Source organism: Pan paniscus, chromosome 14, assembly GCF_029289425.2.
Source record: "Pan paniscus chromosome 14, NHGRI_mPanPan1-v2.0_pri, whole genome shotgun sequence".
NCBI classification, from domain to species: Eukaryota; Metazoa; Chordata; class Mammalia; order Primates; family Hominidae; genus Pan; species Pan paniscus.
In genome coordinates, this window is record NC_073263.2 from 70,394,475 (window position 1) to 70,466,563 (window position 72,089).

Here is a 72,089-nt window from a genome sequence, read left to right on the forward strand (position 1 = left end):
TTTTACAGATAAATTTTAAAATCTTAGTGAATTAACACTTCAAAAGTCATATTTGCATCTCATAACAGTGCAATGGAAGAGTTATTGGTAGGGTGGCTTTTTCTTTCCCCCCCCCCTTTTTTTATTATACTTTAAGTTTTAGGGTACATGTGCACAATGTGCAGGTTTGTTACATATGTATACATGTGCCATGTTGGCGTGCTGCACCCATTAGCGTAGCACTAAGACCTTCTGCTCAACAGCGTTTAAGAAAGGTATCAACAGTTTCTTTGGCTAGGCATCTGCTCAATGGATGTGATTATTTTTGTTGTTCTGCCATTTGCTAACACCCTATGGTCTTCTGATAGATCCTCTCCATTTTATTGGTAGATATAGAGAAAAAGACTCTGAAAGGCAGAAACTGTAAATTTTAATGGGCCAGGTGTGTAGGAGGGAACAGCTTCTGCTCCAATTCAATTGATGTGAACTCATTTACATGGCCACACCGAACTACAAGGGAACCTGAGAAATCGATTGGAATAAAATGTCCAGGTTGAAAATAAACAGGTTTTAGCAAGCACATGGTAGACTCTAACACAGAATACAGAATGAATTGTTTGATGACCATCTAGGTCTTAATAAAAGAGGAGAGTCATACAATATAAACGTTATTATAGTATGTTGATATGTTAGACTCAACAGCTGAAAACCCTTTTCTTGGAGACAATTAGTTCAATAAGCGTGTTAAGAAGGTGCTTTGAATCATTAATTCAGCGTTTAAGGCAGTGAGATCTGTGTGCAGTAACTGAGTCAAGTGTTGCCCACAACTGCAAGCTATTACCCTTATGGCAACCATGAAACAGATGGTCTCACAGGGCTGATTGGATCCTTCCAAAAATGCTTCAGAGGGATAGTTTTATGTGTCACTAATCAACCTCCAAAATGACTGGTAAGATTTTCCTACAGGGTTATTCCCTCTTGTGTGATATCATTACAGGAGCCTTACTCTTAGAATTGCTTGATGATGAATCATTCTGTAATTTCTTTTCTTCTTATATATGATACGGTTGCACTTGGGCCAGAGAAAGGCATTGCTTTGTGGTTTCGGATGCTAATCAATTCCAAAACAGATGTTAGGCAAAAGACAAACTCAGTGAGAAAAAGTTGATAATACTTTATTGCCCAGATTTTATATCTTCCCCCAATTCTATTTACAGGTAATACATAAGCTATGATCAGATATCTGTAAATGGAATTATAAGATAATAAAACAGACCAGCTTTGTTCATGCATCACTCTTGAAATAAAATATGAATAGAATTCTCTAAGCTGATCAGATGAATAGATTTGTGTTCTAATAAGAGTACAACTCCGTGGGTTGGGCACGGTGGCTCACGCCTGTAATCCCAGCACTCTGGGAGGCCGAGGCGGGCGGATCACGAGGTCAGGAGATCGAGACCATCCTGGCTAACACAGTGAAACCCCGTCTCTACTAAAAAATACAAAAAATTAGCCGGGCGTAGTGGCGGGCGCCTGTTGTCCCAGCTACTCTCGAGGCTGAGGCAGGAGAATGGCGTGAACCTGGGAGGCGGAGCTTGCAGTGAGCAGAGATCGCGCCACTGCACTCCAGCCTGGGCGACAAAGCGAGACTCCGTCTCAAAAAAAAAAAAAAAAAAAAAAAAAAAGAGTATAACTGTGAATATCTTACAACTCTTATGTTGATCAGATCAATTTCCTTATCACTTGAATAAACATTGTGTCCAGATAGACTCTGCTCTATTAACAAGTTATCTATGAATATTTCATTAATTCCAGCATGACTCATAGTATATAAACAATATCATTCGATATCAGTCAAAGTAGCCACCTTTAATCCCCAGAACACTGGTGGGTAAGACTGGCATACGTAAACAGATCCTCCTCTCCAATTTTAGAGATAAGTTAGTTGAATTGTAATGTATTCTATGTATTTTTCATAAAGGGATAGACCAAGTATAAGTAACCAGATAAATCTGTAAATTGTTCTGTCTTCTATCTTAAGCTTATGCCATAGTTCAACATAGAAACACCATGCTGTATTTAACAAGCACCTTATTAAAATGAATTATAGTTGTTTCCTTGTTACCTATGTAAAGACTGCAATATTAATACTATAAATTTTAGTTTATAATAACACCACTGAAGTTTTCATATCACCTTATGCATTAATGTAACACTAATTATTAGGAATTTACCATGGTTCTTATTAACTTCAACATTTTTTGCCTTTGAAAATCTAAGTATAATTAATTTGTATAATTAATATTTTAAAACTACAGGTAGTTGGTATACTGCATTGATTATAGTAATAGTGTATTAATATTGGGTACTTTAAGAGTCAGAATGTCAAAAGGCACAAAGTTAGGTTTTCAGTTAATTGCCATACAATGTCTCTCATGGAATTCAATAAACTTGGAGGTTTTGCCAACCAATTATATAAGAACTTCAGCTCCAATATTTATAAGTTAGAATTATTTAGAAGGTAAATATTGTGTAAAGGTAAAGTAATGCTGACAAATAATGACAACTAGTTGATTATGAATCTTTTTGGTGGGTTCATGGTAAAGATACAGTATGATGGTTTAATGAATAGTGTATGATGGATTTTTTTTAAATCCATAATGACCATCTTGCCAATTATAATCACTTTGGGAATTGGGATCCAAAAGAGAAAGCTGATCAAAATATGAAAGTGTGTGCCATTTTATTGCAAAAATAAATAAAAATATATTATTTTCAATTTTCAGTGGTGGGATACAGGACAAGAGGAAACATACATGAAGTCTGCAACTCACTTCTGGGTGGTCACAGTAAAACCCTCACCTGCCCACTTATCTCTCTTTTACACATTTCTAGTAGATGCTAATGATGCAACATATAGATAGATATGCAAATTTAACTAACCTTACAAAAACAATTTTGTGCTTGTCTGTTTTAAAAAAGCAATAAACAATAATACATAAATGCTATAATAAATTCTGATTCTCAGTCCCACTATCTTGTCAGAATAGTTCCTTCCTTGATTGAAGGGGCTGAGGTACTCAGTTGAATAAATGAGCTAACTAGTATAGGAAGGGCTATGCTTTCTGGGACCTCCAGAGGTCAGTCTGTTTCTTTGTCTTTTCCAGCTTCTAACTGCTGCCTGTGTTCCTGGGTTCTTTACTCTTTCTTTCATCTTTAAAGCAAACAATGGTGAGATGAGTCCTTTTATATCACACCATTCCAACTTCTTCCATTTGTAGGAGTTTGGGATTACACTGGGCACACCTAAATATTTCAGAGTGATCTTTCTAATTTGAAGTCCATTGCTTAGCAAACTTAATTACATATGCAATCTAAATTTTTTTGTAACCTAACGTATTTACAGGTTCTGAGAATTAGGATATAGGCATCTTTGAGAAGCCCTTATCTCATTCCCTGCCTACCATAGGTACCTTTTGCTATACATTTTCCAACATGAATAGACTTTGAAACTTTGAAATAAAATCACCTTTTACATTTATGATTCATTTTATGGGTTATGAAAACTGTGCCTGACTAACCTGTGACATGGACTGCAATTACAAGCCACTGTGAAGTCAGTGAAACCAAAGTTTAGCAATAAAATATTTTAACTTTTAACTGAATGTATAGTTAATTTAACTCACATACATACATGTATACACACATACATACACACTCACACAAACATGTAATCTGAAAACAGGAGAGACCTGTCTTACTTGTATGTTTTATTTGAATATAGAAGTAACAAAACAAAAAAAAAATGTGTGCTGGCTACTAAAATAGTCTTGCAAAATTTGTTCTAGTTTTTAAATTGCTTTTATTTTACAAGGTTATGATTCTCCTGCACTCTGAACAACTCAATATAGTGTTTAGGTCTATTATCTATTTGCAGTCATAATACTGCAGGTGCAACTGCCAACCTTCCAGATCAGAGTCACCTTGGTTATAAGGGCGAACCAATTAAACTTAGGAAAAGTAAGCCAGCAAAGTGGTATTATTAGCTTTGAGATAATGATGAAAAGTTATAAAAATTAGTTGAGACTTTTCAAAATAATGATACTTGAGTTTAAAATTTGGTCAAAGTAAAAATAAACTATTCCTTTACAAATAGTAGACTATAGTATTGTTGTCAGATGATTTTCAACCAAAAATGTATCTCACCATAAAAAAGAACCTTCTTTTAAATAATTTTTTTCTGTCTAAGAGCACATCCATAACCTGATAAACCACAAAACCTGGGAGAGATATACATTAATTTAATAAGTATTTAGCAACTTTAAATTAGAAACTAAGATAATTCCTGAGGTAGAAATAGTCTTTTTTTTTTTTAACTGAAACTAAGCATGCAAGGTATTCATGCATATTACTAGAAACTATGTAGATGTATTTTGTAGTTCGTATTATTGTTTTATAGAGAAAAATGTTGTATTAATCCTATTGATTAAGACATATGGGAAATTATATTGTGCGGTACCCACAAATTTGTTACGTCTCTGATTTCTATTCTGTCTTATTTAAATTGAAAAATAAATAGAAATGAGAGTTTTTATCACAAATAAAACTTAGTTTCTGTGCCTATAGTATGTACATGTGTCTCCTGAAGAAACACTGTTTTCTGAAGAAACATTGTTTTCCAGAAATTTACCTAAAATAATTATTTGGCTGGGTTGTTTACTGTTATTTGCTTTTCATTGACAGATATCATTTCTTCTAATATCTGTTGTATGGCATTGACATATTTTACTACTAACACTATCCAATCTCTTATTTTTAGATCTAACTATAATGACTGCATTAGATACATTTACATTAATTTCCTGTTGTATAAAAATAATATGGCAAGATAATTACAGTGTTTTAAATAAACAATAAAATGCATTTAAATATATAAAATACAGTGTGGGAAATATTTAAAAATCAATTTAATTAAACTTTAAAGAGTATATATATATATCTCTATCTTTCTATTTTTGAACTGGAATTTTTTTTCATAATTACAAATTATACCTTTAAAAATCTCTAAATTTCTGGGAAACTAAAACTGAAAGAATGACAGTGAGACAATGCACAAAATAGAAAAAAGAGAAAATTACTTGCAATGACTATAATTTTGAACTTCTTGAAAATTAGCACTTCAATATTAGTTCAGTAAAATCTGTATTATATTTTGCAAGTGCTAGGTACTTTCAATTTTAATTTTATGTGTGGTCAACTAACATGTGAAAAAACATGGCTGTGCTTTGGTCAAGGATAGGCTGAGGTAGGATGTTTACATCCTGCGTGACTCAATGAGTCTAGAGCGCAAGAATATAACTCCACTTGTTAACATAACCATGTAGACATAACATAGAGAAGTTCACCACCATAGCCACAATATGGGGAACACCATCACTTGTCTCTAAGCCACTATTGTCTGTAAAAGGTATAATTGTCCTGTTGACACTGTACAGGGGTACTGGCCCACAGAGAACGAGACAGTCAGAGTTGTCTGTCTTTGCATACGGACAGAGGGGAGCCAGGACACAGCTCAGCTTGATCATGCCCAGAGAGAGAAAAAGTTAAGCTTCTGACCCTGAAGGCAAGGGAGAGCCGGCCATGCAGCTGTGTGTGGGGGCCACCTGACTAAGCAGCTGAGACAGGGCAGATAGTGTGAGAGAAAGCTGTTGATGACAGCTGCTGCTGAATAAAATCATTTTTCACCTGCCTACGCCCCACCCCGAGTGTTCTTTCTGCTCATCGACCCGCTCCCTCAGGACCTCAACATGACCTTTGGTGTAGTTGTGAACCTGACAACATGATAGAAAAATTCACAGGACAAAACTGATGAATTTGCATTATTTCATAAAGAGTTCTGTGTAGATAACTCTTAAAATTTATCAACAACCAACAATACACACACACAACTTGCTAATAAGTATGATCAAAGATCGAAGTGTGTTCTTTTTATGAATCTAAAAGTAAACCAAAATGTGAAACTAAAGGTTTTAGAGTTAAAGTAACTCAGATATCCTCATCACCTGTGAACAGGATATAAAACTTCAGAAAGTCTCATAACTTTTCACTTTCAGGATTGTGTTCCAGATGGCTCTTCTGTCCTCCCATTAATCAGGGAGATTGCAGAATGCAGGCCGTCAACTACACAAAGTATTTGTTGTTGTTGTTATTTGTCCACTGATGTATGTTTGGATAGAGTGCGCTTGTTTTATGTACAACTGGGGAGCAGATGTAGGTTATAGTAGCTCCTTGACCCAAACCCTTAGTAACTTGCTAATGCATGTTTGGTTATTTGGATATGGTATGGGCATCGGCATCATATATTTGTGCAGAGTATATAAGTACATGATTTCTATTCTGGGTATAGTGTATAACAAATATATACTTTCTAGTCTTCTGAGTCATTCATCTTCTAATCAAGATCCATTCACCAAAGTATTTTCAGGCATTCCTACACAGTCTTGCCTGGGGAATGCTGCTGGGTCTGGGGTTTGAGTTCTATTTATAAAGCACGTGGTGAAATCACCTAAAACGACAACAAGTGGGGTTTCACTAAGTTTACAGATTATATCTTATAAAATGTTTTGTGACTGCTTGTCAATTTGTATATAATAAATATCTCTATGAGGTGCAGAATTTGGCGTCAGCCTTAGTTTCATGTAATCTGCTATTGAGGTTGTGGAATAGAGTAGGTAATATTTTCCACATCATGTTTTTGACAGCTAATGCAACCAATCACTACAAAATATAGCCTCATTTTTGCATAATTAAGTTGATTTAAATCAATTCACAAGAAAAATTGAATAGTTTATTCGTGGGAATAAATTATTGAAAGGAACCCAAACACCCTAACAATAAATACAAAAGTCAGTGAACCCATGAAAGCATGACAGACAAAGTAATGAATAATCATCTTTTTCTGAGCAAGGATCTTAGAATTTTAAAAATATAAAAATTCGAGCAAAGTCAGTCAAATGTTCTCTTTACCCCCAAATATTCTACATTGCACTCTCCAATTTTGTGTAATACTAGGAAAGAAGTATTTCTTCAATACAATTCATTTACATGGATTTCTTTTTTTAAAAAAGAGGGAGTCTCACTTTGCTGCCCAGGCTGGAGGGCAGTAGCAGGATCACAGTTCACTGCAGGTATGAACTCCTGGGATTGAGGAATCCCCCAGCTTCAACATCCCAAGTAGTTGGAAGTAAAGGTGTGAGTCACTGTGCTACACAGATTTTTTTTTTAAAATTCTTCCTTGCTCACTTATATCTTCATGGTATTATAGCTAATGTTAAGAATAATAATAACATGATAGTGCATACTGATTTATATGTATACAAATATGTTGTATACAAACATAAGCATTTTTTTATTTCAAAGCATTTTTATTTGTTGTGTTTTATTTTTGTTTCTCTTAAGGTCTTGTACCTCTTTTGATTTGGGGGCCAGTTTTACTTCTAGCTTTCCTTGAGGTATTTATCTGGGGAAGAGTTTTAGGTTGGTCTTACTGCATCTAATGTGACATTGAGAGATACAGAAAGTCCTCTCTAAACTCAAAATCATTCTTAAACTTCCCCTTTTCTGATTCTTAAATTTATCACATTTCCTATCCCTAACATCACATGTCCTTATTTACATAGAAATTGGTTTTACAAATTTAAAATATAATCTTATAACTTAATTCATTTTCATACATTTCCTAATGTATCTAATCATCCTCTGCATAATTAAGTAAAACAGTCAGCTTACAACATTCAAGTAGACCAAAGAATACTCAAAAATAAATAAATAAAAGAAACAAAGGTAGTTTTGGATTAGTTACTTTACCTCAACTTTTTCATCTCCTTACAACTTTGAAATAGAGTCAGAATAAACAAGGGCCAAGGTAACTACTTTCACTTGCTTAATTTTGTCAAAATTGTCTCTAAATAAAAGAAATTTCCCCTGTGTTTTTCAGCATTCCACTACTTTAAATAAGAGCAAAACTGAAAGCCATTCTTCTCTAAAGGTATGTGCCATGTGTTTGAATTCAAAAGCTTTAATTCAAACCTATTACTTCAGATTAAATATACATGAAGATCACCTGAAGTAAAAAAAAGTCATTATAAACCATATTAATATAAAAAAGTTCATATTTTAAATTTTACAGAAAATATTTGATTTGTCCCACTTTCTTTAAATACGTTAAAACTCTATTCTTTCTGACTTTGGTTAAACTTTTAAATTGGTGTAAACATATAAACACATACAATTCTCATGTGAATAAATGTTATCTCACATAGAACATGAAACCACTGCTTCCCAATTTCTGCAAAATGGTTGGAAATAAGCAGAATAATAACATATAAAGACAGGGATATTAGCCAAGTCTATTCATTATATGCAAATATTTACACACACATACACAATATATATATACATGTATATGTTATATAGAGAGAGGTATATTTACTGTTCTAAAATAAAACATTAAAATTGCATCATTGGGCTTTTCAACAAAAATGGTTTTGCTGTCTGTGGAATTATATTTCACTCTAATTTGGGATTATTAAAGTGAATGCATTAGCTTTCTATTTGCTGCTGTAACAGATTCCCACACATGTAGCCCATTAAGGCAACACAAATTTACTATCTCATGGTTCTAAAGGTGAGAAGTTCATGTGGGCTGGACTGGCTCATTTGCTCTTGGTTTCTGAAGACCAAAATCAATATAGCTTGTGTTCCTGTGCTATTACCTTCAAGCTTTCAGGGAGAATCTGTTTCTAGGCTCATTCAGTCTCTCGGTAGAATTCAGTTGCTTCCAGCAGTCCCTGACCTTTTTAGCACCAAAGACTAGTTTTGTGGAAGACAATTTTTCCATGGACTGGGGGCAAGGAGATGGTTTCAGGGTGATTCAAATGCACTACATTTATTGTGCACTTCATTTCTATTATTATTACATTGTAAAATACAATGAAATAATTATACAACTCATCATAATGTGGAATCAGTGGGTGCCCTGAGCTTGTGGTCCTGCAACCACATGGTCGCATCTTGGGGTGATGGGAGACAGTGACAATGATCAGGCATTAGATTCTCATAAGGAGTGCGCAACCTAGATCCTTTGTATGTGCAGGTCACAATAGGGTTCTCGCTGCTATGAGAATCTAATGCTTCTGCTGATCTGACAGGAGGTGGAGCTCGGGCGGTGACATTTGCTTGCCTTCCGCTCACTTCCTTCTCAGCCACTTGGTTCCTAACTGGTCATAGACTGGTACTGGTCCGCGAACTGGGGGTTGGGGAACCCTGAGTTATAGGGTTGAAAACCCAGTTTTTGTTTGTTTTCTGGCTATCACGTAAGTATCTCCACGTTGCCCCCTTTGTCTTCAAATCAGCAGTATTGCTTTAAATCATCATGACTTGATTCTATCTGACTTTCCTCACTGCTGAATCTCTTCTGCTACAGGTAAGAGAAAGTTCTCTGTTTTAAGGGTTGATGTACTTAGATTGGGCTCACCTGGAGTATCCAGGCTAATTTCCCTATTATAAGGTTCCTGTTATCTGGGAAACTTTTTTTTTTCCTGTAATGCAATGTATTCACAGGTTTAGGTGAATAAGGCATGAAAAACTCTGGGGAGGAAGTGGCATAATTCTGTCTATCATAGTGTACTTTGCTCCAATCCTTAAAAAAAAAGCTTAAAAAAATACAAGTTTTAACCCTTTTCCCATTTGCCTCAAGAATACTCGCCGGTGGCAGTTGCAGCTGCAGCATTTATCCTGAGATAACTTTGCCACGAAATATCTGGATTTTATTTATTTATTTTTTCGCATCACTCTAGTATATTGACTTTGGAAACAAAAGACATCATTCTATTTACAGCATTCTGTTTTTAGGAGTAGTATTTCCATTTCCAAAATATAGTAATTTTTGAGCGCTGAAATGTCAAATCCTAGAAAACGTGGCATTCTTACGCATGATGTTAACATCCTTCTGGAGCAGTCGTTGGCCAAAGATTTATTTGATGAATCCAATTTTTCCAAAATAGATGATTCTGATGATTTAGACAATTCTGATATTCTGCTTAGAAATAACTCCAATAATAGTTTATTTATATATATATATAATGTATATATATTTACATTGAAAATCAGTCAGTTTTGCTTCAGCCTCAAAGAGCATGTTGATGTAAAATTAAATGAGTGCTGGCAGCAAGCTGCACTTTTCTTCTAAATGGGAAAGTTAAATCGCATTCTTTGGGTTAGATTTTTATTTTAAAGATCCAACAATCTTGTGTGTGTGTGTGTGTGTGTGTGTATGTGTGTGTGTGTGCGCTTTTCGATCCTATGTTGATTTGGTGTAACCTGAGATTTCATCTGGAATGAATTCACTATGAAAAGGTTATGTTTACTGTGTTTTTGCCGTAATTAGTATTCTGAGCATTCCTTTGGGGAAAAAAAAGGCTACTTTTAAAAATCTGCCCTTAGGTAAATAATTAATTTTAAAATGATTGTAGAAACTCTTTCAAAATCAGATTTTGAAGAAATCCTTGGACTACATTAAAGGTAAAATTATTTTACAATGAGTATCCCATTTATGTTTTCCCCCATATCATTTTAGAACAGCATTTACATTGGTTTTGTATAAGGACTCTCAGTTTTGGCTTCATAGAAGTAGAAATGCAACTCCCCATCACTCTATCCCATTGTATTAGAATATCTATTCCTGCTTCATTTTTTCTGTAGGATTTATGAGTTAGATTTAACTCCTAGCCAAAGCTCAAGATTACCTACTCTTCCTCTACCCTGAAAATAAAATGTATTTGGGCCATGACCATGAAGAAAAGGGGGACATGTAAACATTTACAGTGTTATCTCCTGATTAAATGCTGTTCTTTATGTTATTTTTATCTTTTTCAACAAATGCCTGGAGCATGAGGACTGGAGCACTGTCCTGATGGAAAACCAGCAGAAGTCCAATGTGCTAATTCTGATTAAGGAACTCAAAGAACTCAACAACAACAACAAATAGCCTCATTAAAAGATGGGCAAAACACATGAATAGATATTTTTCAAAAGACAGCATAGAAATGGCCAACAAGAATATGAAAAAAAAATGTTCAGCATCATGAATGTCATCTTACACTAGTCAGAATGGCTATTATTAAAAAGTCAAAAACAACTAATGTTGGCAAGGATGCAGAGAAAAGAGAACATTTACACACTGTTGGTGGGAGTGTGAATTAGTACAGCCTCTGTGGAAAATAGTATGGAGCTTTCTCCAAAAATGAAAAATAGAACTACCATTTGATCCAGCAGTACAATTACTGGGTCTCTAACCAAAGCAAAAGAAATAATTATATCAACAAGATATCTACACTTATATGTTTATCACAGCACTGTTCACAATAGCAAAACTATGAAATCAGCCTTAAGTGTCCATCAATGGATAATTGGATAAAGAAAATATGGTATATATTGAAATACTATTCAGCCACATAAAAGGATGAATTCATGTCTTTTGCAGCAACATGAACTGGAGGTCATTATCTTAAGTGAAACAACTCAGGAAGTCAAATACTGAATGTTCTCATTTACAAGTGGAAGGTAAAGCTAAGGTATGCACATGGACATACAGCATGGAATGACAGATCCTGGAGACTCCAAAAGGAAGGGGAAAGAAGAGTGATAGGTGGTGGTAAATTACTTAGTGGGTACAACGTACAGCATTCTGGTGACAGATGTACAAAAAGCCAAGATTTCACCACTACACAATATATTCATGTAAAAAAAATTGCTCTTGTACCCTTTAAATGTATACCCCCCAAAACATCAGAAAGTCTCAGAGGAATGGAACACAATCCCAGGAAAAGGTAATGTAAAGTTGGAAATGGGCCACGTGGGGTATTTCTGTTTTCTGAGTATATTGTTTTCCTGAACTTTCTCTTCCAGGTGCATATGTAGGATTAAAAATCTGTCTGCAGCACAGAAGTTGAAGAAAGCGGTTGTACTGACATAAAGTCTAACAGGTTATATGTATTTGAGGCTAAATTATGAAAACAAAATAAAACATTACCCATTCCCATGGGATGGTTTATGTACATTCACATTTAGGGAAAGTGTGCCATATTTTTTGGAAAAAAAGGAACTAATTATATAATACATTTTCCAAAACTGTCATAAGACCATAAGCATTCCACTTTTTCAAGCCACAGTTTAAGTTATATAGTTAAGATATATACAGTTAAGATATATATAGTTAAGATATATACAGTTAAGATATATAGATGTAAAATATTTTTTAAAGTATCCTTTATTCAATGATTCCTATATTTTCTAGTCTGAGATTATTAACAATATTAATTTTCCAAAGTACAATGTTGTGTTATTACCAAAATGATAATTTGTTTTGAGTTAGCAAGGATTATAAAGTTTAATATAGGGTTGGTAAGCTAGACTTCAATTTAAAGATTCATTAAAACATTACTAGGAAAGATAAACTGAAAGTAGAACGTTAATTAGAAAGATATCTCTTAGAATTTGGTGAATAATTTCATTTTATATAGATATATGAATAAAATGAATATTACCAAGGGATATCAAACTGGTATCTAAGAAGGAAAAGGCCTGCTTAACTCCAGAACCTTTCTTTTGCTAAGTGACATTCATAACTCTTTTTCATAAATCATAACTTTTCTTGAATCTGTCGGAGAGCTCAGGTTGCTACACAAACAAGCAGCTTGATATCTAAAATAATATATGTTAACTCAAGAGGAGAGAGGATGTAAGCACTGGCACACCTGTGGCAGTGCAGAGAAGGAAGAGACATGGACACCACGCAAGTAGGTAATAAACTCTGAGAATCTGGCTAAATTTTATATAACAAATTGCTAAAAGGTGAGTATAGCTAGCATGTATATATAGAAACCCTGAGAGTTGCAGACACAAATGGAATTTGCACTCATTCACAGATTTTCATGAGAATGTTCAGCATCAGAGAGATGATAAACAAAAACTAAGCTACTGGAGGAGATACAGAAAAACTTTCCATCCATGAGACAGGTCAAAATCTGTCTGGGAGTAAAGGAAACAATAATAAAATTTCTGCCATACAGGGAAAGGGAGAACAATATTCTAAATCCAAGAATCTAAACTGCAATTACTTTTGCACCAACCTAATTTTCTAGATACTATCAGAAAAGATCTACCACTAAATAAGACTAAAAGAACTCTATCCCCTAACTAAGATGCTGAGATTCTTAGCTATAACTGGGGATAACGGAAAAGGTACTTAAAAGGGCACACCTTAGAGAACCAAGCAAACAAGGCCCACTTAAGCCTAATATTGAAGCAGAAGAATACAAAACAATTATTGATCCTCAAACATCTTAGATAAAATTGAGCAAAAGCAATAACAGAAGAGCACTGGGGATGGGCTGAGTGTAGAGAGAGAATATCTCTTTGTCAAGATCAGAGGGTTAATGCCAGTAATAAAGAATGAATCTAGAACATTGAGAAAAAAACCCCTCTGATGCCTCAGCCACTACCTGATATACAGCATAGGAAAATGCAAGCTGTTATGCACTGGAGGTAAACATAGCAACAAGACCCAAACCCAGCTCAGCTCCTGATGAAAAAGAATCAAACATTCATGTTAACAGCAAAATAAACAAACAGAAAACAGCAACAAATTGAGCAGGTGCATTTCTAGGGGTAAATATAATTTACTTCAGTCTCTGGTATTCTAAATATGATGTGTTATGTTAAGTGAAAGTACAAGACAAATTTAAAAAGCAGGAAAGAACCATCAAAAACAGAGTTGATAAAACCAGAGTCAGTAATGACCCAGATGTTGAAAAAGACAAAAAATTCAAAGCAATTACACATAAGTAAAGATCTGGTGTAAAAAGGTGAACAATAGTCATGAACATATGAGAAATACAAAGAAAGAAAAACCTACGGAACTAGAATATAGGTAAAAAAATTCAATTGGATAGATATTAATTAAAATAATTGATCATTTCAAAGAACATATTTAGCCTCTTGGTTTTAATTTAATTTCTGCTCTAATTTTTTTGTATTTTCTTCTTTTTAGGCTTAAATAGCTTTTTTCTCTAGTTTCCTAAGGTAGAAACTTAGGTTATTTTTGTAAATTTCTCTCTAATCACTTCTTTCACTGCATCCCAGACACTTAAATAAGTTGTATTTTTATTTTCACTTAGTTCAAAACATTTCAGTTTCTCTTGAGAATTCTCTGACCCGTGTACTATTCAGAAGTATGCCATTTTAATTTCCACATATTTAAGAATATTTCTGATATATTTATGCATTTTGTTTCTAGTTTGATTTTACTGTAGCCTAAAAACGTATTTTATATTATTTATATACTATTAAGTTTAAGATGTGTTTTATGGTACAAAATGTGTTCTTTCTTGATGAATTCTCCATGTAAGTTTGACTCTTGTTGGATGAGTATTCTACAAATATCAATAAAATCAGTTAGATTGAGAGTTTTGTTCAGGTCAACATTACTTTTTTCACCACTCCATTGCTTTTTCCTCTCTCTCTCTCTGTCTCTTTTTGAGAGAGAGCGATAGAGATAGTTTTTTATCGTACAGTTTCTCTTATTTTGGTTATTTGGATGCTGAATATTGTATTAAACATGTTAGAGTCAGGAGGTGATGTTAATTTATCAAGACGGATTAATTTCCTTTTCCATAGTTTCCTTTTCAAATGAAGTTTGATAAATTATTTCACAAGTCTAAATAAGAATCAAGATGATTTGAAGCACATTTCAGGTATTTTAAAGGTCATTTTACTCCCTCTCCTTATCATGTGTCTTGTATGTAGACTTTTAGAAATCTCAAAGAAAAGAAGCCTGGGAGATTTTTAATTTTTTTTAAATTAAGGTTCTTTCTTCTTTGTGGAAATTTAACTATAATTATTCGTTTGTTTGTTTCCCTAGCTCCATGTCACTGATATAATATTTTGTTAACTTTGTCTTTGGCCTATTAGTAGCTGTTTTCTTTTTTGGTTTTTGGTTTCTATGTCTCCTAAACAGGTTAAAATTTTCAGAATCTTCAAGAGCAAAAATCTAAGGCAACTTTTCACTGTTTCTTTTATTTAATACAGGTGTTGTCACCTTAAGTACTGTCTGTCCTACTGAAGTGCACTTTTTTATCTTCGTGACAGCACCACACTGAGGGAAGCTCTAGTTCAATGCTTTCTGCTTGGCCTTCATACTGTGAGTCATTTTATGGAAAATGACACTAAATTAAAAGTGGAGGAATCAGACATACCTTATCACAAAATATTTTGTTTCCTCCTAGGTCCTTGGTTCCTCATGCTTCCAAATAGATATTTTAAAATCTTGTCTTTTGATTGTTGTTTTGGTTTTATTGTAGTAAATGATACATAACATAATATTTATCATTGGAATCATTCATAAATATACAATACAGTGGCATTAAGCACAATCACAAAGTGGTGTAACAATCACCACTATCTATACATAAAAATGTAATCAACCCCCAAAAAAACTCTGTGCCCATTAAACAACAACTTTCCCTTTCGCATCTCCTGCAGCCACTGGTAACCTCTGGTCTACTTTCTGTCTCTAGGAATTTGGATATTCAAGATAAGTTATATGAGTGAAATTACACAATATTGGTTCATCTGTGACTGGATTATTTCACTAAGGATAACGTTTAAAAGATTCATGGTGTTGCGTATATCAGAATTTTATTCCTTCTCATGGATAGTCTTACATTTTATGTGTATCATATCTTTTGATTATCAATTCATCTGTTCATGGACACTTGAATTGTTTCCATCTTTCCATGATTGCAAATAATGCTGCTATAAACATTCATGTACGAATATCTGTTCAAGTCCCTGCTCTCAAGTCTTCTGGAAATACACTTAGGAGTAGAATTACTGAGTTACAAGATAGTTATGTGTTTAACTTTTTGAGAAACCACCAATTTCTTTCCCTTACGGAATGCTCCATTTAACATTCCCACAAACAAAGTACAAAAATTCCAATTTCTTCACATCCTTGGAAGCACTTATTATTTTGTTTTTCCTTTTTTTTTTTTGCTTTTTTTTGTTTTAATTATAGACGTCCTAGAAGGTGTGAAGTTGTATCTTGCAGTTTTGATTTGCATTTCTCTAAAGACTAATAACTTCAAGCATCTTTTTGTGTTCTTATTGGCTGTTTGTATATCTTCTTTGGAGAAATGTCTATGTTAGTCCCTTGATCATATTTTAATTGAATTGTTTGGTTTTTTGTTGTTGAGATTTAGATTTGGTTTATATAGCTTGAATATTAACCTATTATCAAATGCATAATTTATATGTGTTACTTTTATAGGTCATTTTATGTTTTCTTAGTAGAATCCTTTGATGCACAAATATTTTTAATTTTAATAAAGTATAATTTGTCTATTTTTTTCTTTTGCTATCTGTGATTTTGATGTCATATTCTCCCAAAAAATCATTGCCACATATAATGTCCTGAAGATTTTCCCTTATATTTCTTCTAATATTTTTATACTTTTTACTTTTAAGTTTAGGATTTGAATCCATTTTGAATTAAGTTTTATATAACCTGTAAAACAAGACTTTAATTCCATTACATTGCATATGGATATTACGTTTTCCCATCATCATTTGTTAAAAAGGCTTTTTTCTCCATTTAGTATTCTTGGCACCCTTGTCGATAATCAGTTGACCATATACATGAGAGCTTATTTCTGAGTTATCTCTTCCATTTTATTGGTCCATATATCTGTCTTTATATCAGTACCATTATGTGTTGATTACCGTAGCTTTGTAGTAAGTTTTGAATTCAGGAAATGCGAGTCCTCCATTGTTGTTATTATTTTTCAATATTCTTTGACTGTTCAGTCTCTTGTAATTTCATAAAAATTTGAGAGTCAACATTTCCATTTCTGTGAAAATGCTGTTAGAATTTTGCTAAGAATTGTGTTAAATCGGTAGATTGCTTTGGGTAATACTGACATCTTAAAAATGTCTTTTTAATCTATAAACACCAATGTCTTTCCATTTATTCAGAATTTTTATTTCTTGAAGCAAAATTTTGTAGTTTTCAACATACATGACTTTCACTCCATTTTTCTTAAGTAGATTATTTTAGTTGCTATTGTAAATGGAATTGCTTTCCTAATTTTCTCATCCAATGTTTCACTACTGATATATAGAAGCACAAATAATTTCTTGTTAGTCTTGTATGCTGTAAATTTTTTGAATGTGTTTTTTTATAGATACTTTGGGATTTCAATATATATGATCATAGCATTTGTGAATAGACATAGTTTTACCTCTTCCTTCACAATTTGAATGTATTTTCTTTTCTTGTCTAATATCTCTGGCTAGAATTTATGGTTCAATGTTGAATAGCAATTGTGAAAGTAGGAATCATTTTCTTATTCCTCATCTTTGGAAAGCTCTCAGTTTTTCCCCAGAGAGTATGATTTTAGTGATTATGTAAAGACTTCTCATTATAATGTTTCCTCCGAAAAATTTATAGGTGTTGTCAATGTCTCAATGACTTGGCAGAAACAGAGTAAAATACAGTTGCCTTCAGGATTAGTGCTGTCACTTTATTTGTAACAAGTGAAAATACTTTCTTTTTTATATTGAATAAGATTTTAAAACTACCTAACTTTTAAATTATTTTAATCAGCAAGGTCATTCCTAGAATCCATTTTGACATAGTTCTAGAAACAGAATCAAATTTATTTATTTTTCCATAGTAAAAAAGTAATATATTTCTACTTTTTAAATACATTGTCCAATTACTATATCCAATGGCAAAAAATAGGCTTTGTCTAACCTTCCAGGTTCTCAAGAAGCCCGTTAGGATTTGTTTTTTGTAAAATTAAATAAAATCTTCATTTTCGTAAAATTAAATAAAATCTTGGATAAAAACTTTGATGACATCTTGTTAGTTGTACTCATAATATTTTATTTGAGAAACTATACTACACTTCATAACATAAAAGTTAGCAACATTAATTGTATATTCATTGAGAAATTTAGATATGCATGTTAAAATGAAAAACATATATCAGCAGATTTCACAAATGACCCAACGTATGCTTTTGGTGTTTTAGGAAACATTTCCAATTCAAATGGGTTAGATTAGCTATTTCAGAATGGCGGCTTTGTAAATACTATTGCAAATCCACAAGGCTTGTAAGTAGCTATTTATATAAAGTCTAAACACAAAAAAATGAAATACTTTAGTGTCATTTAATGGTATAGTACTGAATGGGCAAAAGCTGAAATCATTCCCTTTAAAACCAACACAAGACAAGGATGCCCACTCTCACCACTCATATTCAACATAGTATTGGAAGTTCTGGCCAGAGAAATCAGGGAAAAGAAAGAAATAAACTGTATTCACATAAGAAGAGAAGAAGTCAAACTATCTTTGCTTGCTGATGCCATAATCCTATACCTAGAAAACCCCATAGTCTCAGCCCAAAAGCTTCCTAAACTGATAAACAGCTGCATCAAAGCATCAAGATATAAAATCAATGTGCAAAAATCATTAGCATTCCTATACACCAATAAAAGTCAAGCCGAGAGCCAAATCAGGAACATACTTCCATTCACAATAGCCACAAAAAGAATAAAGTGCCTAGGAATACAACTTACTGGGTAGGTAAAAGATCTCTACAAGAAGAGCTACAAAGCACTGCTCAAAGAAATCAGAGATGACACAAACAAATGGAAAAACATTCCATGCTCATGGGTAGGAAGAATCAATATCATTAAAATGGCCATACTGCCCAAATCAATTTATAGATTCAATGCTATTCTAATTAAACTACCTTTGACATTCTTCACTAAACTACAGAAAACTATTTTAAAATTCGCATGAAATAAAAAAAAGAGCCTGAATAGCCAAGGAAATCCTAAGCAAAAGAACAAAGCTGGAGGCATCAGGCTACCCAACTTCAAACTATGCTATAGGGCTACAGTAACCAAAATAGCACAGTACCAGTACAAAAACAGACACATAGACCAGTGGAACAGAATAGAGAACCCAGAAATAAAACTGCACATCTGCAACTATCTGATCTTCGACAAACCTGACAAAATCAAACAATAGGAAAAGGATTCCCTATTCAATAAATGGTGCTGAGATAACTGGCTAGATATATGCAGAAGGTTAAAACTGGACCCCTTTCTTAAATCATATGCAAAAATTAACTCAAGATGGATTATAATCTTAAATGTAAAACCCAAAACTATATAAACTCTGGAAGACAACCTAGGCAATACCATTTAGAACATCGGTACAGGAAAAGAATTCAGGGCGAAGACACCAAAGGCAATTGCAACAAAAGCAAAATTGTCAAATAGGATCTAAGTAAGGTGAAGAGATTCTGCACAGCAAAAGAAACTATGAATGAAGTAAACAGACAACTTAAAGAATAGGAGAAAAGTTTTGCCAACTACGCATCTGACAAAGGTCTAATATGCAACATCTATAAGAAATGTAAACAAATTTACTAAAAAAAATGACAACCCCATAAGAAACTGGGCAAAGGACATAAACACAGACTTTTTTCTCATTTATTTATTTATTCATTTATTTATATTTTAATTATTTAGAAATAATTCAGTGGTCGTCTGAAAGCCTTATTGTTATTTTCTTTTTTAATTTTTGTTTTTCTTTATTTCTTCTAAAAAATACAGGATACATGTGCAAAACGTGCAGGTTTGCTACGTAGGTATACATGTGCCATGTGGTTTCCTGCACCTATTGACCTGTCCTCTAAGTTCCCTCCCCTTGTCCCCTACCCCTCAACAGGCCCTAGTGTGTGTTGTTCCCCTCTCTGTGTCCATGTGTTCTCAATATTCAGCTGACACTTATGAGTGAGAACATGTGATGTTTGATTTTCTGTTCCTGTGTTAGTTTGCTGAGTATGATGGATTCCAGCTTCATCATACTCAGCAAACTAAAACATCATCACACTCAGATGATGCAAAAGACATTCCTTTTTATGGCTGCGTAGTATTCCATGGTGTATATGTACCACATTTTCTTTATCCAGTCTATCATTGACGGGCATTTGGGTTTGGTTGCATGTAAACAGATACTTTTCAAAAGAAGACATATATGTGGTCAACAATCATATGAAAAAAAGCTCAATATCATTGATCATTAGAGAAACACAAATCAAAGCCACAGTGAGATACCATCTCACATCAGTCAAAATGGCTTGTATTAAAAAGTCAAAAAGTAAAAGATGCTGGCAACTTGTGGAGAAAAAGGAATTCTTATGTATTATTGGTGGGAATGTAAATTAGTTCAGCTACTTTGGAAGACAGTGTGGTGTTTCCTCAAAGATCTAAAGACAGAACCACATTCAACCCAGCAATCCCATTACTGGGTATATGCCCAAAGGAATAAAAATCATTCTATTATAGTGACATATGCACACATGTGTTATTGCAGCATTATCTACAGTAGCAAAGACATGGGATCCACATAAATCACCATCAAAGATAGACTGCATGAAGGAAACGTGGTACATATATGCCATGGAGTACTATGTACCCATAATAAAAGAATGAGATCATGTCCTTTGTAGGGACATGGATGGGGAGCTGTAGGCCATTATTCTTAGCAAACTAATGCAGGGACAGAAAACCAAATACTGCATGTTCTCACTTATAAGTGGGAGTTAAATAATGAGAACAAGTGAACACATATAGAAAACAACTCACACTGGGGCCTTTGAAACAGTGGAGGGTGGGAGGACCGAGAGCATCGGGAAAAGTAACTAATGAGTATTAGGCTTAATATTTGGGTAATGAAATAAACTGTACAACAAACTCCCATGACACAAGTTTACCTATGTAACAAACCTGCACGTATAGCGCTGAAGTTAAAATAAAAGTTTTAAAAAATGGAAAACAAGAGTTCCCTGAAAATTTTTACAACTTTCTTTTTGTTCATTTTCTCTGTTCTTTTTCTTTTCTTTTTTTTTTTGCAATGTAGTATTTCTCTGTGTTATCTCATTTTTTAATTTATGCAATGGTTGATGATACATGTTTAACAGCCAGTTCTCTGGAAGAATAATGTAAGTATATGTGTATATACATAAGTTGATTATAAATTTTACTGATGTAAAGGAAGTATAGCACACATTTACAAATAACAATAAATGATATAAACCTCTTTATGATAAATCTCTAATGTTGAATCGATTATCACATAAAAAATTGGCAAAACCTCAATGAATGAGGCAATACTAGATACAGCAAAGCATTCAATTAATTCCCTCCACACCCGCCATATAAATCTAGATTCAATAAAATCTCAATCAAAATCCCAGCAGGAGATGGGCACGGTGGCTCGCGATTGTACTGCCAGCATGTTGGGAGGCTGAGGAGGGTGGATCACAGGAGGCCAGAAGTTCCAGACCAGCCTGGGCAACATGGGGAAACCCCATCTCTAAAAAACATACACAAATTAGCCAGTCTTATAACCTGGTCTCAAAAACATAAAGAAATCAAACTAAAATAAAAAACCCCAGCAGGCTTTTTATATACATTGATAAGGTGATTATAACACATATATGAAATTCAGAAAGGACCTAAAATAGCCAAAACAATCTTCAAAACAACAATCTTCAAAACAAAGAACAATATTGGAAGACTCATATAACCCAATTTCAAAACTTTTTTTGCATTTTATTATATTATTTTTGTGTTTGTTTTGTAGGAAAACTTATATCATGGGGATTTGTTGTTGAGATTATTTCATCAGGCATGAACTAAGCTTAGTACCCAATAGTTATTTTTTCTGACCCTTTCCCTCTTCCACCCCTCAACCCTCAAGTAGGCTCCAGTGTCTATTGTTTTGCTCTTTATGTCCATGTGTTCTCGTTATCTAGCTCCTACTTACAAGTGAGAACATGTGGCATCTGGTTTTCTGTTCTCATGTAGTTTGCTAAAGATAATGACCTCCAGCTACATACATGTTCTTGCAAAAGACATGATACCTTTTGATACTGTTTGGCTGTCTCCTCATCAAAATCTCATCTGGAATTGTAACTCGCATAATCTCCATGTGTTGTAGGAGGGACCTGGTCGGAGGTAATTGAATAATGGGGGTGGATTTTCCTGTGCTGTTCTCATGATAGTGCATAAGTCTCATGAGATCTGATGGTTTTATAAAGGACAGTTCCCCTGCACATGCTCTCTTGCCTGCTGCTATGTAAGATATGCCTTTGCTCCTCCTTTGTCTTCTGCCGTGATTGTAAGGCCTCCCCGGCCATGTGGAACTGTGAGTTCATTAAAGCTCTTTTTCTTTATAAATTACCCATTCTCGTATTTCTTCATAGCAGTATGAAAATGAACTAATACAGTAAATTAGTATAGGTAGAGTTGGGCAGTGCTATTATGATCCCCCAAAATGTGGAAGTGACTTTGGAACTGGGTAAGAGGCAGAGGTTGGAACAGTTTGGAAGGCTCAGAAGAAGACAGGAAGGTGTGGAAAAGTTTGGAGCTTTCTAGAGACTTGTTGAATGGTTTTGACCAAAAAGTTCTGGCTAAGATGGTCTCAGATGAAGATGAGGCCTATTGCTCATCTATTGCTAAAGCATAGAGACTAGTAGCATTTTGCCCCTGTCCTAGAGATCTGTGGAACTTTGAGCTTGAGAGAGATGATTGAGGGTATCTGGTGGAGGAAATTTCCAAGCAGCAAAGCGTTCAACAGGTGACTTGAGTGCTCTTAAAATAATTCCTTTTTATTCATTAACGAAGATACAGTTTGGAATTGGAACTTATGTTTAAAAGGTAAGCAGAGCAAAATAGTTTGGAAAATTTGCAGCCTGATGATGCCATAGAAAAGAAAAACCCATTTCTGAGGAGAAATTCAAGCTGGCTGCAGAAATTTGCATAAGTAATGAGGAGCCAAATGTTAATCACCAAGACGATGGGGAAAATGTCTCCAGGGCATGTCAGAAGTCTTCATGGCAGCCCCTCCCATCATAAGCTGGGAGGCCTAGGAGGAAAAAATTGTTTCCTAGGCTGGGCCCTGGACCTTGCTGTTTTGTGCAGTCTTGGTACCTGGTTCCCTGCATGCCAGCCATGGCAAAAATGGGCTAATGTACAGATCAGGCCATTGCTTCAGAGGGTGCAAGCCCCAAGCCTTGGTGGCTTGCATGTGGTTTTGGGCCTGCAGGTGCACAGAAGTCAGTAATTGAAGTTTGGGAACTTCCACCTACATTTCAGAGGATGTATTGAAATGCGTGGATGTTCAGGCAGAGGTGTGCTGCAGGGACAGAGACCTCATAGAGAGAACCTCTGCTAGGGAAATGTGGGATGGGAGCCCCCAGACAGAGGTCCTACTGGGGCACTGGTTACTGAAGCTGTGAGAAGAGGGTCATCATCCTCCAGACCCCAGAATGGTAGATGCACTGACAGCTTGCACCGTGCACCTGGGAAAGCCACAGACACTCAACACCAGCCTGTGAAAGCAGCCAGGAGTGGGGCTGTACTCTGCAAAGCCACAGGGGCAAAGCTGCCCAAGGCCATGGGAACCCGTCTCTTGCATGTGTTACCTGGATGCGAGACATGGAGTTAAAGGAGATCATTCTGGAGCATTAGTTTGACTGCCCCACTGGGTTTTGGATTTACATGTGGCCTGTAGCCCCATTGTTTTGGCCAATTTCTCCCATTCGGAAAGGGCATATTTACCTAGTGCCTGTACCCACATTGTATCTAGGAACTAACTAACTTGGCTTCTGATTTTACAGGCTCATAGGTGGAAGGCACTTCCTTGTCTCAGATGAGACTTTGGATTGTGGACTTCTGAATTAAAGTTGACATGAGTTAAGACTTTGTGGGACTATTGGGAAGGCATGATTGGTTTTAAAATGTGAGAACATGAGATTTGGGAGGGGCCAGGGGCAAAATGATATGGTTTGGCTGTGTCCTCACCCTATTCCCATCTTGAATTGTAGCTTCCATAATTCCCAAGTCATGGGAGTGACCTAGTGTTAGGTAACAGAATCATGAAGGCAGGTCTTTCCTGCGCTGTTCTCATGATTGTGAACAAGTCTTAAGAGAGCTGATGGTTCTATAAAGCAGTTCCCCTGAACATGCTGTCCTGCCTACCGCCATGTAAGATGTGCCTTTGCTCCTACCTCACAGCTGTTCTCATGATTGTGAACAAGTCTTAAGAGAGCTGATGGTTCTATAAAGCAGTTCCCCTGAACATGCTGTCCTGCCTACCGCCATGTAAGATGTGCCTTTGCTCCTACCTCACCTTCTGCCATGATTGTCAGGCCTCCCCAGCCATGTGGAACTGTGAGTCCATTAAATCTCTTTTTATTTATAAATTATTCAGTCTTGAATATTTCTTCATAGAAGTGTTTTAAAATGGACCAATACATCATTCTGTGTAGTATTCCTTAGGGTATATGTATCACATTGTCTTAATTCAATCAGTCATTGATGGATATTTAAGTTGATTTAATTTTTTTTTGCTATTGTGAATAGTGCTGGAAAGAACATATATGTGTCTTTATAGGAGAATGATTTCTCTTCTTATGGTAGAATAATTTATATCCATTTGTGTATATACCCAGAAATTGAATTGCTGGGTTAAATGGTAGTTTTGCTTTTAGTTCTTTGAGGTATTGCACCATTGCTTTCCACAATGATTGAACTAATTTACATTCCCATCAACAGTGGATAAACATTCCCTTTTCTCCACAACCTTGACAGGATCAGTGATTTTTTGACTTTTTAATAATAGCCATTTTGACTGATGTGAGATGGTATCTGATTGTGGTTTTGATTTGCATTTCTCTAATAATCAATGATATTGAACTTTTTTATATATATGTTTCTTGGCCACATGTATATCTTCTTTTGAAAAGTATCTGTTCATGTCCTTTGCCCATTTTTTAGTAGGGTTGTTTGTTTCTTGTAAATTTATTTAAGTTCCTTATAGGTGCTGAATATTACATCTTTGTCAGATACATAGTTGGAACATTTTCTCCCATTCTTTACATTGTCTGTTTACTCCGTAAATAGTTTATTTCACTGTGCAGAGCTCTTAAGTTTAATTAAATCCCATTTGTCAGCTTTTGCTTTTGATGCTTTTGCTTTTGGCATCTTCATCATGAAATCTTTGCCTAGTTCTACATCCAGAATGCATACATTGTTTTTCAGGGCTTTGTAGTTTTTCATTTTACATTTAAGTCTTTAATTCATTTTTGTATATTGTGTAAAAAAACAAGTGTCCAGTTTTAATCTTCTGCATATGGCTAGCCCCTTATCCCAGCACCATTTATTGAATAGGGAGTCCTTACCCCATGGCTTGTTTTTGTCAGGTTTGTTAAAGATCTGATGGTTGCAGGTGTGTGGCCTTATTTCTAGGTTTTCTATTCTGTTCCATTGGTCTATGTGTCTGTTTTTGTAGTACAGCTAACATCACACTTCATGAGAAACTCAAAGCTTTTCTGCTAAGATCAGGACTGAGGCAAAGACATCCTCTCTCACCACTCCTTTTCAACTTCACACTGGAAGTTCTAACTGATACAATAAGGCAGGATAAAAATAAAAGATGCACTAATGGGCAAGAAACAAAAATAAAACTGTCCTTGTCAATTGAAAAAAAAGGAAAATTAACAAAATCATACATTTTACCCTGATTTGTACAACTTGTCCATTTTCATAGTGCAAATACTTTTATATGAACCTATTTCAAGCTACTAACTTCACATTGCTTGGAGTTAGAAGAGATGTGTGGTACCACTAATTAAATGGTATTTTCACTACAAAGCTGGAATAGACATAAATAACCTTGAAACCAGAGATAATATTAAAATTTAGCAGAAGAACTAGGAAGTAATGAGTATAAAGTAGTATTATCTTTGTTTTTAACCTAAACAGTATAGAATAAATTTATTCATAGCTGTGTTAAACAACTGGCTTTAGCCAGCTGATATGAGCTGGCTTCTTCATAGCACAATTTGCTAATGTGTAATATCACTGCCTGCCTGATCTCTATTATCAAACAGATGACTTTATGACATAGAATCAAAGATATATCTGGGTTCACAAATCTTTTTTTTTGGTTTTCATTCTGTTTTATTGCTGTTTTTTTTTTGGAGCTAGATTTTCCTAAAATCTAGTACATACAAGAAAATTCATAGTCTTTCTTCCATTCTTCTTGGTCAATGAGGAAAGAACTTTGGAAATTTAAGTAATTTTTCTGGAACCATTTATTTTGAAAACAAAATATTGGTTAATTTAAATAATGTTGATTATATTAGTTATATATTCACATGTTAAGAAAAGAAAAGATAATATATTAGGAAAATATAGATGATACCCATACACAGAAGTCTTGGCAGTACTATCAAGTAACTATTCTTGAAAAAAATACATTAATATATTTAGTCACAGATATTATTCTGGAATTTAGGTATGAAAAAGAAAACACCTAATTTAGATTGTCAATATGAACTTTAGGTATGAAATAAAGAAAATAAATGATACTAAGCATAAGACATCTGGTAAGTTGAAGGAAAAAAAGTCTTTTTACATTATATACCATTCTCTATCAAGTTTTATTATAAATCACTACTTTTCACAGTTAAAATTATCTTTAGAAGCTTTCCACATCACCTTTTGTGTTGTTTTATTCCCAGGAAATATTTGTATATAAAAACATAGAATTATTTTTTCTCATAAGAATTATGATAATAGCAGAGATGGTACATTATATTTTATAATAATGTGTCATCTCAATGCTGCAGGGAGTCCTTGAACACATGCTGCCCATATGCCCAATGGATTTATTCTGTGCACTTCTTCTCAATGACTAACTGACTAAATAAATTCTCTCAGGACACATCTCATCATAATGCTGATCAGCTATGGTTCATTTATTGTTATATAATTGCAAAGGATGTTTATCCTTTTTTGCCCTTTTATGCTGCACAAGCTGTTGTAATGTTCTGGGTCACAGATAGGATGAAACTGTGACTAAGCTCTTTTGTGAGTGCTCTATAATTTGGTAGTTTGCAAGAATGCAAGCAGATAAAATAATGTGTTTCCTAACTTGTAAATCTTAATGCTGAAATATAAGTATAATATATTAACTTTATAAAGACTAATTTGAGCTTGTCAAAATGTCTTACAAATGATTTGCTCCTTTTTCTTCTTTATAAAATTATACATACAATTTTAATGAATTAAAGAGATGAAAGTAATTTAGAATTTTCCAATATATTATTCTTGTTTTTAAAATTGTACAAGCTGAGGATTTGGAGAATAAGAATAGATTGTATAATGCTGCACAGATTATAAACACATTGCAACTGAATGCTAAATCCTCAATTGAAAAATCTGGAGATGCTTTATCTCCAGATACAGGAGAAAAAAAAAAAAGGCATTCTAGTAAAATTTGAAGTGAAGCACGTATTTCTGACTGATTAAAATTTTAGAGACAAAGACTTTGCAAATCATGGTTGTTAAAGTTTTAGCCATTTGTTTTCCATATTTACTGATACAGCTGTGTTTAACCCAAAGACAATTCAGTTTTTAATTGGGGGAGATTGTGATCAGCTATATTGATATCTTTTGATATCTTAAAGGGATATCTTGGAGGAGAGCAAGATTTTAGCCCCTATCCCAAATGCACAACAACTACCTCTCCTGTCACTGCTTTCTTATAAGATTGGAGGAGATACACCCCTGAGGCTTCGTACTCCAGAACTGTCTTCATTATATTTATCAATAGGCAGTGCCAGTGCAAGTTTAGATTCAACTCAAGAGTGCAACTAGGATAGGATTCTTTTTCTCTAATTAATGCTAAATTTATACTATATAAAATCTCATATAGTTCCCTACAATTTTTGGCAAATTTTGTAACTTTTAGTTTTCTATTTTAAAATTAAAAGTTCATCCTTTTCATTATATTAATGTCTTTTTTCTCATTCCCTATGCAAAGGAAATATATGATCTCTAGGAATTTGCAGTGAAAAGGGGTATGATTTCCATTTTTACTCCTCCTCTTACTTATATCAGGCCTCTGGAGCAAAGATAAGTGATATATTTTGATTCGGAAATTTCTCCTGATTTCTTTTTCTAGATTTTACTATTCTCATGAAATGTTTGGAGGAGAAAAAGATTAAACAAAAACAAGGCAAACATTGATTTAATAAACTTTCCGTGGTGTAGACATTCTTGGTTGGTTATTCCTATATTCTGATTTACTTTGGCATCTATTCACTATGGGTATTGAATACTGGTAGTTTTGGCTCTTTTGTGGGCACATGCATTTTTAATTAAGAAAGACTGTGGGGCTTGAAAGGAACACAATTAAAATTGAGCATCTGTCACCAAACGAACCTCTTCCTCCACCTCAGATTCTGCCATAAGGAGTTTTAGAATCTCCTGCTAGTGTCTTCTGTCCCAATGAATTCCTCTCTGACTTACCAAGATGGCTCAAGAGCAGGCACTTTGCCAAAGGAAAGACACGTCTTTGATATTCCCAGGTGGTAAGATCGGAGGACATTTACTGCTGGGAAAAAACCTTTCCCACCCTCACCTCAACCTTAAGACTGCTCTAATTTTCTTCCACCCATGTGGCTGTAACCAGGGCTACGTCCTGCAGCTCATTAAATTCCCTCCTTTGTCAGAAATTAGTAGGTGAACGAGATATCAGCCTCCTTTTAAAAATATATCCCATGTAATTATCTTAAAAGTACTTATGTCAGTTGTTAATTTCAGAGTGTGGGAGTATCCTTTACTACAAATATTGCACTCCCAAACTCCTTGATGAATCTCTTCCTTACCTTTTATCTGTTTGTGTGTGTGTGTGTTAGAAACTTCAACAATACTTTATGTATTGATACATATATACATTATATACCTATCCACATTTTGTTTACTATTATATCATTTACTTTTTATTTTGTGATATTATATGCTAAACACAATTATTATTATTATTATTGTTTTATTTGATTTTTAATGTGAGTCATAGTAATATATTCCCTCTCAGTAAAAGACTTCCATTCAGTCTAAACGTAGAATGTTTGCCCTGAAACAGTTGATTACATTTTCTCTTATCACTTTATTAGAAAGTAATTTACTAGTTCATATATTTTGATGTGTAAATATCAGGGGCAAATTAATGTATATATTAATATGCATATTAAATATATGTACATGCATGTATTTAAGAGGTGGGATCTTTCTATGTTGCCCAAGCTGGAGGGCAGTGGCTATTAACAGGCTTAATCATAGGGCATTACAGCCTTGAATTCCTGGGCTCAGGCAAGCCTCCTGACTCAGCCTTCCAAGTGGCTGAGACTACAAGCATGCTCCACAGTGCCTGGCGTATATCCTTTATCGTACTTCTTAACAATACAAATTGTGTTTCTAAATTTTTGAACTCCAGTTTAATCCTTTGAACCAACTGCAGTCATTACCACAATATTTTTGTTTGAACAATAGTTTTCAAATTTCTGTAACTAAGATCCCTTCTGCTACTCTCCATCCAACCACAGGGATCATGTTTCTAAACCATTTGTAATATTATTTTCATGCTATTACTAAGAATTTCTTTGTGCTGTTCTTTTTATTGAGTATACTTTGTTAACAGATATTCGGTATGTAATCATTACTATCAGTCCTTTTAATTGCACATGCATTTTCTTAGTTCATAGTTTATTATGTTTCTTATGCTACTTATTTTTTCTTTTTGGGGGAGTATTTTGCCTAAGTTTATTTTATATAGAGTATGTCCTTGTAAAATTTCAATACATGAGATAAATAGTTAATGCAATTGCTGAATCTTGGTATAACCAATAATGTCTTTTTAAAAAAAACTAATGTATTTTTGAAATATATAATATAGTGTACATTGTATATATTCTCTAACATGAGTATATATTATATGTACATATTATATGCATGTATCTATATTTGTTGAGTGTAGAAATTTTGGCTTATAGACCTATTTGCACATTTTTTAAAAGCCATTTAAGTATGTTTCCCCTGAGAGAGTTGAAAAATATATCTGTTTTTCTTTATTTTGTAAATTTTCTTTGATAAAAATGTGCAAAAAATCCCTCCCTTCTAAGTTCAAATTATATATACATATATATTTATGTTTATTTTGTGTCTTATTCATTACCCCTAGTCATTGTACCATTTCAATATGCAGCTCCAAGTGGCTATTCAGCCAAGAAATGTGAACGTCTATTATCTGTTAATTGCATCTCCTCCATCTTTTCTGGTACCTCAATGAGGTACTATACCATGAACATAATAGAAACCCAAAATATGTAACTCCTACACTCATTTTTTTCATTTATTTGTTATAATATTTATGTATTGCAAGATAATATTTTTATTTGATTCAGGTTCTGGAAGATACAGTTTCCAGCACTGATGATTCAATTTGTTAACTTATTTTTTAAAAATAATTTGATTATGTAGGCCTTAATGCCTTATAATAAAAATTATCTTCCTGATTATTGTATGTTCACTATGCTCAAACTTAAAATTATGGAAAAAAGAAGTATGCCATTAAGTTATCTTCATCCCAAACATCCACACACCTGTTACCAATGTTATTGTTTTTTAAAAATGTTTTATAGTAGTAAATATAAATATGTATTATAATTTCTTAACCTTTCTGATTGAGTTTCTGCAGTTCCAACTTTTCACTTAGTATCATGATACAGAGATTATTCCATACCTATTTTACTATAGAGTGTTGTCAACATTTTGAATATTTACTAGTTTGAAAGTAAGAAATGGCATGTCATTATACTTTTAATTTGCATTTATCTTATCTTAGGTGGAGTTGAACATATTTTTATATATTTTAGGGCTTTTTTCCCTCAAAACTCAATTCATTAATTTTGCTAATTATTTTTCTTTGGTTTTATAATTCTAAACTCGGCCAGGCATGATGGCTCGTGCCTGTAATCCCAGCACTTTGGGAGGCCGAGGCGGGCAGATCACTTGAGGTCAGGAGTTTGAGACCAGCCTGGCCAACATGGTGAAAAAAAAAAAATTAGCCAGATGTGGTGGCTTGTGTCTGTAATCCCAGCTACTAGGGAGGCTGAGACAGACGAATCACCTGAACCTGGGAGACGGAGGTTGCATTGAGCTGAGATTGCACCACTGCACTCCAGCCTGGGTGATGGAGTGAGACTCTGTCTCAAAAAAAAAAAAAAATTTAAAAATTTAAAAAAATTCTAAATTCATTTTCTATGAGATCATTACATAATAGGAAGATTAATCCTTATTATTTGAATCACTAATAAATATATGTACTAGCTTCTGTATGTTCTTTTGACTTTTCAAATGTTTATTAGCAGGAAATGTTTTTAGAAATATAATCTAATCAATTCTAATTATATATTCTATATTTTATGTCATAGTTAAAAAAAGCACCTTCTTATTCCAAGACTTTAAAGATTTACTTCCTAATTCTTTTAAGTAATTTTATGGTTTAATATCATAATTGTATGCAAGGTAAATAGAATTGATATATCTCTAATTTTGAGTTTTCTGAGTATAACTTTTTTAATGTCTTCAAGTTTATTTTTTATCCATTGAGATATTTTTGATACTCATATTTTTCTACATTTTTTAGTTTACTTCAAAAAATGTTATGTGTTGATGCTATTTTCTTATTACAGATTCAAAGGTTATAAGTGCAGTTTTGTTACATGGATATATTATAGTGGTAAAGTCTGAAATTTCAGTGTAGCCATTTCCCAAATAGTGTACATTGTATTCATTGAGTAATTTCTCATTTCTCATCTCTCTCCTGTGTTCCACCCTTCTAAGTCTCCAATGCCTATTATTTGACTCTCATTGTACATGATTATAAATGACTTCCCACTTATAAAAGAGAACATGTTTTGACATTCTGTTTTTGAGTTGTTGCTCTTAAAATAATGGCCTCTAGTTCCATCATGTTGCTGCAGAAAATGTTTCCTTTTTTATGGCTAAGTAGTATTCCATATTTTATATATATATACCACATTTTCTGGTCAATCATCCACTGATAGACATTTACATTGAGTCCACATCTTTGCTATTGTGAACAGTGCTGCATTAAACACATGAGTGCAGGTTACATTTTTGGTATGTTTATTTCTTTCCCATTGGGTAGATACTCAGTAGTGGGTTTGCTGGATCAAATGTTGCTTCCATTTTTAGTTCTTGGAGAAAGCTCTATACTGTTTCCTGTAGTGATTTTAGTAAGTTACTGGGAATGGAAATTAGTAAAATCGCTACAGGAAGCAGTATTGCTTTTTTCCTGCATCCTTACCAACATCTGTTATTTTTTAAAATTTTTCATATTAGTCATTTTTAGTGATTTTAATTTGCATTTCTGTGATAAGTAGTGATGTTGAGAATTTTAAAAATATACTTGTGGTGATTTGTATGTCTTCTTTGGAAAAATGTCTGTTCATGGTATTTGCCCCCTTTTTTAAATTAGTTATTTATGTTTTGCTAGCTCAGTGGCTGAATTCCTTGTAGAGTCTGGATATTAGTCTTTTGTCAGATGCGCTATTTGCATATACGTGCTTTCATTCTTCAGGTTGTCTGATCACTTTGTTGATTATTTCCTTGCCATGCAAAAAAAAAAATTTTAGTTTATTTAAGTCTCATTTGTCTATTTGTCTTTATTGCATTTGCTTTTGAAACCTTATTCATGGCTTCTTTGCCAAGGCCAATGTCCAGAAGAGTTTTTGATTTTAGGTTTCCTTCTAGTATTTCTATAGCTTCAGGTTTTACATTTAATCTTTAATTCATCTTGAGTTAATTTTCGTATATGGTGAGAGACAGAGGTCTGGTGACATATGTTTCTGTATATGGCAATCCAATTTTCCAAGCACAATTTATTGAATGTGATCTCCTTTCCCCAGTGTATGTTTTTGTCAATTTTTCAAAGATCAGTTCGCTGATCTTTCAAAGATCTTATGGCTTCTCGATTCTGTTCTTTTGATCTATGTGTCTACTTTTATGTCAGTCCCATGCTATTTTGACAACTATAGCCCTGAAATATAATTTGATGTTAAAAATAGACAGAAATACAATAGTAGTAGGGGATTTCCACATTCTATTTACAGCACTACACTGATTTGAGATAGAGAATCAACAAAGAAACACTAGACTAAAATTACACCTTAGAACAAATGGACCTAACAGACATTTACAGAATATTCTACTCAACAACCAGAAAACATACATTCTCCAAGATAGACTACAGGCAACAAAACAACTCTGAAGAATTTTCAACATAAAAATTATACCAAGTGTATTCTTGGACCACAGTGGAATAAAATTAGAAGTCAATTCCAAGAGTAATTCTCAAAGCTATACAAATACATGGAAATTAAACAATTTTAATTAATTTTAATTACTTAACAATTTAATTAAATTGACACAAAGAGTGATCTTTGTGTCAATAATGAAATTAAGATAGAAATAAAAACATTTTGAAATGAATCAAAATGAAGACACAACATACCACAACTTCTGGGATACGGCAAAAGCAGTACTAAGAGGGAAGTGTATAGCATTAAATGCCTACATAAAAAAGATAGAAAGATCATAAAATAAAAACTTAGTGTTGTACCTTAAGGAACTACAAGACAAGAACAAAGAAAACTCAAAGTTAGCAGAAAAAAAGAAATAGCAAAGATCAGAACAGAAATAAATGAAATTAAGACCAAAAACCAAAATACAAAGGACCAACTAAATGAGAGCTGGTTTTTTGGAAAGATAAAGAAACTTGATATACTGCTAGCTAGACTACCCAAGAACAGAAGAGAGAAGATTCAAATAAGCACAATTAGAAATGAAAAGGAGACATTACAAATGATTCCACACAAATACAAAAGAACCTCTGAGACAACTATGAACATTTCCACCTTGAGACTTCTACGAACATTTTCTAGTTTCCACATTGCGACCTAGAAAATCCAGAGGAAATGGATGAATTCCTGGAAACATACAAACTTCCCAAGGTTGAACAAGGGAGAAACAGAAATCCTGAAAAGGCTGACAATGAGCAGTAAAACTGAAACAGTAATAAAAAAAAAAACTCCCAAAAAGAAGAAAAAAAAAAGCCAACACCAGATGGACTAACAGTAAAAATCTACCGGAGAAACAATAACTGGTTCCAATGCTACTGAAAATGTTCCAAGATATCTAGGAGAAGGGAATCTTCCCTAACTCATTCTACAAAGCCAATATCCAATAAAATTATACCAAAGCCAAACAAAAACGCAACGTAAAAAGAAAACTACAGACCAACGTCACTAATGAAGATAGATGCAAAAATTCTCAACAAAATGCTAGCAAATCAAATATAACAACAAATCAAATATAATATGCAACAGTCACATGAGTTTTATTCCAGGGGTGCAATGATGGTTTGACATACCTAAACCAATAAATGTGATTCACCATATAAACAGAATTAAAAACAAAAACTGTATGATAATATTAATAGATGTAGAAAAAGCATTTGATAAAATTCAGCATCCTTGATGGTAACAAACTAGAGATGGGAGGAACAGATCTCAAAATAATAAGGACCATGTATGACAAACCCGCAGCTGACATCATCTTGAATGGGGAAACGTTTGAAAGCATTGCCCCTAAGAATGGATGCTATTTTAAATGAAGTCTTCTCTTATATTACATTTTAACTTATTTATATTTAAACAAATGCTATTAATTCATTTAATTCTATTCACTATCATCTTAAAAATCCTCTAATTGACTTTAGTAATCATTACTTAATTATTATATTTTCCTAGGCATAAAATTGCATCATCTACAATCTGAAAATAATGATATTATGAATTTCAGATTGTTTTAGCTATGATTTCCTTCTACTAAAATATTGTTACCTTATTCTGACTATAGATGAACTGCTTCTATTATATTCCTGTTAGGTCAGATGATGCTATTAGAATATTATAGAGTTATAAAGTTTATTTGGTTAAAGTTATTATTAATTTTTATTTTTTCCCAAATTGAGTGCTGACTTTTTGATGTCCTTTTTAGCATCAACATAATTGTATTACTTAAGTCTACAAGAATTAAGACATTAATTCATGCCTTAATGTACAGAATACATATTGTAATAATAAACTAGAATTCCATTTTTGGGGAGCAAGGGGTAGGTAATTTTATCTACCATGTGTAGATAATGCATGGTGGATTCTGAATTTTGTTATGACCTTTGCATCAATCTTAATTAAAATTGTTCTTTCTTTTTTAAAAAATCTTTTTCAGGTGTGAGATTAATATAATCTCACTTCACTAAAAGTTTCCAAAAATTGGGGATTTTGTTTTCTGGTTTCAGTATGTAAAATATTACCTGTTGTTCAAAAAGTAGATTAATCATTTATTAACTTATGGCTTCAAAGACAGGCAATTCCTTTAAAACTCACATTTTTCCCCCTACTATGGATGTAATTTTACCTGGATGACCTATTTTGGGTTCAGTTTTCATAATTTAAATTTTTCTACTTTTTTGTCGTTTTTTAATGTGTTTTATTTACTTAAATAGGGTTGAGAGCAAAATAGTACAAAAAGGTACAAGGTTGCTCAGATGCTTTTTGAAAATAAATTGGCTATTTGTCTGTTGTTAGTTACCCTAAAATACCTTGTTTTGTGTATTTGTGACTTTTCCTTATTTTCCCTATTATGTTAGATAAAACTTTGAAAAAATTCTCAAACTTTTAAAAAGTGATCTTATGTATTGATTTATTTCTTTTTATTTTTATTCTAATATACAAATGTCTAATACATTTCTGTTGTTTTCTTTATTATTTCATTTTACTGCATTGCTATTAGTCTCATGTGCTTAATACTTTTATTTCTATTAATATTAAAAATTCTGATTATGATTTTTCTGTACTTTGAGTTCAATTTCAGCTCTATTACATTGGTGCTTTTATTAACATTATTTGAATGTTTTCATCTTTTGGCGGTAGAAGTTAGTTTCAAAATTTTGATATCAGTTTTTGGTGTTTTATATTCATTCATCTCTTCAAGGATGCCTTAGTTACTCTCAGATTTTGACAGTTATTAATGAAGCTGATAAAAACATTCATGTGAATATCTATTTTTGACTTTTACAAACTGGACGTTATATTTTATTTAACCCAAAATACCATATATATACATATATATGTGTGTGTGTGTGTGTATATGTATATATGTATACGTGTATGTATATGTATATGCATATGTATAGAGTATGGCATTATCTCATAGAAAATCTCATTAACTTTTCAAAGTAATTTATATTTATACCATTTATTTCCTTTAATAGAGGCCATATAGTAGACTCGCTTAAGGTAGTTTTTGATATGGTTTGGCCAAGCGTCATCTCATAGCTCCCATAATTCCCACATGTTGTGGGAGGACTCAGTGGGAGATGGTTAAATCATGGGAGTGGGTCTTTCCTGTGCTGTTCTCATGATAGTGAATGGGTACCATGAGATCTGATGGGTTTAAAAATGGGAGTTGCCCTGCACAAGCTCCTTTTTTGCCTGCTGTCATCCACCAAATATGTAACTTGCTCCTCCTTGCCTTCTGCCATGATCATGAGGCCTCCCCAGCCATGTGGAACTGTAAGTCCAAAAAACCTCTTTCTTTTGGAAATTGTCCAGTCTCAGGTATGTCTTTATCAGCAATGGACTAATACAGTTTTCCCTCTTCAATTTACACATTTAATCTAATCAAATTATGGTCTCTTTGACATTAATGATGAGAGGTAGTGTTGACTAAAATTATAGCTATGTTGCTTTGCAGAAAATTAAAGGCCACAAATAAAATGATCTCATTAAGTGGTCCTTAATCAATAGTTGTATTCCCTCACTTCAATAAAGAGCTAGCAGGTAGAAACAGATTTTTTCTATTTAAGTCCAAAAAGCCATTTTACTCAGCTGGGAGGGTCACTGATATGGTTTGGCTTTGTGTCCTCACCCAAATCTCATTTTTAGTTGTAATTCTGAGTGTTGGGGAAGGGTCCTGGTAGGAGGTGATTGGATCATATGGGCAGATTTTCACCTTGCCTTTCTTGTAACAGTGAGTGAGTTCTCATGAGATCTCATTGTCTAAAAATGTATATAGCACTTCACCCTTTGCTCTCTCCTGCTCCACCATGGTTGTATGTGCTGGCTTCCTCTTTGCCTTCTGCCATGATTATATGTTTGCTGAGTCCTCTCTGCCATGCTTCCTGTACAACCTGCAGAGCTGTGAGTCAATTAAACTTATTTTCTTCATAAATGACATAGTATTAGGTAGTTATTTATAGCAGTGTGAGAATGGACTGATACAGAAAATTGGTGCCAGAGAAGTGAGCATTAATATAAAGATGCTTGAAAATGTGGAAGCAACTTTGGAACTGGGTAATGGGCAGAGGTTGGAACAGTATGGAGGGATCAGAAGAAGATAGGAAGATGAAGTAAGTTTGGAGCTTCCTAGAGACTTGTTGGATGGTTGTGACCAAAATTCTGATAGTGATATGGACAGCGAAGTCCAGGTTGAGGTGGTCTCAGTTGAAGATGAGTAACTTACTGGGAACTGGAGTAAAGGTCACTCTTGCTATGCTTTAGCAAAGAGACTGGTGGCGTTATGCCCCTGTTCTAGAGATCTGTGAAACTTTGAACTTGAGAGAGTTAATTTAGAAAGAGTCAATTAAGAAATTTCTAAGCAGCAAAGCATTCAAAATGTGGCCTGGCTGATTCTAAAAGCCTAAACTCATTTGCATAAACAAAGAAATGACCTGAAATTGGAACTTATATCTAAAAGGGAAGTGGAGCATAAAAAGTTTGGAAAATTTGCAGCCTGACTGTACAGTACAAAAGAAAAACCAGTTTTCTAGAGAGGAACTCAAGGCTGCAGAAATTTGCTTAAGTAAAGAGAAGACAAATGCTAATAGCCAAGACAATGGAGGAAATGCTTCCAGGGCATTTCAGAGACTTCACAGCAGCTCCTCTAATTATAGGCCTGTAGGCCTAGGAGGAAAAATGGTTTCATGAACCAGGCCCAGGGTCCTGCTGCTCTGTGCAGCCTTAGGACATGATGCCCTGTGTCCCAGGTACTCATAACTCTAGCCATGGCTAAAAGGGGCCAAGGTACAGTATGAGCCATCAGAGGGTGTAAGCCCCAAGACTTAGTGGCTTCCATGTGGTGTGCAGGTGAACAAAAGGCAAGAATTGAGGCTTGAGAGCCTCTGCCTAGATTTTGGAGATGTATAAAAATGCCTGGATGACCAGGCAGAAGTCTGCTGCAGGGGCAGAGCCCTCATGGAGAGCCTCTGCTAGAGCATTGCATGGGAGAAATGTGGGGTTGGAGACCTCACACAGAGTCCCCACTGGGACACTGTCTAGTGGAGCTGTGAGAAGATGGCCACCATCCTCCAGACCCTAGAATGGTACATCCACTGACAACTTGCACCATCCCCCTGGAAGAGCCACAGTCACTCACCAGCCTGTGAAAGCAGCTGCAGGGGCTGAACTCTGCAGAGTCACAGGAGGGGGACTGCCCAAGGCCTTGGGAGCCCAACCATTGCATCAGCATGCCTGGATGTGAGACATGGAGTCAAGAATATTTTGTAGATTTAAGATATAATGATTTCCCTCTTGAGTTTTAGACTTCCATGGGGCATGTAGCCCCTTTGTTTTGCCCAATTTCTCCCTTTGGGAATGGAATAATTTACTCAATGCCTGTACCCACATTGTATTTTGGAATTAACAAACTGTTTTTTTATTTTACAGGTTCATAGGTGAAGGAACTTGCCTTGTCTCAGTTGAGGCTTTGGACTTGGACTTTTGAGTTAATGCTGGAATGACTTAAGAGTGTGGAGGACAGTTGGGAAAGCATGATTGTGTTTTGAAATGTGAGAAGAACATGAGATTTGGGAGGAGACAGGAATGGAGTGATATTATTTGGCTCTATGTTGCTACTCAAATCTCATGTAGAATTGTAATTCACAATGGTGGGGGAGGAACCTGGTGGGCAGTGATTGACTCATGGGGGGATTTTCCCCTTGCTGTTCTCATGATAATGAGTGAGTTCTCATGAGATCTTGTTGTGTAAAAGTGTGTAGCACTTCCCCTTTGCTTTTTCTCTCTCTCCTGCTCCAACTTGGTGAGATGTGCTTACCTCCCTTTTGCCTTTCACCATGATTGTATCTTTCCTGGGGCCTTTCAGCCATTCTTTCTGTACAGCCTGCAGAACTGCGAGGCAATTAAACCTCCTTTCTTCATAAATTACTCAGTCTCAGGTAGTTCTTCACAGCAGTGTGAAAATGGACTAATGCAGCCTCTCAAGGTCCTCACTTCAGGATCTGACCCTGAGATAGGCCAGTCTTTTGTTAGAATGTTAGAACAGGGAGATAGCTTGACATGAGCAAGAGGAGAAGCCTCTGAAAAAATGAAGTATGAAATATTTCACACCCCAGAGACCATCCAAAATATGCAGGCTATATATAATCAGGGAGGAGGGGAAACACCTGTGCAGAAAGAAATGCCCTTTAAGATGACCAGTAATTGCTCATTCTGCAGTTAACCTAGCTAGCTACAGGCTGTCAAAAAGGAAAGGAGTGCCAAGGAGAAACTCCTAAGAGATATGCAGGCACAATAAGTACAGATTCAACTGCAATACAACCTTCCTGGTGGTGGTAATGAGCAAACCTGTCATTTGGTAGAATTTATATTCGACACTGTGTTTGCTCATGCACGTCACCTGACAGTAGGAGAGAATCCCGCAAACCTGGGGTGGGAACTAGGCATGGAAAAGACAGAGACTTAAGGCAGAATGGGGAAACTAGACAAAGGTGGAGACTTGAGACAGAGGCCGGAACTTAAAGAGTCCAACATAAAAAGCTGCAAGGTAGAATGCTCTGAGTTGCTGCTGGCTCATTACATTCGCTTTTTAGCAGCCTGCTCTGCCTTGTCTTTCCGAGTGTACTGTCTGTGCTACTGCTTAACCCTTGCTCCTACTACTGCTGTTTTCCAGCCAAACCAGCCAAGAGCTGTTTTCTAGCCAGGTCAACCCACTCCTCTCTTGGAGTATACTCTTATGTCCTTAATAAACCTTTTGCTTACATTACTAATTGGTCTCTTGCCTGAATTTTTCACCGCAAGAAGACCAAGGACAGAGGATTCCTGTACTTCCCCATAACAAGACCTGTGGTTTATGTCCTTTCAGCTCCATAAGCAATGCTTCATTGTAGCCAAAAACCAGCCCAAATAACTGCAAAGCCTCCTTGGAGTCCCAGAACCTCAAAGATGTATGGACTGTCCCCAAGCCTCTGAATGAGATTGTACAATCCCACCTCACTCATATGCTCAAACACAAACTGATTCTAACGCACACACACACACACACACACACACACACACACACACACACACAAAGTTCATGTATCAATTTAAATCACTTAGCCAGGACTTGAAAAGGAAGACTAAGGAGGACTAAATTTAAATATATCTTTAGATAAATAGGGATTGTTAGGAATTTAGTTTGCTTTAATGCATAATGAAGAGTTAATACATTTACATTTCCTAAAAATGTTTCCTGACTTTCACAAAATAATTTTTCCTTTATTGAGGTAGTTTCCTGTCTTTGGTACCCTTTAAGGTGTCATATCTTATTATAGAACTGGTTATAATGTATGGTTAAATACTATCTATTCTCTAATACTAATTTCAAATTATTTTATCTTTAAACAAGTAATTCATTTTAACATTCAAATAATATCCCATAAATTATTTTCATGTGTGAGGAACTGTTATATTTTACTATCATTATAAATTTCCTATCATTTCAATGCTATTTCAAGATACTTGACATTTGCATTAATTTCTTTTTCTGGATAATATTCAGAATACTTCTATCATGTGAAAAAACATGATAAGTTTGACTAAAATATGACATCAATACTTATAGGTTATTTTTAAAAAATTGACAATCACAGTGTCTAAAACGTGACAATTTTCTCATTATATTTTTATTATCACAAACTTTACAATTGTAATGCATTTTCTTCAGAAATTTCAATTATTAATAGGCTGAATTATATTTCTCTACTCTCTAAATATATCCAAAGGCTATCCTTTTATGTTTTATTTTCTTTTTTCTTTAGCCTTTGCATTCCAGGAGAGCAATTCCAATGAGCAATTTTTCCATTGCAGCAATTTTTGCCATTTAATGTGTATAGGATAAATTTTTATTTTTTGCTATTCAGTTTATGATTTTTAATGATTACTAGTTTTATTCTTTTCTCTTTTCTGTTTGCATATTTTTAAACTTCCATTACACATGTTATAAAATGTTCATAAACTTTATGGATTGTGCATGTTATCAGTTTTATTTGGATGTTCTAAGTATTGTTCCAATTTGTCTTTATTATAAATCTTTCCTATGCCTTATGTTGAAGTTGCACTCAAAATTCACTACACATATACAAATAATAACATAACTTCTTCACTTGGGACAAATAATGAGCTTTCAAGTTTTATTTAATTTCTGCAATAGCCAGGTTTTGACTAATACAATAATAGTTATTCTAAAAATGTGGACTAAAATCTATTTACCAACCACCACATATTTATAACAATTTGAAAACACATCCACAGATTTTGAAGACTTAAAATCTCCACATAGCAGTTTATTGATTGTATTCATCTTTTTATAATTGGTTTGTATCTTCTCAAAGAAAAGAATTTGTCATATTCATCCATCAAAATCCAGTGCCTTTCCATCAATAATACCATGTAAAAATTAAAGAGAATCTATGAATGTAAACACTTGTTTTCTGGATGTGAAAATGCAGTGTGTAATTATGTAATTACATAGTTAATTGAAGTTTATTTGTAAGACTAGGTGCATTATTATGCAGAGGGACAATCAGTCGAGTTTATTCAATTATTTTTATATTAATAACATTTTACTACATCCTATGTTGGATTTGTCTCCCATGATGAGCATCTCTATGTGTGCAGTTTATCATTAATCTCCTCTGGTAAAGTAATGTGTCCAGGTGTCATATTTTCTTTTCCTGGCACTTCTGGAACTCTTAAGTGTGAAATTTGCACCAGTTAAATATCAGAAAATAACACATTTTAAATATAAATATTTTAAATTTAAAAAAGGATAGATTTATATAAATACCTAACTCTCAGGGATTTTCATTAAGAAAAAATACATTTATAGGTCTCAAACCTATTTTCATTTTCCTAAGTGGGCATGTGCAAATATAGTGTTTGGTTATTTCCTTATTTTATCTCCTTTGTTTTGATAGGGATCCACTGTTTTTTTGAGTTTTGAAAATGGCCAGAACTCTCTTATCTGGAAGACTGGCTCTCATCTGTACAACAGGCTATTTTTTTTTCTTGTTTATAAATGCATCCTTGAGTCCTAACATTATGAGACTTCAAACTTTTAAATTTCAAATCTACTTAAAATCTAACAGACCTGAGGTTGCACACGCTGCCAAGTTTCCACTCTACCTCAGCCACGTATTTATTCATATCTCAATGAGATCACAACATTCCTTTCATTTTCTTGATTGTTTCCAAGTTACCGCTACTTTTCAGATTTCACTTTATTACTTGGAGTCATTTCTATTTATCAGCGTGTGTCATGGAAACATCTTATCTACTGAATCTTTCTCTAATATGCTTCATATGTTGAAAGAGCTGTAATATGGGAAAAGTAAGTGTTGCATATATGCATGTAATATATGTGGAGTTCACTTTCCATTACAACCACTTTATCTACTTCTAGACAGTGAACAGATGCCAAATGTACATGCTAGTGTGTTTTGTCACTGCTTGTTCTCTTGACTCTTAGCTCAGTCTCCATGGACATGATATACCATGACCAGCAATCGCCTGCAGTGATTCTTTTGGTGAAGTCTTACTGAGCATTTGTTTGTATTATACCTTCTACTGGATATTAGATACAGAATATTTTTTGAAGTCTTGCTTTGATAGTTATACTCAAATAGAAAACAAAAATTATAGACCTATATAACTGTGACAGAAAGCTGACTTTCAACTGAAAGTACAGGGAATGAGTATATGAAACCCCTCATACATTTACATAAAACCTGGAAATTGGCATCAAGCTATCATTGTTACATTCACTTGCATCTGTTCTCACTCAACCTTCTTCTCTCTCATTTTAGTCATTTCATTCCTTTCTAAAATAAACAAAAAACCTACACTTGAGTTCATGATTAAAATCCCTCAAGAGATTTTCTTTATCATTATCAACTACACCCATGTTTAATATTTTCCTCTCAACATCCTTCCTTTATCAAATACAAATAAGCATTAAGAAACAGCTGTCTGAGCTCATTGTTTTGCTCTATCAGGTTACTCACTCTGCATCCCACCTTGGGCAGACATGAGACAGAATTCTACGTAACCACTTCCTTTTTTCATCTTCAGTTTCGAATGTCTTATTTATTCTGTAAACATTGTAATCTGATTTCTATCACCAAGAGCACACATGATGAAATGCTTGTTACCAACTGACTTACCTCATGGTAATTACAGTCCTTGTTCATCATGTATCACCATAGGCAATTCATTTCTTCTTGATTGAAATACTAAATTCACTCGGAATTTGGGAATACTAACACTTCTGATTTGCTTCCTAACTCTCTAGATATCTACTTTTATTATCAAATATAGCCCACTCTTTTTCTGCTTTATCTTAAATATTAAATATGACTTGAATATAGCTGTATTCATATCAAAAAATCAAGCCTTCAAATTACACATATATGAGAGGCTTGTCATGTTCATACTAAGAAATTTGAACGAATTGCAAATAAAAATACTTTGTCAGATGATTTTTTTTCTATGAGTTGGCTTTCCATATCATAGCAAGTTTCTGAAGATGTGATGGTTCTAATGAGGTAATAGGAAGGTTGATGCTTGAGCTATGTTCTTTGTTGCAGAAAGACACAGTATTTTTTTTTTGGAGTAGATTTGTTTTATTTATTTATTATTATTATACTTTAAGTTTTAGGGTACATGTGCACAATGTGCAGGTAAGTTACATATGTATACATGTTTTGATGAAGTCTTTGCATAATACTTCAGCCACTGTATATTATCAACATATCTAAGTGTTATGAATCTATTATCAGACTCTGTCATCTATCTATCTATCTATCTATCTATCTATCTATCTATCTATCCATCTATCATCTATCTCTGTCTGTCTACCTGTTTTTAGTGTCCTAGAATGCTACTTGTGAGTTCACAAAACACTCATATTAACTTTTGGAATATTGGACATTTCTTTTTGTCCAATTCTTAGTCCAAATACTCTTTATTTATGAAACTTTCAGGGATTTTATTTTTTCCTGGACTTGTTAAATAGAAGATGCTTAACATTTTGAAGATTTTTGTTTAATAAGTCCATACATATCTGTAAATAATGATGATTTTACCACTTCACCATCAATTATGGCTAAAAAATTAAACTCAAGATGTACAACACTGTTTTTCTGAGTAAGACTAGAATGAACTCCATAGGCGGTCCTTTCTTCTAAATTAATTTTGTTATCATGGATGACTACTGAAGCATTATGAAAAAGTGTATTTTCATAAATCTATGTGAATCAAGTGATGCTTATCTTATTAAAGTAAAAATATTAATTCTATTTCCATAATTGAGGATAAATTTAAATTTAAAAATAAAAGTAAGCTGAATAAAATCAAAATAATTTTGAAAGTAACTTATATGAGTAATATTATTTTCTCAGATTTTCAATCATTTTTGATATAACTGTGACAAACCCAAATATCCTAAATAATAAACCAAAATACCATGCATATTTGTGGGGTCTTACTGTGATACCACGACTTTGATAACACCTGAAGTGACCAATATCCTCTTCAATGACTCAAATCCACTGACTATGTTATTTGATATTACAGTAAATTCAAATTGTGGTAAATGTATCTCACCCTCTACTCTCAATTTCTATACTTACAATGTACTAACAAATATTCTCTAAGCTGGCATCTGTTGGAAGTTGACACTTTGGGTCACACTAACCTGGGTTAATTTGCCTTTTTTTAGCTTTTTTTTTTTTGTTTTTTTGACAGCATCTCCCTCTGTCATCCAGGCTGGAGTGCAGTGGTACAATATTGGCTCACTGTAACCTCTATCTCCTGGGTTCAAGTAATTCTGCTGCCTCAGCCTCCCAAGTAGCTGAGACAACAGGCACGCACCATCACTCCCAGCTAATTTTTGTATTTTTAGTATAGATGGTGTTTCACCATGTTGGCGAGGCTTGTCTTGAACTCCTGACCTCAGGTGATCCACCCACCTTGGCCTCCCAAAGTGCTGGGATTGCAGGCGTGAGCCACCGCGCCCAGCCTCATTAGTCTTTTGATCGCCAAATAACAAGATATATGGGAGTGAAGTATTCGATTTTGTTTTTTGTTTAATATTCTGTATCCAACTCCAGTTAATACATAGGTAAATTAACTAGAGATTTAGGTTCCAGTTTTATTAGTCAATCTAAAAATTACTTATGATCATTTCTCTGCTTCTCTCTCTCATTATAGATTAAAACCTTCCAACAGGCTACCACTGAGCTTTGTTCTTTTCACATGTTATAAACTTCTCTACATTTGACTCACTCCTAGTTGTCTTTTAGGATCCAACTTTCTCTGGTAAAACTCCCATAGCTATGTAATATGTGGTTAATCAAACTTCTTGTGTGCTTCTAAAACACTATATACTTCATATTATGACAAAACTTAATACGTCCTACTGTAATTGACTATTGCTTATGAATAGCTCTTGCAAGACGAAGAATTCTTTGTAGCATTTCTGTATGTTTAGTTTCTATCACACCATTGGGCACATAAAACTGGTTGAAAAATCATGCCTTTTTCATTAAATGAAAGATTTCATATAGGAGGTTTTACAGAAATAAGAAGGGACGTGAGCAATATAGTGTAGAAAAAGTAGGCCTAGCTCAACAGGAAAAATAGAACCAATGAGAAATATTATTATTCTCCAATATCTGCATTAACAGGAGAATGCCATGCTTTTTTCCTACCATTTAGAAAATGGAATCCAGAGAATTGTAATTTTTCATACACTAAGAAATTTAATGTGCGAAGGTATTCAAAAAGCTTAACTTAACCTCCAAATCAAATTTGACCTCACAAGACTCTCTGCTTTATTATTCTAGGCTATTCTTTATAGAAATTATTACAATTTGTTATAAGGACTCGCAGGGCTCAGAAGCCATTATGCTCACACAGTTTATTACGGCAAATAAATGCAAAGCAAAATTAGCAAAAGGAAAGGTAGGTAGAGTAATGTCTGGAGAAAACCAAACACAGGGTTTTACATGTCCTCTCCCAGTTGCTTCACACAGAGTACTTAATTCTCTGAAAAAAATATGTTACAACGTCTGCAAAGTGTTGGCTAGTAGGTTAGCTAAATGCGATCTTAGGGTCCAAGGTTTTTATTTGAGCCCACTCACATAGGCGCCCTCTGCCTAGCACATCGAAGAAAGAAGAAAAGCATGTTCAGCACAAAACACACCACGTATGCAAACAGTTTAGGGACAGTCAGACACACTTGTTTAATCAGCATTTTATATCAGTGTAGGGAATGGATTATCAGCCAAGTTCCCGGAGACCAAACAAGTACCAAACTTGTAGTTTTTTCTAAGGATGGTCAATCTCAGGCTTGCTATATTCACTTTTTGGCACAACTCTATACACTATATTAACACAAATCATAGCTCTAAAAAGGGAAATTAAGTATTTTTAGATTGAATAAATGAATGTGTTTCAGGAATTTTCAACTTGGGTATATAATTAATTTTTCAAATGTTTTTGCATTTGAACGTATTCTTATTCGGAAATGTCAAAAGAGTAGCTAGTGGCAAGAATGCATTATACAACATAGTCTTAGTATATCAATAGAACCAAGTTTAAAAAATAATTTTCAACTATGGGAAATGAAAGAAGTTGCCCTTCTACTTTGAAACAGAATTGAACATGTATTTTATCTGACTTCTCAAATTCCTGGAAAAGCAGCCAAAGGTATACCTGCATTGACTTATCATCTAAGAAAGGACAAAGTTATACCTACTTTCAAAATAATTATCCTACAAAATATTCTGAAAATTATCATTTTATCATGCTCTTGATTTTTAAACTGTGCATAAAGTTCAGCTGCGTGTGTCTTCAGCACCCATGTAAAATATTTCACAGGGTTCCAAACTGGAAGATGAGGAGCTCAAATGGCCACAATGCCAGTGAATCAGTAGGAAAAAAAAAGATATTACTCCACATTTTTGAGTGATTTATTCTGATTTTCAAAGTGACATTGGATTCCTACTACATAATGAGAATAAGTAGGAGTATGTCTGAAATGGAGAGGGTCTCCTGGATGTCTTATTGTATTTCAATTCCTGGTTGTGAAGCCAAACGAAAATCATAGCAACACAATACAGGCAAACCTGTTGATAGTCTTAAACTTTTGGAATAAAACTGTGTACCACCCAACATGCAAGGAACCATACTTAGCTGAGTTGCTTGCTTAGTGCAAGAAAACATAAATGGGTAGTCAGGGAAGGCAGATTTAATTACTGGTTATAACCACATGACCACCTGAAGATACCAGAACTATAATAATTATGAATGTCCCTTATTTTGAATTTTATATGGTTATATTATCATATGTATTAATAATTTTATTTTATCCTCTTCCATAACCCTATCAAATAACATGAATACTATTATTAGTAGATAACCTTGAATTTCAGTATTTAAGTTAATGTACATCAAAGAGGGGTAGCACATAATTAACCTAGAAAAAAAACAAGGCTCATGGATATAGAGCCTTGGGAGAGAGATTTAAGGCATCTTTCAATGAACACATTTTTTATTTTTTATTATTATAGTAGCCCCTTATTATCCTTGGTTTTGCTTTTGGTAATTTCAGTAAACTGCAGTCAACTGTGGTCTGAAAATATTAAATGAAAAATTACAGAAATAACAGTTTATAAGTTTTACCTTGTCACTGTTCTGAGTGGGAAAATCTTATGTCTTCCCACTCCACCCTGTCCAGGACGAGAATCATCTTTTTTTTTTTTTTTTTTTTTTTTTTGAGGTAGACTTTCACTGTTGATGCCCAGGCTGGAGTGCAATGGTGCAGTCTCAGCTCACTGCAACCTTGGCCTCCTGGGTTCAAGTGATTCTCCTGCCTCAGCCTCCCAAGTAGCTGGGATTACAGGCACCTACCACTGCGCCCAGCTAATTTTTGTATTTTTTTTTTTTTTAGTAGAAACAGGGTTTCGCCATGTTTGCCAGGCTGCTCTTCAACTCCCGACCTCAGGTGATCCTCTCGCCTCAGCCTCCCAAAGTACTGGGATTACAGGCATGAGCCACTGTGCCCAGCTCTTTTTGTCCAGCACCTGCACACTCTATAGGTTCCCCAGTTAGTCACTTGGTAGTCCTCTCTGTTATCAGATCAACTACCCCAGTATTGCAATGCTTGTGTTCAAGTTGCCCTTATTTTACATAGTAATGGCCCCAAAACACAAGATGCTGGCAGTTTGAATAGGCCAAAGAGAAGACATAAAGTTCTTCATTTAAGTGAAAGGTGAAAGTTCTTGACTTAACAAAGAAATTAAAAAATTGTATGCTGAAGTTGCTAAAATCTACACTAAGAATGAATCTTCTATCCATGAAATTGTGAAGAAAAAAGAAATGTATGCATAGCATATACAGAGTTCAGTACTATCCAGTTTCAGTCATGCACTGAGGATCTTGGAACATATCTCCCACAGATAAGGAGGAACTACTGGTTATGAGGAAAAGATGCATTTTCTTTGGTAGAGGTATGATTGTACCCATGTCTTTATTTGGAAGTTAAACATTGCTATACGTGGGATATATACAAGCCCACAGACTTGTATATACGTGGAATGTAGTAGGTTTACAGTGTGTCAGCATAGCTAAGTTGGGTGTGTATTTTTCCAATATTCCTTGCCCTGTGTATGTCTAAATTCACGTAGTTACAAGGGACATTTTCTGTGAGATTTGGTAGGTGCAAATGAAATAGCCAAACTCTTACACTTCCAATATGGGTCAGGGCAAAAATGTTTTAGCTGACGCCAATTGCCACTTACCCTCTGGATTCCCATTTTTTCCCCCTTATTAGACCCAGAAGATCTGTTGGAAGTCCAGCTCCTGCTGAATCTCCTCCTTCAGCTTCTTTGACTCTGCAATTATGTGAATTATCAGACCCACAGTGAAAGTTTCAATTTTCACTCATAATCCCCTCATAATCAAAGCTGAAAACCTCAAAGTGGAAGAAAACAATTTGGATTCCAATCTATCTTCAGTGATTCCACAAATGATCACCATTTTATTTTCCCCCCTTTCTCTATTTTCCTGTTTCCCAATTTCCTGATCACCTATTGATTTTGATTTGACTCTGACACAACCAATATACAAAAATTATATGTGCATAAAACACACTTGGGTATCATAAACCTTTCAACTCTAATTATTAATGAGCTATCTATTTGGTAAAGTTGTTCAAAACTCTTAACACCTCAATTTCCTGTCCTGAAAAATGAGACTAATAATATCTAGCTCAAAGAATTGTTTTGACAAATAAATGAGATAAAATATGCAAAACGCTCGTTATTAAATAAACTATTCAGAGAGCACTCAGACAATGTCAAATACAATCTATTATGCTAAAAACAATGAAAAGAATCTTTTTGAATTAAAGTGAAAATAAAAACTCTTCTAGTGGTATTTTTCCTCAACAGTGCCCTATATGTATGTGGTTCAAATATATATGCTTTCAGGAACCCTTGAATAAGAAATAATACTGTTTTATACAAAAATCAATTTCTGAGCATTTTTTCAAAAGGTAGATTTGGCATGAGAGAATATTAGAAATATGAAGCATCTTTCAAAACAAGCAAATATTTGTGGTTAAAAATGCAGGCCTTATCTCCTTTAAATTCATTAGAACATTAAAATATAAATATTATTTCATTTGGAGAATAAGTAGGGTCAGGAAGTCCTGATCATTTTAAATGAAAACATCAAACTCTTTTAAGAGAATCTACAATAAAGATACAGAGAATGCATTTTAAAATACTACTTATACTCAAGGAATGATCAGAAAAATTCACTAAAATGTTAAATATTAAATAAAATCATCAAGGTACTTATTGTATTTTCAATTTAGAGAGTAATTTTTCTCCTGTACTTTATTTTTTCAAACAGTAGCCGTATTATGAGATAGATACTACTATTCCTATAAAGAAGCATTGAAATTTTGAATCAATAGGCATTTTGGTATTTTTAGAGACCTAACCATTTATTCGTGTGAAAGTTATGACTTATCCACCCAGATTCATTATTATGTAACTGTATCTTAGTATCTCTGTGGCTAGCTTAAAATGCACTACGGAAATTATAATATGTCAAGTAAGAATTTATTGTCAAAATGTTCAAATACTATAAGTAGGAAAATGTTTTCAATATGTCAAAAAACAAAGAGAGTGGCCTTTAAATTGAAACATATTCACAGCAATTTTTACATAAATAAGGGGAAAAAATCAATAGGCAGTTTTTGAATGACTCTGAAAGCTATGCTATCCAGGGATGTGTTATCTGATTTACAAGTAGACTGATACATGTTTTACAGGTTGGGTGAGTTTGTGTTAATGTCACATAAAGATGTTGTATTAATATGTTTCTGAATTCTCCCTATAATTACATTATTGCAAAATACAAAGTGTAACTAACTTAATTTAGGTGTGTGGAGAATCACTCTCTGTCTTCTACCTATTGGTGTTTCTCCTAGGAATCAGTCTCATTCTTCTCCATGTACTTAAATCTACTGCAACTCCAGCTGTTTTACCTATTCTTGTCATCATCTCACTTAATCAAATAACATCAAAAAGAAAAAAGAAACAAGAAAAAATGTCCAATTAAACAATATACTAAGACTATTACACCAAAACAATAACTTGAGATTTAACACAGTAATAAAATGCCAAAGTTCAGAAAAACTAAAGAAAAAATTATATTGCAATCACATACTAGAAATAATTGCTGGTGAGAGAGAGGCAGATGCAGTAATTAAGAAGGGGGTGGACGGAAAAGTGGCAGTGAGCTAAAGGTGATTTAAAAAGGTATAAAAACCTAGTGCACACCCATGATTTGAGAACTGCTCTGTGGAAGTAATATATTTTTATAAACATTTTATAAGTACTTTTCATGTGCATTCTTTTATTTTGAAAGAGATAATCTCTATTTTGTTTTAAAGATAGACATCTTAGCAACTGTTTCAAAGTTTACTATGCATCTCATTCTCTATAAAAGTGAAGAAATTCATCCAATAATCCTATAATATACACTAAAATAAGTCTGAGGTAGAACTTTTCCATCATAACTTTCTGAGATAATTAGACATTTAGAATCAACAGAAACCATATACACTTTTATCATCTTTATATTTGGCTTGGTAAAAGATCATTGCCCTCTCATTTCTAGTATAATTTGACTGCATGATAAAATGCTGTATTTTATTGTTTTACTTGATACTACAAGAACATATTAAATTTTGACAAACAATAAAAACACGGCCATATACAACTTATTTTTGAACACAACATCTCAAAGAATGCTTTAGTTCTGATATGTATTTTTCTAATAAAGTTTATTAGTGAACATAGCAAAATAACTTTAGGCAAGAATATAGAAAAATTATAAAATATTGATCATAAAAATATAATTATATATTGATTGTCCCTGTTGTTTTTCAACCTATCTCTTTTCCCTGTGGGGAGTAAATAGGAATAATCCATTTGAGAAGACAACTCAAGGAAAGTGATACTAAATTGTGTGTGTGTCTGTGTGTGCATGTGCACACACATACCTGTGTGTATTAATAATGCTTCACTATACAGCAGAGAGCGTAGAAATATTTTCTATCTGCTTTCAGCTTTTTTAAGCCTCATGGACCATTCAGAACATATTGACATTGTGTTACACACCAAAACCTGAGAATCAGAGAAGTTATTTTGCCTTTTTAAGATCATACAGCTAGTAAGGAAGTGGGGAACTGAACATTTAAAACATAATTTTTATGATATTCAAGCTACTTATTATTATCCCACTAAATTGTGCTCCATGACCTATATATTTTATGACTATTTCAGGAGGAAATAATTGAAGTAGTCATACTTGAAAATATTATTTTTCTTTTATTGATAGATAATATTTTGCATATTTATGGAGTAATGTGAATGCTTTTAAAAGCAAAGGATATGTAATGATCAAGAAAGCTTATTGAGGGTATTCATCATATTGAGTATTTATCTCTTCTATGTGTTTGTAACATGTCTTCAATTCCAGCTACTTTGAAATATATATTGTTGCAAATGACAGTCACTCTATTATTCTATTAAACACTAGGACTTATTTTATTGCTTCTATATAGCTATAAATTTGACTCACTCACTGATATGGCTTGGCTCTGTTTCCCCACCCAAATCTCATCTTGAACTGTAATCCCCACATGTCAGGGGAGGGACAAGTACACGTACCTCTTTGAGATACCTGTATAAGAAAGCTTGTTTTGTGAATAGATAATTGGGAGTGGGATTGCTAGATTGTATGGTAGTTCTTTTATTTGCTTTTCATAGAAATTTTCATACTGTTTCCCACAGTGCTTGTATTAACATACATTCCCACTAAGAGTGTATAAGAGTTACCTTTTCACCACTTCATTGCCACCATCTGCTATTTTTTTTTTGTTTTTTTAATAACAGCCATTCTAACTAGGGTAAGGTGCTATCTCATTGGGGTTTTGATTTGCATTTTACGAATGATAAGTGATGTTGAGCATTTTTGTACATATCTGTGGGCCATTTGCATGTTTTTTTTAAAGAAATGACTATGCGTGTTCTTATCTTACGTTTTAATTGGATTATTCTTTCTATTGTTAAGTTGTGTGAATTCCTTATATATTCTATATATTAGTTGCTGGCCAGATGAGTAGTTTGCAACTTTTTCTCCTATGAAAAACGTTTTCTCATCACTCTGTTGATTATTTTCTTTGCTGTAAAGAAACCTTTTGGTTTAACATCGTTCCAATTGTATATTTTTGTTTGTGCTTTTGAGGTATTAGCCATAAAATCTTTGCCTAAGTCAATGTCCTAAAGTGTTTATTCTGTTTTCTTTTATTAGTTTTATAGTTTTGCATCTTACATTTAATTATTTATTTTATCTGAAGTTAATTTTTGTGTATAGTGAGAGATAGGAGTCCAGGTAATTCTTCCATATATGGATAGCTGATTTTCCCAACACAATTTTATTGAAGAGGGTATCATTTCTTTAACGTATGTTCTTGGTTCCTTTGTTAAAAATCTTAAATATTTGGATTTATTTCTGGGTGCTTTATTCTGTTCCATTGTGTCTATTTCTATACCAATGCCATGCTGTTTTGATTATTATAGCCTTATAATCTGAAGTCAGTTTGCGTGAGGTTTTGAACTTCGTTCTTTTTGCTAAGGATTGCTTTGGCTATTCCGACTACATCTTGGTTCCATAAAAATTTTAGGATTGCTTTTCTATTTCTGTGAAAAATGACAATGATATTTTGATAGGGAGGGCATTGAATGTGTATTTTATTTGGGGTAGTATGGTCATTTCAATGATATTAATTCTTCTTATCCATGACTATAAGATGTCTTTTCATTTGTTTGTTCAATTTTTTCATCAATGTCTTATAGTTTTCCTTGAACAGATCTTTTACCTACTTAGTTAAATTTATTCCTAGGTATTTTGTTTTTATTGTAGCTCCTGGAAATAGGATTACCAACTTGATTTATTTTTCAACTATTTAATTATTGTATAGAAATGTTACTAACTTGTATATGTTAATTTTGTCTTCTGCAACTGTACTGAATTTATTTTTAAGCACTAAGAGTTATTTTGGTGTAGTCTTTAGGTTTTTGTAAATATAACATTATTTCATCTGCAGATAGGAACTATTTAACATTGTCTTTTCCAATTTGGATATCTTTTATTTTTTGTTTTGCATGATTGGACTGGCTAGGACTTTCTAATACTAAGTTGAAAAAGAGTGATGAAAGTGAACATTCTTGTTTTATTCTAGTGCTTAGAGGAAAGACTCTCAACCTTTCCCATTCAGAATGACATTAGCTGTGGATTTGTCATATGTAGCCTTTATTATTCTGAGGTATGTTTCTCATATGTCTAGTTCATTGAGTTTTTGTCATGAAGAGATGTTGAATTTTATCAAATGCTTTTTCTACATCTATTGTGAGTATATGTTTCTGTCTTCATTTTCATGATGTGATATATCCCTTCAATAGATTTGCATATGTTAAACCATCCTTGAATCCTTAAGAAAAATCCCAATAGATCATGATGTATTATCTTTTTGATGTCCTGCTGAATTTTATTTGCTATTATGTTGTTGAAAATTTTTGCATCTATCTTCATGAGGGATATTGACCTGTAAGTATTTTTGTTGTTGTTAGGCCTCTGGTTAGTTTGGTATCAGGGGAATGCTGGCCTCTTACAATGAGTTAGAAAGAATTCTCTTCAGTTTTTTGAAATACTTTGAGAAGGATTGGTACTATTTCCTTTTTCTATGTTTGGTAGAATTCCATAGTGAATCCATTCAGCCATGAGCTTTTATTTGTTGAAAGATTTTTTATCAGTGGTTTAATATCACTACTCATTATTGATCTGTTCAGATTTTCTATTTCTTTCTCATATAATCTTGATAGGTTGTATGTTTACAGAAATATACCCATTTTCTCTATGTTTTCCACTATTTTAATACATAGTTGTTCATAATCTCTGATGATATTTTGTATTTCTGTAGTATTAGTTGCAATGTTGCTGTTTTCATTTCTGATTTTGTTTATTTGGGTCTTTTCGTGGTTAGTCTAGCTAACATTTAATCATTTTTTTATCCTTTCAAAGAATCAACTTTTCACTGAACTTGTGTGTTTTTTAATGTCTATTTCATTTAGTTCTGCTTTGATCTTTATTATTTCTTTCCTTTTGCTAATTTCGGCTTTGTCTGGTTCATGCTACTCTAATTCCTTGAGGTGCATTGTTATACTATTTGAAAATTTTCTACTCTTTTGATATACATGTTTATTGCTACAAATTCCCCTCTTAGTACTGCTTTTGTTGAATCCCATAGGTTTCGGTATGTTGTGTTTCCATTTTCGTTTGTGATAATTTTTTTTTATTTTTATATTAATTTATTCATTGACCCAATGGCTGTTCAGGAGCGTGTTATTTCACATCCATGTATTTGTACAGTTTCAAAAGTTCCTCGTCGTGTTGATATCTAGTTATATACCATTGTGTTCTTAGAAGATAACATAACTTTTTTAAATGTGTTGAAACTGCTTTGAAGAATAACATATGGCCTATCCTGGAGAATGTTCCATGTAGTGATGAGAAGAATGTGTAGTATATTTTGCAGTTATTGGATAAAATGTTCTGTAAATGTCTGTTAGGTCCCTTTGGTCCAAGATCCAGTTTACATTCAATGTTTCTTTTTTGATTTTCTGTCTAGATGATCTGTTTAATGCTGCTAGTGCATTGTTAACGTCCTCCACTATTATTGTATTGCAGTCTGTCTCTCTCTTTAGATCTAGGAATATATGCTTTATTAATCTGGGTGCTCCAGTGTTGGGTGCATACATATTTAGAATTGTTATATCCTTTTGCCAGATTTTTCCTTTTATCATTATATGATGCCCTTCATTGTCCTCTTTTTCTTTTTTTTTTTTTTTTAACTGCTTTTAACTTGGAGTCTGTTTTATCTACTCTAACTAGAGCTAGTCCTGCTAGCTTGCATTTACGTGAAATATCTTTTGTCATTCCTTTATGTTCAGACTTTATATGTCTTTACAGGTGAAGTGCAGTTATTGGGGAGCCTTGCTTGCTGCTCAGTCTCAGGTGTGGTCCACCATGGTTGCTTGCACCTAAGGCCTGGTGGCAGCAGCTGTCACATCTCTTGTGCCTCAGCCCCAGTGATGTTGGACTCTAGCACAGTGAGCAGTCTGTTGAGGATGGGGCTCTAAAATGGTGCCTTGCTGTAGCTGCTGTGGTCTCAGAGAATGTGTGGGACTCAGTGCTACCTTCCTCATTGGTGCAGTGCCTTCACACAATTTCCTTCTAGCTCTTTATGTTAGTTTCAGGGTCCTCAAGGGTTAAGGGTCTTTCCTATGGCTAGGATTGCCAGAGTACATGATGCAAACGTAAACCTCTGAGGGTATTTCGCTTACTCTTTCTCCATACTGGGGAGTATCTCTCAGCTCTCAGCCACTGCTGGCCTTGCAAGCTGCCTTGCTTCCTTCTCCTTTGCTTTAATTATTGTCTGTCACTTTTCCATTGAATTTCCATGTTCTCTTGTTTCATCGATTTGAGGTGTGATAATCTATTCATAATTTTGGTGCTTCTAGTGGAGGAGTTGAGTACAAAATGCTTCTTGTCAGCTATCATAAAGCCCCTTGAAAATTTTTGAAGAAAAATATGTTTTAAGCTTTAATATCTTTTACCATTTCAAGTTTTATTCAAACATTTTAATCTGCATTACATAGATTCTATGTGTATTAGAAATTGTAAGTTTTAAGATATTGAATATTTATCTAAAAGCACACAAAAGTAAACATAATTTCGAGGTAGCAGTTAATTTTAGTGCTTGATATTTGGCTGGTGCCTTTTACGAATTTATGCAAAATTACTTATAACAAAAATTATATTTTGTCAAGATGACTTACTACAGATGTTGGATATTAGTTTTTCTCAAAAAGTAGAACCAAAGTTACAGGGGAATAATTATATCTCAAATAGAATGCCAAGGGAAGGGTGGAGCCTAGTAAAGAGCTAATGGGAATAAACAAGGGTACAGAGAAAGAGGGAAGCGTGAAGCTGGCAGAAGTCACATAGGAACCATGAGGGACTTGGTAATTTGTTGAAAGGTTGAGTGGGAATGTTTTTATCTCCTCATCCCTGAGGCAGACTGCCAGTATCTGAAATGACAGAGAGCTCCTCTGCTCTCATAAACCAATCATCACTGGTGTGGGCAGCAACTTGGGTTCTTCTTGAGGGCATTACACCAGACTACCAACATATATCACTCTGGACCTAAGCCGTGGTGGGGGGCATTATACTGGGAAGTACAGCCATCAGGGGACTGTGTCCTAATTAGAGAATCTCTGCCCTTGTGTCTCCACATCACCAAAGCCCCCATAGACCATCTCCACCACCTGCTCAGCTTGCAACAACCACACAAGTCTCCCCGAACACAGAGGATTGCAAGGTTCCCAGTGTTCTAGCCCTTAGGCAGTGTTGCTTCAAAGGGAAGGTGGAGAGCAGCACATCAAGGGAGCAGCTTTTGGGACAAAAGAAATCAGAGCATATAATTTACTGTGCCTGAGAGCTCCCTGCTTAAGGGCTGAGAATGACTGTGACACTTCCAATGGAGACATGGGTGCTTTAGCTGGCTCTGCAAGGGAGAAGTGAAATTCTCTCCCTGTGGCCAACTGACCTCAGTATTTGAGAACAGCCTTGGGGATAGGCATTTCTCCTCCCACCTCCACCCACTGCTGCAGAAACACCTGTGGCTGCTCCAACAGGGGATTGGCACAAGCATGCCAGAGGAGGATCATTCTAGGGCTCTTAGGGGCAACAGCATCCCAACTGGGCTAAGGCTTGCATGAAAGGTTTGGCCCTTCCCCTCTCTACACAAGGTAGCAGAATGTCTTGGCCCTTCCCCTCTCTACACAAAGTAGCAGAATGTCTGTAGTAGAGGGGACCTACTAGCCTGAAGGTTGAACTTCATGACCCAATACAAAATCTGCTGACATGAGTACATAGCACTAGAAAACAAGCTTTCTGACACCTCCTCCATCCCAGCCCAGCAGGAATTTGTGAGCCTGTTCACAAACCCTGTACATAGCTAGCTACTACAACCAACTTGAGAAAACCATCATAGTAAGGCTATCAATAACCAAGGAACACATATACAGAGAGTCTTTGCCACTGAAAGCACTTAGAACCAAAGGTGAAAAACCCTAGACAGCATACATTGTAGCCATGTTCCAAAAAGGAAATTTAAAAATCCCATCCAAATGAAAGTAAATTCAAATTCAAAAGTAAAAAGAGATCATTTATCCACATGCACACATATGTTTATTGTGGCGCTGTTCACAATAGCAAAGACATGGAACCAACTAAATGCCCATCAATGATAATCTTTATAAAGAAAATGTGGCACATATACACCATGGAATACTATGAAGCCATAAAAAAGGATGAGTTCATGTCCTTTGCAGGGACATGAATGAATCTGGAAACGATCATTCTCAGCAAACCAAGACGGGAACAGAAAACCAAACACCACATGTTCTCACTCATAAGTGGGAGTTGAACAATGAGAATACATGGACATGGGGAGGGGAACATCACACACTGCGGCCTGTCGGGGGGTGGGGGCTAGAGGAGGGATAGCATTAGGAGAAATACCTAATGTAGATGACAGGTTGATGGGTGCAGCAGACCTCCATGGCACGTGTATACCTATGTAACAAACCTGCACGTTCTGCACATGTATCCCAGAACTTAAAGTATAATAAATAAAAAATATATATAAATTGGCAGAATGGAGAAAAAGTACAAAATCAAACCATATGCAGCTTAAAGACACCACACTGAATTATACATTCAAGGTAAAAGGGAAAATATTCTATGTAAACAGAAACCGACTGCCAACAGGAGTAACTATGCTTACATCAGATAAACGTACTTTAAATCAACAGCAGTATAAAAAAAAACAAAGAACGTCACTATATAATGATAATGGGATCAATTTAGTAAGAATGCATAACAATCCTAAAGATATATTGAACCAATACTAAAACATCAGATTCATAAAAACAAAATACTACTAGACCAAAGAAAAGAAATTTACAGCAACACAATAATAGTAGGAGTCTTTAATCCCTTACTCATAGCACTAGTCAGATTATTGAGCTACAAAATTAACAAAACAATTGGATTTTAATTGGACTTAGACCAAATGAACATAATAGATATTTGCATAATGTTCTACTCAGCAACAGCAGAAAATACATTCTTCTCATCAGCAGGTGGAATTTTTTTTTTTGAGATGGAGTCTAGCTATACTAGACTAGACTATACTATATACTATATACTAGTCTATATACTAGACTATACTATATAGTCTAGCTGTACTAGCTGACCAGTCATAGCACTAGTCAGATTATTGAGCTATAAAATTAACAAAATAATTGGATTTTAATTGGACTTAGACCAAATGAACATAATAGATATTTGCGTAACGTTCTACTCAGCAACAGCAGAAAATACATTCTTCTCATGAGCAGGTGGAATTTTTTTTTTTTTTTTTTTTTTGAGATGGAGTCTAGCATACCAGGCTGGTATGCCGTGGTGTGATCTTAGCTCACTGCAACCTCTGCCTACCAGGTTCAAGGGATTCTCCTGCCTCAGCCTCCTGAGTAAACTGGAGGTGTGCCACCATGCCTGGCTAATTTTTGTATTTTTAGTATAGATGGGGTTTCACCATATTGGCCAGGCTGGTCTCAAACTCTTGACCTCAAGTGATCTGCCCACATCTGCCTCACAAAGTGCTGGGATTACTGGCTGAAACATTCTTTAGACTTGTTCCATGTGCTGATAATAGATCATATGTTGGGCCACAAACATATGGTCTATCTTATTGATAGATATTATGTCATATTTGATCGATCATATGTTACACCGTGAAACAGTCTCAAATTTTTTAAAATAAAAATTATGTCAAGTATTTTCTCAGGTCACAGAGGAATAAAACTATAAATCAATTCACAAAGAAATTCTCAAAACTATACAAATGCATGGAAATTAAACAATTTGCTCTTGAATGATCTTTGAGTTCGTAACAAAATTAAGCTAAAAATTAAAAATAATAAAACAAATGTAAATAGAGATGTAACATGCCAAAATCTCTGGGATGCAACAAATGCAGTGCTAAGAGGAAAATTTATAGCATTAACTGCTGACATCGAAGGAAAGAAAAAATCATAAATTCACAACCCAATGTCACATCTGAAGGAACTAGAAAAGGAAAAACAAGCCAAACCCAAAGAGAAGAAGAAGAGAAACAATAAAGATAAGAGCAGAACTAAATGAAGTTGAGGGGACAAAAATCAATACAAAATATTAACAAAATTAAAATTTGGTTGTTTGAAAAGATAAACAAAATTGATAGCCTACATGCTAGATTAACCAAAAATGAAGAATAAAGATTAAAATAAGCATCACCAGAAGTGAAAAAAGAGACATTAAAATCAATACTACAAAAAATACAGAAGACCATCAGAGACATCTATGAACATCTCTATACTCACAAACTATGCATCCTGGAAGAAATGAATAAAGAAACAAAAAGAAATAGAAATTCTAAACAGATGGTCGTCTAACAAGTAGTGATATTGAATCAATAATAAAAATTATTTTGTCCCCAAAAGCCCAAGATAACATAGATTCACAACCAAATTCCACCAGACATACAGAGAAGAACTGGTACAAATGTATATGTATGTATGTGTAAATGTACATGTATGTATATACATACATATATACACACACATATGTATGTCTATACATACATATACATTTACACATACATACATACATGTATATGTAAAGTAAGGACTTAAATGACCTTTATAAATTATGTAATATTTTGTTACATTTTTATATTGTTTGTATTTTATAGAGGTTAAAATTACATTTATTTTTATTTTCTTTTGAATATTTTATTAATTCTGACTTCTCAAACATGGATGAATTATTTTGCATTCACAAATTTTAAAGTGGAATGAAGAAAATTCTTGCAATATAATACTTTGAATCATGCTGAAGCTGTACTCCACTTTTCAGAACAGTAATATTACAGATTAACAGTTTGTTACAGAAGGATTCATGAGTATGAAAGAAAATCAGATAAAATACACTTATCCTAAATAGAATGAGTTGGAAGCTAAACTGTAAGTAGATACCAGGATATGATAATGGGGACTTAAAATGAGGACAACTCCACATAGTACTCTGAAAGCTTAACTAGAAGAATACAGGTAAGAAACTCACCTTCAGAAATATTTCTAGAACCCCAATTCCCATATGTCCTAAAAAGATTTGTAAAGTTATGTTGGCAGAATCCAAAGCAAAGAAGCAAGGGGATATAGACAGATAAGAACTTAAGGGAAATAGAAAATGAGAAAGAAAATAAAAGTCTAACACCTGAGACTAGGATAAGGAAACTTAAGAAAGCTAAATCTTTTTATCAACACAACCTACTAGGGAAAAATCAATGAACCCAAGAGAATTATACGTATGTTTTCCTATGTGACTCTCCTTCTAATTCCTACGCTGTTTATTATAGGGGACTTGTAAATTAACTGTCATATTTTTAGCAAAATGTAGTCACCCATTCTGCATCAACAAAATATAATGTACAACTAATCATATAAACACATATGTGTACATTGTATTTGTAAAATAAATGTGTAAAAAACAACAGCGAAATAATTATTTTTAGCTATTCAGGAGAATTGAGAGAATAAGGAACCTTCACAAAAGGGAATATTTTACTATTGCAAATGCCTTTGAACATTATCATCTTAATTATTGAATATGTTAATATAGTAATTCAAGTGGGCACATAACAATTTTGCGTCAGAGCATACTCAATATCTTTATTCCTTTAATATGATCACAATCTAATTCGATAAATTAAAAGAAACATTTTAGACTCTATGTGTTAAACTACTAAATCTAAATATAATTGTACTCAGACAAAAGAGGAATGGTTTCTAACGGTTGTGAGCAATTAGAATATAACTTCAAAATATACATATGGGAGATGCATAGCACCTTTAAAAATAATATATTTTTGTGCCCACACTTTACAACATGTTCAAATGAAATATGGTACATACAATATAGCAAATTCTAATTCCTAGCTACCATTATCAATAGAACCAAGTTAATAAGCCTGCATATTTTAATAATTAGAATTACTACAAATATTTTGGATCTCCTCTTTGTGGGCACACAATAAAACTGCACTTTCCTGCACACCGTAATGTTACATGTGGCCATATGACTTGCCTGGACATTGGAGTCTGAGTAGAAGAAACCCATGGCACTTTTGCTTATAAACTTTCGAAGCTTAGTGCATGATTCTCTATATCCACTTTCTCCCTGCTACTGTTTCTGAAAGGACTTGTCAAGATGGATACTCTGTCTGAATCTCTGCCAACCTGAGGTGGATATTTAGCAAGAGCAAAATTAAATGTGTTGGGAAACATAGAGTAGGCTTAAGGAGCGGGTTAGCACTTCAGCATAACAAGTTTATTCTTAATCATACTAATCTAATAAGATATATTATCACTGATGATATAAACCAGCTTTAGCATCATATATCCCAAATGCCACCCCTTGGACTACTATTGTCTGCAAGTCTCTCAGAAACCTCTTTTTGTTCTGAATCACATAATATTCATATTTATTTCTGGGAACGATATTTGTAGTCACTAATCAGATACCCATTGGAAGAATATGTGTCAATAAAAATACAAAAAGTCTCATATAACATTATAGAACTTTATAGTCAGAAAAATTCACTAAAGCCAGTATATATTTCATATTTTTATTTACTATCTCTTGAGGTCCGTGCCGAGAATATCCCTAATGATTTGAAAGATTGGCCTGAGTCCTAAGTTTTAGATGGTTTAATGAACCGTTGCTTATATATCCTATTATATATCCTATTGGTACAGCATATAGGCTATACCAATTAGTTATATATTACATTTCCTAAAATTTCTTGACTATCTTTTCTGAAAACAATTCTATAATATAATCAATGTAAAGAATCCAATTACTTTTGATGGTCATCAGATCTAAACCTCATCTCATCAGATTATAAAGGAACGCTGGGAAATTTAGGCACCCTAGGGAACGAATAGTTGTATTCTGCTGTTCTTCAGTTGTTTCTACGGGAGGTGGGATAAACAAAGAAAAGATAAACAAGGAAATGGGTCAGGCGCAGTCACTCATGCCTGTAATTCCAGCACTTTGGGAGGCAGAAGCGGGTGGATCACCTGTGCTCAGGAGTTCCAGACCAGCATGGGCAACATGGGAAAACTCCACCTCTACAAAAAAAAAAAAAAAAAAAAAAAAAAAAAAAGAACAGGTGTTCAGCGTTCTTCAAAATTAAGATAGAAAATGAAAGAAAAACTTAGCTACCTGTATGACAGCATAACAATCAACTTTATACTTTAGTGTATTCATACCTAGAAACAGAGAGGCCATTGGTGGAATTAATTTAAGCCATAAAGTGAACATTTGCTTTTCAGGAACTATATACTTTTTTTAATTTGTTAACTGATACATAATAATTTTTATATTTATTGGGTACATGTGACATTTTTATATTTACATGCAAATGTGTGATGATCAAATCAGGGTAACTGGGATAATCAATCCTTCACCTCAGACGTTCATCATTTCTTTCTGTTGGGAACATTCCAAATCTTCTAGCTATTTTGGCATATATAATAAATTATTTTTAACCATAGTCACTCGACTGTGCTAACTTTCCTTAGAATCTCACAGGATTCTTGTAATTGGAAGTATTTTGAGTGTAAGTGTTCCTACTTGTACCATTCTTTTATTAAATACTGTATTTCTAGTTTCAGCTGTTCTAAAATTTTCCTATTTAAAAGTTTCCTATTACTTATAATAATATAACAAATTTCAGAATTGCCCAATATTCAACTATAGGCCATCAATGGTAGTTATTCCAATTTATACTCTCCTTCTTCCCAATTAGGCATGCTATTGCAGGTAACGTTACCATACCATGGTACAGGTTAATCTATAGTTATGCTATAACCCTGGTGACTGCTGCCATAGTATGAATGTGGCCTCCATGTTTCAGTTTAAGTCATCTAATTGTGTCTTCTTGTCTTCCAGTATATTTTGCATTAAAATCTATTCCTCTCAAAATATATTGTTTTCTACCGCAGACTATTTAACTTTAACCATAGCATGCAGTCTTAGAGTCTTAGATAGAGGTTTGGTGAGATAACACTAAGCCTCAAATCATTCATCCTTTACCACTACCACATTAAAAGATTCAGTTTAATCTCATCTCTTATATAGCTTTGGTTTTTGATATTGTTTTCCATCCATTTTTGCATTATTGGATTTAAATTTTTTCAAGATAGAATAAAGGGAACATATTTAACAGGCTGTTTAAGCTGGTGTGTTACCTGACCCAAGGATTGGTTTTCCTCCACCCAGATAGCAACAATGCACCACTAGGGTTTTTTTCGCTTTTTCTTTTTCTTTTATGGCAACCATATTAGTTTTATCTATTTAAATTATCCCATTATTTATTAAATATTATGGTACTACTCAGTTTAGTTTAGTTCTTTCTTATTATCATTATTTTCTGTCAGCCATTCTCCTTCTTTTGAATGACTCTAACATTGCTAATACAAATGAAGAGCACATTTGCATGGTAGCGAATTGGCCCAGATTCCAAAATAGTCTCTTTCCCTCTTAAAAGGAGGGTTGAATAAAGTCCATACAGAGAATGAGTACTATCTGTATCATAGCATCTACCATTATTTAGATCAGAGGTATATCATTTGTCTTGCCTCATTACTCATCATTGCATATTCAAAACTTATGTTGCTTGTACCTAAACATTTTGTTGCTGTTGTAACAAATTATCCCAGATATAGTGACTTAAAACAATATAGTGTTATTATACTACAGTTCTGGAAGTCAGAAGTCCAATGGTGTTATGGGGCTAATATCAAGGTGTTAGCAAACCTGTATTCCTTCCCGAGACTCTAAGGAAGAAAACATTTCCTTTTCTTTTCCAGTTTCTGAAAAGTGCATGTGTTCCTTGGTTCTTGGCTGCTTTACTCCAAAGATCTCCTATTCTGTTGTCATATTCCTATCTCTCTTTTATATGGACCCTCTTTGACTCTGAATTTCCTGACTCTGACCTTCCTGACTCTCTTTTATATGGACCCTGTGATTATATTGTGTCCTCTTAGATAACTAAGGAAAATTTCTCCAACTCGATATCCTTATTGTAATTATGTCTTCAAAAGTTACTTTTGCTTTTTAAATGAACATATACATAGATTTAGGCAATTAGGGTGCGGCAACTTTTGGGGGAGGCACTATTTTTCCTGCCATATTTTCAAATATGCCTCAAATTTTTCTTTGCTCAATTTTGTTTACTTTGCCTTCTCATATCAATGGACATATTATTGCTAAGGGTTGGCAACACTCAGAAAATGGTATTTCATAGCCATTACCAACTTTTTACACCCCCTTTTTGCAATCTATTTTATCAATTTTTTGAGATGAAGGTATTTCATTTATATTCCACTGATAAGATTCACCACTGAATATCTGCTGCTTTCAGTTCTTCAAACCAAGGACAGGAGGACCACCATGCCATCATCAAAAATTTTTAACTCTTCTCTATACATATATCTGTTTAACTTAAAATTTCTTTAACTAATAGATTTTGGAGACTAACAGTCAACCCCACTTCTGATACTACCCTGCAATGCTCATGCTTTCAAACAACAATGGTTATAGGTTTGGATTGACAATCTTCTTCATTAGGAAAACCAAAAACAACAACAAAAAACACAAAACAGGTTTCATTCCATATCAGATTGATTTACCTTATGAAAGAGGACATTCCATTGTTCTGAAGGTGAGAGAATCAATACGTAGCTAATGTTTTAAGACTTCTAGTTACAATTTCCAAAGGTTCAGATATCCTAAAGTCAAGGATATGACTTGATGCCACTCATGATGTATGTAAACATGAGAGGTGAGCCTGTTTGAGAAAGTGGTCATTTCAAAAAAGCCATAGAGAATACCCTTCAAAGAATACCCTTAGCTGGTCACATTATTCCCTGAAGGATATAGGACTGGCTAACTACAAAATTCTCAAAGGATTCATAAATAACCCCCTTTTCTGTTTCAGTTACATCTCATGAAATCCAGCCATTCATTACTTGTTAAATAATGTTTAACAATGAGATACAAGGGTTTTGTTCAGTACATAACCTAGGCTGAATTCTTATTCATCATTGATCCCATACAGATTCCTAATTGTTCCTTGAGTTAATGTTGTAAGCTGGATTTAATGAAAGATCAAATTCTCTGGTGTGTCTGATGATAGAGGAAAAGACTACACAACTAGTCATTAACATTGTCTTCTAATGACACTCATCAGGTTTTGAAAATTTGTATCCATTATCTTTTCAAATATTACTTTTCTTTATTATCTATCACTTTACGTTATTGGATTCCAGTTACCAGTATTTTGGACTTTTCACTGATTTCCACAATTTATTCTCCTCTCTCAGTCTCTTCTCTTGCATGTCTTGCTTATAATGTTATGGACACTCCTCTCACTGAAAAGTGACACATAGCTTCATCTTGGATTGAATGTTAGTTAATTTGTAATTTCTTAGTCCCCTAGAATATGGCAAAAGGGATATATGTGCCATACAAAGGATATTGCTTCTTTCCTGCTCACTCTAAGAATACAAACCCTTGGAATCCAAGCACCATCCTGTTAGGGAGGGGGCGTGGTGAGTTCACAGGTAGGGGCCCAGGTAGAAAGTAAATGAGGCCCTTCATTCCCATTGCAAGCCAGCATTCTTTTGAAGAAATGAGAACCAAATAATTTTAGCCTCCAGGCTTGGAGTCATCCCTCTTAGGCCCCAGGTATCATGGAGCAGGGAAAAACCATCCTCATTATGACCTATTTGAATTCTTAACCTATGTAATCCAGCACCATAATAACTGTTTGATGATGAGTTCATTTGCTCACAATTTCGAAGTATGTTTTGAAGTAATTCGCTATATAGCCAAAGAAACTACCATAGGGCAAGGTAAGGAAATTAAGGGCTGGCTGCCTCAACTGAGTGAATCTGTCTTTCATCTGAATATGAGAAGTAGTGAATGAGGAATATTTTTGGGAAAGTTTTATATGATTCAGTGGGAATTGGGGCATGTGTTGGGTAAATCATGAGATCACAAAATTCTCTCTCTTCTAAGTCACAAATTTTTGCCATTACCTTGCCAGATGCAATCAAACCAGATCTGGACAGTATTTGTTTTTCTGGCAGAGGGAGATGTTTTGCTCAAATATTTCAACACTAATATTGTATTAAACTCAGTAGAAATCTTGGTGAAGGTATAAACCTTCATTAAAGAAAGATTTTTAACATATTAATTCCAATATGCTCTGGTATGTTTAAAGGACATGACTGGGAATGCTGAAGGGTCAGAAGAGTGAGGTCAGTTTTTGAGACTCCTATGGTCTGTGTATATAATGCAAACTCATCACTGTCAATTGTGGGGCTTACCTCTGCTTCCTGTTAGCCACTGTGCCAGTGAAGGAAAAGAAACCCATATTTCCTCTGGTACAATTGGTTGGAAGAGTCAGATGAATATAAATGCCATGTTGAATGAATGCAAGATGAATGAATGATTTTCCCTAGTGATACTTGGAAACTTGAACCAAAGAACATGTGTTCTTTGTGACTTGCCCCAAGTCATAAAGTTATGCCCCAAGATAGGAAGGACCGTAGATTTTGCTGAGTAGTGATCTCTAAGGATTCTAAGTCATAAAATGTAGAGTATATAAGAAAAGAGCACTTTCTCTCCAAGAATATATAAACGATAACATTAATTTTAAGTAATTCAAAAATGAATATTTGTGGCTTTTTTCCCCAAATAAGGTATAAAACAATTACATTAGTATTAACAATTACATTACTATTAAGTAATTGTTGGTGTGTTAATCTCTACATGAATACTTTTTCAATAGCTATGTGTATAATACAAATTATTTTGGTTTATATGTATAGTTAAATAAAAATTAAAGTCTACAGAAAACAATCCCTATGAGAAAAATATTTTGAATAGTTGATGTAAAATTCAAACTAATATAGTATACATGGAGACTAATAGAAAGAAAGAAATTTAGCTTTGAGAAAGTTACACACACAGTTAAATGCTTCTATTAACATCTGTAGAAATTTTCAAGTAATGGTAGGTAAAATTGTGTGACAAATAGTCCAGGTAGTAAAGGACTATCAGTAAGCATTGGGGTTATGGTTATGTTTAATGTGTTCCAGGAGGGAATTCCTAATAGTCTTAACGTATCAAATATTGAAGATGTTTCCCCAAAGTATTATTTTTTAAAATGTCTGTTTAAACTGTAGCAAGCATTCCAGAGACTAAGATGGAGGTAAATCCAAAGAAAAGGGTTAGAAGATTTTAAGATTTTTATTATAACCTTAGAGATACCTAAAGATTTTTGCATTTTTGGATACTCCATATAACTTTTATTCATAGGGTTACTCAAGATTGACTAAACATGTTTTATTTAAGACAAATGAGAATCTGAACAGAGTGTGAAACCAAGCACCTGTAATTGCTTGTTGAGACTGAGTAATAAATAACCGGGACTGATGAGATGCAGCTTACCTGGAGAATGGAAGCTAATCTCATTGTCCTGAGTAATTATTTTCCTGGGTTGGAAATGTAATTAAGCCAAAGCAATCCCATAATTGATACCTTTCTGGAGCTGAGGTTGTCAACAAACACACAGTGAATACACATGACTGGGACATCAGATGCTATGCATGAAAATCAGGAGATCATTGCTATGCTGTTAGTGAATGTTCTTTGCTGTTTCCTTTCTTCAAACTCAGTAAATGTGGTTTTTTCTTTTTCTTTTTTTTTTTTTTTTTTTTTTTGAGAGGGAGTCTCCCTCTGTCCCCCAGGCTGGAGTGCGGTGGCGTGATCTCGGCTAACTGCAAGCTCTACCGCTAGGGTTCAAGCGATTCTCCCTGCGTCAGCCTCCCGAGCCGCTGGGACTACATGCGCCAGCCACCACACCCAGCTAATTTTTTGTATTTAGTGGAGGCAGGGTTTCACCCTATTAGCCAGGATGGTCTCGATCTCCTGACCTCCTGATCCGACCCCCTCGGCCTCCCAAAGTGCTGGCATTACAGGTGTGAGCCACCGCTCCCGGCCCATAAATGTGGTTTCAGGTGAAACTATTGTTTTTACAAACTGCATAGTCAAGCTGAATTCAAGACCACTGCCGCTAATAGAAAAGAATGGGTGAGGGCTGGGCGCGGTGATCACGAGGTCAGGATATCGAGACCATCCTGGCTAACACGTTGAAACGCCGTCTCTACTAAAAATACAAAAAATTAGCCGGGCATGGTGGCGGGCGCCTGTAGTCCCAGCTACTCAGGAGGCTGAGGCAGGAGAATGGCGTGAACCTGGGAGGCAGAGCTTGCAGAGAGCCAAGATCGTGTCACTGCACTCCAGCCTGGGTGACAGAGCAAGACTTCGTCACAAAAAAAAAAAAAAAAAAAAAAAAAAGAATGGGTGATACGGAGATCAACCCATAGAATCAAAATTATCTACTAGCCATCAATAACATAGTTACAAAAGTATCAAGGCATATCATAGTAGGACAACTATAAATAAAACAGATAATCTTAAAACTACCTGGAGAAAAATACACACATTAGTGTCATGGTAGCTGTGAGATGACTAACAACTGAGTTTTCAACATAAATAAGCTAGAAGACGTGGGATAGAATTTTTAGAGTGCTGAAAGAAAATAACTTCCAAACTAAACTTTTAAATTCTGTTAATATGTCATTCAAAATTAAGAGTTCATAAACATTTTATCTGACAACAGTTTAAACGTCCATTTCAATCAGACTTCTAAGAGAAATACATTAAAAATTTGTTAAGATAGAATATAATCACAGATGGAAAGATGGAATGACATGAAAAAGGAAGAGCAATAGAATGTTTAGATATAGGGATAAATGAAAATAAATGTTGACTACATATGTACTATACAGTATAAAAATGATAACATATGAAATTTAAAATGTATGTAGTGCTAATGTGATATCAGCAATGTTAAAGGTGAAAGACAAAAGTAGTGAAATTGTCTTAAGCTATCCCAAAAGTGGTAAAGGATATAATTTAAATTACATTATAAGAAATCAATCATAAATTTAGATACTTCTATGGTAATTACTATCAGAATGGTAAAAGATTATATAAATAATACACTAATAGAGGGGAAATTAGAATAATCAATTAAAACTAAAACAAAAAGGTAGATAAAAAGGACATAAAATAGACATATTACACTAAATAAGTAAGATTGTAGATATAAACAAAAATAAGTCTAAAATTAAAATGAATGAGAGGCTATTACTCCAACAACGTTATTATTCTTGATGTAAAATAGTGTAGTAGTGCTTTCACTAAATCAAAATCCAGGCAATAATTAATTACAAATAAGTTTTGGCAGTTAGCATAAATGAATAATTCTGTCTTTATCTTCTTCCTTCCAGTTACCTTTGCCCATGAAGCCATAAAAATATATAAATCCCAAGAATGACATTTCTTAAAGAATTATCAACATTCACAACATTTCTATGAGGTCAGTTTCAATACTTTGCTAATAGAATCACATTTTTATGAGTTTATTTTTAATGCATAACTTTTTACAGTGAAATCATCCTGAGAGGCAAATTATCTGGGTGATCATTTTTGCATTAGAGTAATCTTATATTCCTTTAAATATTGAACACCACCTGTGTATTCCAGGAAGTGTTTTGGGCACTGTGTACACAGTGGTACACAAAGCATTTATGTTTTCTTTTGCCAATCTGAAGTTTACAGAGTATTAGAGAAGATAAATAAATATTAAATATGATATTTGAGGATGTGAAAAATGGACAGATTATTATAAAAGAGAAAAAGAGTAATCAAATTATTAACAGTTGTTCAAAAAGTCCTTTCTGTAGAAATTTCACGTAAGCTAAGACCTAAAGGATGAATAGCATTAGTAAGATAAGATATTAGGTGTGTTTAATGAGGCATAGGATGTGGCATGTTTAAAATGCATCGACACAAATGATCCTGATGTTTTAGAGAACGTAACAACTGAGCAGTCTGGGCAAACTGTGCATTATTTATAAACAAATGCCTATAAAAGTAGAGTTTGAAAGAGTAGGAGATGTCTATATCGCATAAATGGTATAAGTAGGGAGACCACAAATATCATACAAAGCCGAGACAATCTTGAGAATATAATAAATCACCCTGAATAAACATGCTAGGTTCATAAATGTAAACCAAGACTGACAAGATCAAATCACAACCCTATGTAAAATCTATTATTTAAATTTCAATTTTATTAAAGCCGAGTATTTCCCTTTACACTTCATATGTAAGGTTTTGGGGTTGACTACAAATATCTAAAGTAATGTGAAGAAAATTGACACTATACCAGAAACAAAAGGATAAAAACCAAAAACAATGAATTGGTAGCAGGAATGTTTAAAAAGCAGACAATCACACTCATTTAATGTGGGTAAGGCATGCCAGTGGCTTAAAAATTACTATGATGAGCAGTTGCAAAACTCAAATGCGAAATAAAGAAATTATGATTACTTATAATTCTGTATTCACTGAACTACCTTTCTTACCTCAGCCCCCTTATGTCTTTGATTTTTATTTTTTCTTGGTATTTTTTAAAAAATAAATCCATGCATTAGATTGAGAATGAGGAAGACTGAGCAAATGTGAAAATCTGTTAATCTATGAATATAAATACCCCCCAAAAAATACGGTGACCGTATTGTTGAATGTCTTGAAAATATTAAATCTGGTTATATTGAAAAGAGAAATAACTAAATTCCTACAAAAGTTTAACATTTCTGGAAATTCCCACAAAATGCTTCA